The sequence below is a fragment of the Prosopis cineraria genome, unplaced genomic scaffold (assembly GCF_029017545.1).
Source record: "Prosopis cineraria cultivar Desert tree isolate PC_DT_omini unplaced genomic scaffold, ASM2901754v1 PC3, whole genome shotgun sequence".
Taxonomy (NCBI): Eukaryota; Viridiplantae; Streptophyta; class Magnoliopsida; order Fabales; family Fabaceae; genus Prosopis; species Prosopis cineraria.
The window spans coordinates 15,480,664-15,552,752 of NW_026555334.1; the positions used below are offsets into that span (position 1 = coordinate 15,480,664).

Below are 72,089 nucleotides of genomic sequence, written 5' to 3' on the forward strand. Positions count from 1 at the left end.
CAAGAAGTGGTTACCTCTTCTCTTTGATAGGAAAGTTCTCCAAACATAAAAGCGATCACCTAAGAAGTCCACAACACAATTATGTTAATCAATGATAAGACATATTAATTATAACTAATTACAATACCTAACACTACTCTCATACTAATCTTATGATTAAATTAATTAATCTTATTAGCCTAGGCAAATCTCATATAAATGACAAAGTGAATAAATCTCACATTAGGCAACAAATCAATGATTCAACAGTTGAAAATGATGAGTTGAATATTATGAACCTGCTGAACAAATTTTAGCTTGATCCAACAGTTAATTAATTCACAAACGTTGATTTACCGGCTGCCCTATGAAGATGTAAAAATAGGTATAAATGACAAAGTAAATAACTCGCATATCAAGAAATAAATCAACAATCCAACCATTAAAAGTGACTAGTTGGATTTCATCCTAATCCAATAGTTAACAAATTCATAAACTAATTTATCAAGACTATTCTGTGAAGGTGCAAAAGTAGCTTTCTCTTTTCTTCTCTCTTGAAAGGCTATAACTCAATCCTAAGTATAACCTCTCTCTCATGACCTAATCTAACCCCACTCTATTTTACTTAGTATGACTCATAATGGGCTTTGATATTTGGTCTTTCTCCATGTAGGAAGGGAGCCCAAATGCATTAACCTCAATTTTTCTCAAAACACAATTTAATTCTTAGTTAAACCTTATAATTTTCTTAATTAAATTCCTAAATAAAACTAGGATGTTACACTCTCCCTTGGAAGAAGACTTTTCTATCTTTCTATATCTCTTTTCCTTAGCTCTCAAGATTGCATCATCATCCTTTTGAATATGACTTTCCTTATATTGATGACCTTCATGCTTGATGGTAGATTGATTCTTGTCATGACTACTAGAATCCAAGATTTTCTTTACCCAAAAAGTTTTGGGGATGTGTATTGAATAGTTTCTATTTTTGTTGTTAGAAAAGGAAGACCTGTGAGACATCCTATTTCTTGAAGGTTTCCAACATTGAAATTTTTTTTCCAATAAGAAAAGAACAATGAGATTTAAGAGCCACTTGGAGTAGCTAATCCTTTTCAATAAGTTCATTATCCTAATTACTGGCATTAATCTCTTTTCTTTGTTTGACTCCTAAGATTCCAAGAAAAGTTTCAAAAAGATTATCAAATGAGATTGTAGATATAAATTTCCTTTTCTTTTCACAAGCTTGTGAATGTCAAGTGGATTCCTTAACATTTGTGATTTGTGTTTAGATAATTCCAATTTGATCCGATCCATGCAATTCCAAAAATCAACAAAAATGTTCTATGGATTCAATAGAAATCATCAAAGAGCCTTGGTTTCATGAAAGGAATGGTTTAATTGATATACAAGGCATCTCTGACCAACACAAATTTGCAATATTGCTGCAAGCAAAAATCTATTACTCCATTGAACACCAAGACCAACCATATGGTTACCAAGAAATGGTCTATGCAAAAAAGAGGTGATTCTTAACTAATGACGTGCTACCAAGACATGTTTGGTGATGGTGATGTGAATTTTCTTCTTGTTGATCTTAGCCAAGAAAAGATGATGATTACAACTCTTTTTATCATACTCATAAAAAGAGATATCCATGAGAGAACAATCCTAGTACAAGCTTATAAAAAATATAATCAAAGATACAACAAAACTATTGTTAAAGAAAATCAAATCTACAACCACAAGAACATACCGCAAGAATAACCAAAGCACAAGAGCAAGAGCCAATAACCAAAATTAGAAGTCTACAAACCCATATAACTAGAAACCTCTTGTTATGTTTTAGCCCTTAAGATCTCGAACGAAAAAAGAAGAGCAAGTGATTGATTATGAATTCCACAACTAAGTTAGAAGAGTAAGTTTAAAGATTCTATAAACCTAAAAAGTTAGATGGCTAAATTGCAACTTGCAAACAGAACCTTTACCAGGAGATGATCGAAATTAACAATGTTGAATTTGGATTTATTGTTTCATAATCTTTGCCTCAATCTTAAAAAAGAATAGAATAGCTATGTATTCAACATGGAAAATTCAGCTTTAAGAGATCTCATTTGTTCTAGTAGTTGCTAATTATCTGATAAGATGTTGAAATTGCTTCTCAAGTTGTCAAAGATTGCCTCTCAAGATGCCAAAAATCACCTTCATAAACACTAGCTATAACATCCCAAAAATTTAACTAAGGGTTAATTAATTAATTGGGAGGTTTAATTGTAACTAGTGGTTGATTAGAGTTTGGATGACTATCTAGGTCCTTTAGACCTTATATGAGGCATATGAGGGGACTAAAAGAGCTATTGGGCTATCTTGGCCCAAATCATTAGACTTAAGTAGGGTTTTTAAATACACCATCTGCCATGGTGGACAATGCCTTTGGCCCTAGTAGATAAGACAAAATTCAAACTCCACAAATGCATTCCAAAAACAAAATGAAAGAGTGAGTTTATGAGAGGAGACTAAGAGAAAAGCAAGGAGCTCTACTAAGGTTCAAATTTAAAGATGCTTGGATACTTCTTAGGGCTTGTAACACCTTAGGTAAATATTTTCCTCTCTTCTCCTTCCTCTCCATTAGTTCTTTTGCTAGTTCTTGGGCTTGAGGAGTTGTTGTCTAAACTCATGGTAGATTTCTACCCATTATAATGACTTCAATGGAGTCTTAGGGTATGTTTTACACTTATAATCCTTAGTTGATGACAATGACAATGGTTAGTGTCATTAATAATTAGTTGAAGCTTAACTCTAATGTTAATCAACCTAGATTAAGTTAATAAATTTGTTTGGTAATGTATATTAAGCTTAATGGAGGTTAAACAAGCTAATGGAATTAAGAAATATGATTGTTTACTATTAATATAACTAATTTAGGTCTTAGACCTTAATTGTGATTTAGAACTATTTAATGATAATTAGTCATTAATGATCTTTGATGATGGTAAATTGTAGATTGATTCTCTTTAGAACTTTGGATGCATTTGGAAGCTCCTTTAGAAGTTCAAGTTTAGACTCTTGGGTTGTAAAACCAAGAATTAAGGTAATTGAGAGTTAAATTTTTGTAGATAATTGTTGTTTGCATTTCTGAGTGGCTAATCATTGATTGCAATGAATTTGATTATATGAATATGCAAGCATTTGATATTGATGATTGAGAATTATGTGGCTAAGATAAGCATGAATATATTTTTATGGCATGAGATTTAATATTGGTTATGTACTTTTAACTTGATAGCATGCTCTTTATTATGAGATAAGTTAATCAAGTTTGCATTTATGACATGCCATTGAATAACATTATCATGTTGCATGAGTATGATTTTATCATTTAAAAGGTTGTTACTTGAGAAATCAGTCTCTTTGTGTTGACATTGCAATTGATGAGTTTATGTGTCACATGATTATGTGAGTATGAATTTGATAAGTTTAAAATGAGTATGCATTGTTTATGTGATCATGAAATTATGAGCTGAAGTAGGTATGATTATATATGTGATGAGAAATGCATGCTAAGTTTATGAATTATTGAATCATTGAGATATGATTGTGAGTATGCTTGTGCATATGTTTATTGAACTTTCATAAGCATAGCTAGATAGGAGTTTACTCGAGAGATAGTAAGGGAATATTATTGAAAATCCATGTGGTATAGCGTCCATGAAGTATGCGCATAATGGTTGGCATCATTATTATACATATACTCCATATTGTCATTAACTTAAGAGTATGACATGGGTTGAGCACAATGATTAGTATCATTGTTCCTACAGGGGACGGTGTGAGTCAGGCGACTATAACACCTCCAGTAATTCAAGAAGGAGGAATCCATGATCAAAAAGTAGGGAGAGGTTACCTTGGCTAGGTAACCCTTCACAATTGGAGGCTGACCCTAATCTAGTCACACAGGTTAGTCTTATATAATAGAGTAGCCCATGGATTCAATCAGAAAATATAAGGAGAAGAATGAGTATAAAATGTATATGATAATGCATAATTATCATCATTGAATTTTATATGATGTGAATAATGTTTGATAGTATTATGATATATGTTAAGTATCAGTAGAATGTGAAATGTGATTCTTTGTCTTATGTGCTTGTATTTGCCACACTTTTATGTACTTGAATTTATACTCCTTGATTATTGAGATTGTGTAATCTCACTCTTGTTTATTAATATTTTTCCAGGAAATGCTAAGAGTAAGACTAAAGGGAGAAGCAATAGAGACTAGAGATGCTTAACTTCATAAGTCTCTAATTATTTAGTTTGTGTAATTGAATACTTATTATTGCCAACATTAAGGGTTGTATTGTTAGAATATCTATTACATTTGCATGAGCCTAGATGTTAACTTGGGCTATTCTTGTTATGGCATTACTATAGTCTTATAATGGGAACTAACAATGCAAATGTGTGATTAATTTATGATTGTAAAATGAATTGGCATATTAAGGGGTTAAATACGCAAAGTTTAACTATGGATTGTATTGTCTTTAGTTGTGATGGCTAGTGGCTAGTTTTAGAGGGAAGACACTTGGTTGATGAGCTATAAGTGTGACAAATATGTTTATAGCACCAAGTTTTACAAGATCCTCATCTAGTATTAGTTTAAGGAGAAACTGGAGCCATTAATTAGAGTATTTAATTATCTACAAGTGGATGCTTGGATAACATCAATTAAAGGTCCAAGTTGAAAATTAGATACTCCAAAAGCTAGATTTTATTGCTATCAAATCTATATTGTCACCAGTGATGCACCATGGTGAAAGGTGCAACTAGTCATGACGGACGTGCTCGTTTGTCCTAGCAATGGCAAACTAGGTTTTTTTTGCCACCGTGAGCAGCCTTTGTGCCACAAGCCATGGCAGGTGAATACTTGGTCACGGTGAACATGTCTAATTCTAGTAAAATGATTCTTTTACTCCTATTTAATTTGTTTTTAATGCTCAAACCTTTTTTCACATTTTCATAATCTAGCATACTCTGCTCTTAACTATTTTTCAAGGGCCTTAACTCCTAGTTTTCAAGGTTGAATCATTTTGGGATTCTACTTATTCAAAAGTAGTTCTATAATATTTGGAGTTTGAAATACCCAAGATTAATCCTATCTTCCTTCAATATCTTTCATAAATGAATTACTTGGTTTGAACTTATTGTGGTTAAGTGAGGATAATGATAGGGGTCATTACACCTACCAGAAATTGCCTCTGTGAGTATCATCACACAATTAACGAAATGAGTAGATCTCAAAGGAAGTATTTCTTCAATAAATGTGAGATTAAGTATAAGTCATCAAAGTGGTTAAAAGAATATATTATTTTTCAAAATGAATAAAATAATAAAAAATATTTTAAATTATCATATTAAAAAGGGTTAAGGTCTAACATTACTCTTATACTGATTTTCAAGGAGCGTTGGATACCCTATACTGGTAAATGGAGCAATTTTTTGCTTTTAACTATTTTTTAGAAAAGCAAAATTCTCCCTCTGTTAGTCAGCCATTTATTCTTCTATTTTCTAATTATGTGTCATAAGGTAGGGCCTATTATCTCCTAACTTGGAATTCCATCTATAAGTTTTAACCTCTTAAACCTCTAACATGGCTTCTTTCTTTTTTATTGACAATGTGGCATGAATGGAAGTGAAGCACGCTCTTTTCCTCCCCAGTCAACTTTGGATCATTACACTATACTGATGGTGGCTAATCCTAATCGGCTGGCTGAGGCATTAGTGAAAGAGGCCTGGATGATAGTTGAAAGAGCCCAAAGCATAAAAGCACAGTTCAAAACTTCATGTCTGCCTAGAAGGAACTCAATCCCATGCTTCTAGCTATCAGAGATTAGGCGAAAGAAGATAGGCCTCCCACCAAATGAAATAAGGAGTCTATGGAATACTATTAAAAGAATGAAAGAGGCTCATCTTAAATACATCAAAACTAGAGGGAAGTTCTGGCTTGCTCCTCTAGATCTTTAACCTATGGGATTGAGACAATGTCGCCTACCCTTACTACCAAAGCGACTTCATTAAAGAGATCCACAACCACCGTTCCTCCTATCATCATCACTACCTCAGCCCTTTTTGTCCTTCTATCTTCCCCAATTCATCTCCTACTTCCTATGATTTTAGTAAACAAGGATTCTATTGAAGACGCCTACAATGCCAACAACAAACTTAAGTTGTACTATAATTTGAGTAAATCAAAATTAGGGGAAGAATATAGAAAGAGAAAAATCAAGAGCTCCTACATCTTCAATCCATCAATGAGAATAATAATCAAGCCAAAATATCTCAACAACAATCAAAATAAAGAAAAAAAAGAGGCAAATTCTAAGTGTTTGGAACAAAGAGTGCAAAAATACTTGCATTTGATCTTGAAAAGAAACAAACCCACCACTAGATCTCGATATTGACACTTTCAACCTTGCCGACATAATAAGGGTAAGAGCCATAGACCTTTTTCCTTCCAAGCTCTTTCTCTTCCTTGTGGTAGATGAAGATAAACCACATTTTTTTGCCTAAAACCTCCTCAGGTTGTGTCATACATGATGGAGAGGGCTGGTGGTGGTCCTGATTAATATTTCTTAATGTTCGGCCTAAATAGGCTCAAAAAAATTCAAGCCAAACCTGATCAAGTTCGAGATTGACTCGAATACCCGAATAAAAAATATAATATATAATAAATATTAGTTAATTCTTTAAATTTTATGTCATTTTATATTAAAATACCATATATTTGAGTGCATTACTATAGTTATTTTAAAAAAATAAAAATATTTATATTTCATATTTTTTATTATTTTAAATCAATAAAATATCTCAAAATATTATTTAAAATATATTTTAATATTGATTTTTATATTTTAAGACATATTATTTTAAAAATAATTGATTCCTATACATAATTTGAGTATCCAAAAAAATATATTTTATATTTTTTTATAAAATAAAATAATTAATTTTAAAGTAGAATGTAAATTAAAAATAATTTTAAAAATAAAATTTTGGCATGTACGAATTTTTGATTTTACTATTAGATAAGCATAGTAAATAAAACAATACTCTTAAATAATTATTTGATTATCGCCCATGCTAGTTGCTAACCTTGGTTAAAAATAAAGAGTTAAAAATAAAGAATAAACGAGAGTAAATACCCTTGTACGTAGGGGTTAAATAATATAAAAAGTTAAAAAAATATTTCTAAACAAAATAGTATTTTAATCATAATTAAATGATTTTGTTTTATACAATATAATGATGATTATTTTTCTTATATTCTTAAAAATGAAAAGTACAGTTTATCCAAAAGCTATTAAAAACTTTAAATTAATCGAGGCAATAATTTTAAGTTAATGATATAATCGCAATTGAATTGAGATCAACTTGATCATAATTAAAATAATATAATTTAACCAAAATATGTAAAGTATTTAAATATGACCATGATAAAAGTAATATTTAAAAAACTAAGACATTAATTTATAAGTAAAGGAAACATTTATGAATAAATTATATATAATATAATAAAAAATAATAGAGTTACTTAAATACAAAGTTGATAAGTTATTATTTTTTTTATTCTTTTAAAGTAAAAATAATATTTTATGCTTAAGAGAATTATTTAAAAATTAAAATTGGTTCAAAAAAAAAGAAAAAATATGTTTTAAAAGTTTTGAATATTTAGGCCAACCCGAATAAACCTAAAACATGAAGATATTAGGGTCAAACTTGATTATATAAGCTTTTTAAATAGGGTAGGATATTTTAGGCTCAGCCTAAATTAAGCCTAGTCCAACATGCCTAAATTACTAGCTGTAATCCTAACGGAGGTGATGGTTGGTGAAGCTTGTATTACAGCAAGCTTGGAAGAGGCAAGGATCTTAAATAGGTATAAGGAGAGCCATGTAATTGGGGAGAAACCGATAACGCTATGGAGGATTTGATTATTACTTGTCAAATTACTGGGCCCTTACTATTACACATCATCAGAAAACAAAAAACTTAACAGTTAATTAACGAAAGGAAATTTTGCTTCTCTAAAAAATAGTTTGGGGAAAAAATTGTCCCACTTATTAGTATAAGATGCCCAACACTCTTAAAAAATAAGTATGGAGGTAAAATTAAACCTTAACCCTATTAAAAATATTCCCACTCAAATTTTAAGTGATTAAGAAGAAAGTTTAAATAAAAACAATTAGATAAAATACATAAAATAAGTAATTTACTATTTTCCTTCGATATATCTTATTCAATTAATTTTTCATGTAGTGTGTGTGTATGTGTTTTTTTTTTTTAAGCATGTTTTATAAAAGGCTAAAAAATATACAACACTTGCCTAAACTTTGATATAGTTTTTGTTATTTCTTAGTTATCTTGCCATCAAAAATTATTATATCATCTTAAGAAAAAACATGTAGTAGTTTAAGTGGCACCCAATAAATGCAAATAATAATAATAATAATAATAATATGAATATGAATATGAATAAAATTTGTATAAAATTATTGTTAGCTTATATTAGATGTCACATAAGCTATTACATGTCTTTTTTAATATGACATGATAATTTTTGTTAATAAGAGATAATAGTATGGTAGTATGTGGTTAAAAAAAAAAAAGTTAATGAGGTTAATTTTAAAATTAGGAAAATGATAAAAAAATTTAATTATATAAATGACAATCTAGTCCCTTAAAATATTATAATTTTACTGAAATTACTAAAGACCCCTGTGTCAATAAATTTTAAATTAAAAATATCATTTTACCTTTATTGATGTTGTGATTTCTTATTTAATTATCGTGATTCTTTGAACAAAAGTTATTATTTATTAAACCAAAGTTGCAAATGAAATTTATTATTGGAAGGATTTTAAATAAGGACTAAGGATATGACATAATCACTAGTGGGTCCCATAAAATTTTGAAATTTTCGTTCAATCTAGGAGATAAAAGTAAAAATAATTTTAATTATGAAAAGACTGAAATACCCTTCACTTGTTATATAAAATCGCTAGTTGTTAATTTGTTTATTTTACTCGTTAATTTACTAATATGAGTTACAAATTATATGAGTTGACATATCAATAATTATATAAAACTTGACATCAGTTGTTCAACTATAAGCAGCAACATCAATTGTTAAATTGTTAACTTTACTTGTTACTTTACTAACATCAATTATAAATTACTAATAGATCTTATAATTTACTAATATTAATTATAAATTATTAATAAGTCTTGTAATATAACTGATGTTAGTAAATTAATAAGTAAAATTAAAAAATTAACAACTAATGTTATTGTTTGTCTGACAAACAGATATAATTTACAAATAATATTGATAAATTAATAAGTGAAATAAGAAATTAACAACGAGGAATTTTACATAATAAGTAAAGAGTATTTTGATTTTTTCAAAGTCAAAATTATTTTCACTTTTATCCTCCTAAATTGAAGTGAAATTTTAAAATTTTTTAAAATCCATTAGTAATTAAGTCACATCCCTAATTCTTATTTGAAAGTCCCCCTTTGTTATTTTGAGAACTTATTTTTCAATAATTAAAATTACACTTGATAAATTGTAATTTTTTGTTAAACTTTTGTGATGCTCATAAAAAAATTTATTATTTTTTAAGCAAAAGTTATAATTAAAACTTATTTTTCAATAATAAAAATTACACTTGATAAGTTATACTCATTCAACTCTTACGATTCACAAAATAAAAGTTATTATTTCTTAATTAAGTAAAAATTGTTATTGAGACTTATTAATTTTAATAAAGATAAAATGGTTTTTTTATTTTAAATTTATTGAAAAAAAAATCTCTAAGAACTTTAATAAAATTATGTTATTTTAAAAGATCAGATTGTTATTTATATAATTTAATTGAAAGAATTTTATTATCTTTTTTTTTTTACTTTTAAAGATGAGAGGATTTTGTATAACTATTTCAAAACGCAAAGAAGTTTTTGTATATTTTAGCCTTTATAAAATTAAGTTGGCTCCTATTGAAAAAATATTTAAAGAACCAATTTTAAACACAGATCAAACTACTGTTCTATCATACAGAAACATATAAAAAATTTATTTATATTATATATAATAACTGACACGATTCAATTTATTTAGGTTTTGCATCTACATTCTACACCCCCTTCATGCAAACCTGGCTCCGCAGTGAGGCATTCGAATTTAGAATGAGGAACACAACAGGTAAACAAAACACAATAATTCACCAAGATTTGAAAAATCCTAAAGCATTCTCCAACAAACTTGCAGAAATCTCATCCCAAACTAGATTATTATTGTTTGTTATTACTCATTTGTCATAATTCTTACCACTCTACTGCCACCCTTCATTACCTACAAAACAATGCTTGAATGTAAATATTCTGCCCAAACCATTTAAATTTTCATTGTTGCCACATACAAAAAGGATCATCTCTGATGGTCAATCGGAAAACAAGGGAAAACCCGAAGGAGGAGAGCCACACGGGAATAACAAACACCAAGATTAGGCAAACCTGTTGAGGTATAAAATGGCCGCAATACGCCGGAGTTATGGTCAGCCCGCCCTCTGCATCAAAACCCCATCCAAACGAAGAAACAATAAAGGCAAGGAATCAATAATCGGCAATGGCAAAGTCAAGCACGATCATCATCATCCTTGCCTCTGCCCTTTGCCTGCTGTCCCTGGTAAATCTGGGCGAGTGCCGCGATCGATTCTTCGTGGAGGGTTCCGTCTACTGCGACACTTGCCGGGCTCAATTCATGACCCGCCTCAGTCGCTTCATGGCGGGTGCGACGGTGAGGTTGGAATGCCGGGAAGTAGAGAGCGGGAAGGTGACGCTGAGCAAAGAGGCAGTGACGGACGGTTCGGGTGGGTACAGTGTGGAGATAGAAGGAGATCACGAAGACGAGTCATGCGAGGTGGTTCTCGCCAGAAGCAGCGATCCGGAGTGCGGCGAGATTCAGGGATCGTCCTTCCTAAACCAGGCAGCTAGGGTTAGCGTGACCCGCAACAACGGCATCGTTTCACCGGTTCGAACCGCCAACCCTCTCGGCTTCCTCCGCAAGCAACCGCTTCCTGAATGCGGCGCCGTTTTGCATGAGCTTGAACTCGACTCCTTGACTTAATTTAATTCATTTAATTATCATCCCCTTTTTCCCCCCACTAATTTCTACAGGAGGGGGGCTCTATTCCCTCATTCTCATATCTTATTAATTTCATATGTGATTCCCATGACCTCATTATCAACAGTAATCTTTGCAATCATCTTTGTGCCACGCAATAATCACGTCGGATCCTTAATTATGTGAAACTTTAGGTAGTATTTTTTGTGTTTCAGTTAGTATTTTTAACTATCAATATTAGAATGTCATCAATGAAAAATGTGACATTTTAATTACTTTAAAAAAAATTATTACAACAAATAGTTTAGAACAATAAATTTTCATTGAAAAATAGTTTAAAAATAAAAATATTCTATCCGTTCAAAAATATAAGTCAGTTTTAATTTTTTGAAATATAATCATTATTTTTTTAAAATATTTTTATTAATAAATGACTTTATATTTATTATAAAATATTTAATAAGGATAAATATGAAAAAATATAATTAATTTAAAAGTAAGTAACTATTTCATAGGGTGAAATTCAATTAAAAATGCTTTATATTTTTAAATGGAGGGAATATATCTTAACTCAATTTATTAATTAACATCATGCAAAGTCTTATGTTAAGTAAAAGTTTTAAAAAAAATTATTGTTCTTATTCCTAAATAAAAATTAAAAAAATAATTGTCATTTGGAAAATTAATTAATTAATTTCATATACTTGTACCAAAAGTTCAAAGATGGGATGCAATCAATTGTTGTAAATGAATCTTTATCTAAGGGATCCTAATCATGTTGCCGACTCGAAGGTTGGCTGGCAATTTATTAAAAGAATTGAGCCCCCGGAGTCGGGTCGCGTGCCGGAAATGTTGATACTGACAATGTTTTTCTTTTAATTATTTCAAGTTTGCCATGTTCAGTGTAGGACTCTGGAAAATTAGTTTGTGGGAGGCAGAATTTGTATATAAGATAAATATTAATATTATTAATAACTTAATTATAATTTTTTATTAAATTATATTAAATATAAAATTTATTACAATTAAATGCTATTAAAGAACTATATATGAAATATAAAATTATAATAACATAAAATTTTAATCAATAAAACTTACTAACTCTTTAAAATTTTGACCAATAAAAGTGGGTTCAATTGATAAGGACTTAATTCATAATTCTTTAATATTTGTTTCATCTAAATTTTTTTTTGCCAATAAAATTTAACTTTTTTGTATAGCATACATATTTTGTGACAAAATTTTCAATTTAGACAATCAAAGAAAATTATTTTCTAAACTATTGGTCCTTTCTTTTTAAGATTTTGGTCAAATAATTTTATTAGGAAATTGGTGATATTTTTTATGGGGCCAATGAATTTTCTTTTCTTTTTTGAGGATGTAAGGGCAACTGAAATTTTTGAATGGAGGTAAATAAAATATTTAGAGTTATTATATGTATTTTTTTCTAAGCTTGTGTGCTATATTATAAATAGGTCCGTCCTTAGTTATGTTTGTGTTTAGTTTCATTTTTTATTGTGGACTTTTACGGTGGTTAGTTTAATGACTTTGGTTTTTTGTTGGGAATAAAGAAGAAGAGGAGGAAGGATAGTCAATCACTCAATTGCACATTTACAACACAGAGCATAATTCCGCTGATTTTTTCTTAGTCGCGGACTTTATGGCGCACGCGTCTTCTCTTTTGTTTGTTTCTGTGCTCTGAACAGAATATCTATCTTTATTCCTTCCTTGCTCATTTTACTATACACGCACGTACGTGTAATGCGTGTATGGTGTGTCAGGGTGTGCGTTTGTGATCTGCTTCTTATAGGGGGTTATTAATCTAATTTCACCTTCGAGAAAAATATGAGAAATCAGTTTGTCAACTGGTGCAGAATTATAAAACACCTTTTTTTTTTTTTTGCCAAAATAAAGCAGTTTTGGGTTTTGACTATTTTACCATTCTAGTTAATAACATGTAAAATTATGCCCCTTCCGAACTATTAATCCAATTCCTCGTGTAAGATGAAATTAGCAAATTTCACATTTATTAAGCAATGTTAGTTATAATCTTAAAATTGTTAAAAAAATCCAATTTTTAACTTTTTTTCCTTCTTTATCATTAATTATTATAATAAATTGTTATTTAGGAATTCAAATGATAATAAATAAAGAAGGGATAAAGTTGAAAAAAAATAATAATTCTAAATTTGTCATATATTTAGAACTAAAAAAGTTTTGAAACTTTGGTTTATAATAAAGAACAGAGGGAGTACAATATAAAACATTGCTAATTATTTCACAATTTTAAAAAAAGTTATATAAAATTTTAATCTCTGAAAAAATTATATATTTTTTTAATTATGCTCTTATTACATACCCTATAGAAGCATAGTAACAATGATAATTGAAATTTTATTGCATCATTTTTTTAAAAAGAAAGAGTAATAGATGAAATAATGGTATAATTAAAAAATAATTATAAAAATTACTTAATGTATTAGATTTTGAATCAAAACAAAAATTTTAAAAGATGTTTTATATTATGTACGTAAAAGTACATTCTTTTTATTTTTAATTTTATTTAAGAGAATGTCTTATTAAAAATTTGAGCAAAATACAATAACTTTTTAAATTTGTTACAATTACAGAGAGTATTCTCTGTTTTCAAAACTTGTACCTCAGTCCTTTTCTTAACATCATCAAGAACATTATTCTATTTAAGATTCTAAAATGCTTTTATTATTTTAATTAAAATATGTAAAAAAATTAAAATGATTAATTTGACCTTATAATCTGACGTCTTATCTCTCCTCCTATTTTGAAGAATATTACAGTTATATTTACATAAACATTTTAAAAAATATTAAAAATTAATTAACATAAATTATATTAAATTTAATTTATAGTGATTGTTTGAAAACTTAATGATTCTTAAATAACAATTATTTTAAAAATGGGTATTTTAGTTCCAAATATATGATTTAACAGTTAATTAATAGTTGGATAGATGGAAATGGAATCTTTAAAATAGAAAGGAGGTATGTATCATATAAATTTTGATTTCAAGAGAGGTTTATATTAGTTTTTTTTTTTAAAAAAAAAAGAGGTATATATAATTAAGATAAAATAGAGAAGAGGTTGGTGTATTCTACTCTAGAAATTTTTATTAATCACATTTCTTAACTAAGAGCATTTCTAGAGGGGGAAAATCTTAGGGTACCTTGAAAGATTTAAAATAGTTTATATGTTTTAACATGATATATATATATATATATATATATATATAGAAGGGATCTTATAGTACTGAACCAATGAATACAACATCAGCTTCTCTTCCACTTGAATCTAGGATTGATCCAAGTATTTCGGAAATGTTTGTTGGAGGAGAAAACTTATGAACATCATAATTGCTTCTTCTTTAAAGTTTAATCATTAGGAAGGAATCATTCTGTTGACGTTAGTAAGCAATTAAATAAAACGTCGTAGTAGATCACAGTGATCTATAAAGAGTATATTGATTAATTTTAGGGGGGGAATAACTTAGCCCCAAAAAAAAGGGGGGCAATATTGTGTGATATGGGTATGATTCCCTTCGAATTAAAACATACAGTGTGGCAGATAATGGGGCAAAATAAATTGCTTGGCTATTTTCAATCTGTTATAACTTTTACGTATCAGCATAAATGACAAACGAAACGAAACAAAAGTGTGGACACGAAACAAAAGCTTGGAAGATCGTAAAGTAAAACTTTTTGCGTGTGTGGTGTATCCACTTCCACACCACAACGCCTTCAATCATGTCACATCATTCGAAAAGTGTCATCTTTATCCCATACTACTTTTTTTTATTTTTTATAGTTAAAATAGGCCCCCAACACTACTTTAGTAACATATTCTTTTTATGTGATTACGAGAAGTGAGTCCTACCAAAGAAATATAATATTGAAAAAATCACAATCGAGAACCCTGAAGAATAATTGATTATGTTGTAGGATTAAATAATTTTAATATTTCTCTCCGTGATCAAAGTACCTGCATTTGTTGTGAATAGACAAAATTATGCTTCATATGTATATTATATACTCCTTTAACGATAACTCCTCATTTAAAAAAAAAATAAGTTTTATTAATATTCTAACAACAATCAATTCCCTTATTAATAACTCTGAAAAAATAACTTGGTGGTTGAGAGAAGCAAGTATTGTGATTTGGTAAATAAATTTTCATTCAAGAACAAAAAAGTCTCATTTTCACTATAATAACAATCAATTCTCTCATTAACAATTTCAAAAAATTAATTTAGTATTTGAGAGAAACACCTGTTGTAATTTAATAAATAAGTCTCCATTTGATAAACAAAATAAATCTTATTTTCATTTTAATAATAATTCATTCATTCATTAACAACTACAACATATTAATTTGATATAGAAATTGTTATAATTTGGTGAACAAGTCTCAATTCAAAAAAAAAAAAACAAGTCTCATTCTCATTTTAACAATAATTAATTTCCCATCACAACAAAAATACATAAGGAGTAATTTTCTTTTCACAGCAAATTTTAATTACATCAGAATTATTAAGTTCTGCAAAAAAATATTAGAATTATTTAATTCTATAATGTAATTAATTATCTTCAGATATCCTAGATTGTGATTTTCCTAAAATATTTCTTTTGAAATATTGAAGGTAATATTCAGAAACCTTTTTCCTTTATTTAATTTTTTATAAGAATATGAATGAGATCAAAAAGGCCTACCAAGTATGTGTTTGGTTTTCATTTCGCCAAAAGTTAGTTTGGTGAAAGTTCATTTGATAAAAATTAATTTAATGAAAGTCAGTTGTTGTAATGAAATTTGTATTTGGTTATATTTTTTCAAAACTTAATTTGACAAATTAAAAGTTATTTGAATTATATATAGTAAAATATGCTTTTGAATGTACAATTATAAAAAAAACATTGATTTTATTATTTATAATTTTTGTTATACAAATGTTTCATATTAGATTAAAATGCTTATAAAAAAATAAGATTATAAATTATAAATGAGTAATATACATATATAACAAGTAATTATTAATAACTTATAGCAAAATAATTTGATACAAAAAAAATCACCCATTATTGGAATGGAAGCAAAGTAAAAGGAAACTGCTGCAAAATAAGTGTTGCTCGTGTAGTGCCGTGTAATTGAACAAAGCAAATTATTAAATCACATGCAAACAGGTCACTTTTCTGACATGTCTAGGAGCAATTTGAAGGAAGGAAATGTGAATGTGGTTTTGAAAAGCTTCACTCAAATACGTTGGCAAATTTACATTCTGGTTGTTTTTTAATGTGCTTTTAAAAAAATTATTTTGAATAATTTTAAAGTAACCAAAAAACATTTGACTTTTTAAATAAAGGAACGTACTTTCAAAAAGTTAAATATTGTGAATCCAAACAGATCCTAAATCACTGTATATATAAGAATTAGAATTAGAATACTCAATCACTCACTTAAATAATAAGAGCATTTACTGCTCATATTAAATAATAATTCTGATTGGGAAAAAAAGCAGGAAAAAACTAAAAAAGATTATTAATATCAGGTTAAAGTCTCCTCAACTTCATCTAGCCAGGATATTGAGTGTTTCACATGAATAAAAAAATTAAATTTAAAAACTTGTAAAGAATGTTATTTACAAATAAAGATTACCAACAAGTTATCACTCAAAAAAAATTTTAAATTTTTATTTTAACAATAATTCATATTTTATTAGTTTTTATTTGTAAATAACATTCTTTATATATCACTGGATACGATTTTTTTAAGAAAATAGGTCCGTAACAAAAAAAATCCCATGGACACGGACCCAAAATTATTGAACATCTTGGATGCCTTAAGAAGAGAAGACACAGACACAATAATTTCATCCCACGACTACAAATGATAATAAACTTGGAATTGGAATCTTTCTTAATTATCGTATTTTTTTAAAAGAAGTCCTTGTTTTTAAAAAGTGAAGTCGAGGTTCTTAGGTTGTATTGAATAGTATGAAAATAAGAATAATGAAGTGGCCGGCCTCTAGAATCAATCGGGATGACGATGTTCACAAGAGGCCTTGATATAATTGTCAGCACAGAGACAAAAGAAATATAATTAAATTCCACATTATAATTGCAATTTCAAAGCCTTTTGTTATTTGTAATTTCGCAATTTAATTTATTTATCATGTATTTGTCCATTTCCAGATTTCGTACGCACATTAGTTTATTCAACACCGTGGCTTTCGTGGATCGCACTCCTGTCACCGCCAACCACCCCATCTTCTTTATCCCTAATTAACCTCTCACATTTAAATATTTTAAATAATATTTTAAAAAACAAAAATACCTAGCTATCAACGTTAGCTTCATTTGTTAATTTAAAATTACAGAATCAAGTTTACTTTGATTTAACTTATAATAATTTAATTTAGATGGATATTACAGAAATTACAGAAATTGATTGTCTTTAAGAATAATTATTATATCATATGAATTCTATTAATCAAGGACTAAAAATATAAGAGATAAACATCATTCGTTGACTTCTTCCCCTCCTTTCACGGCAGCCTCAATTAAATATTATACTGTTATTCAAGCAACAAGTTTTTGACGCGGCTCCTACTTGCTAAGCATCATTGAGCCTTGAACGGCAACATCAGATATTATTTGATCCATTTTCACAATATTTAAAAAAATGCCAAGGCAACTCAATAATTGAACATCAAATACTTTGACTTCAAAAATAAAACAATGATTGTTCCGATCGAAATGCATACGGCGTATTTTGTTATATTAGCCCTTCAATGACGCCTAACCCTAATCATGTAGAATTAATGCTAAACTATTGAGGCATATTATTATGATTGTGCAAAAAAAAAAAAAAAGGAAAAGCGAGATTTTGGTGTATTTATAAAAGTTTGTCGTTTTTTCAATGAAAATATAATAATTTTAACAATATTAATGGCTTCTAATGCTAAACTAATGAAGCATATAATAATTTTCTTAACAATATTAATTTTTTTAAAAAAATAATATATACATACATACATACATATATATAAATGAATGAATTATAATTTTCCTCGTTTGATAATATCTATTGTTTTTATACTAAGTTATTCAAATCGCATTCTCTCTTTTTCTCATGCATCCAAAGATTGTCTGCCTGAGAATTTCAGTTAAAAAATTTTTCCAACATGAAAATGTCTCGTAACTCGTAAGATAATATGCCCCATGAAAGTTGGATGGAGCTTTTTTTTTTTTTTAATTTTTAATATTCTCATATACAAGAAAAAGAAAGAAACGTAAGAGAAAAAGAGAGAAGAGAGGGAGAGAGAGGTTAAAAAGGTTGACCGGCTATGTCGTTCCTCTGCCGTTTTGCCGGCAAAAGGTGCCGGAAACCACTCTGAGCCATCGCAACGTGCCACTCCTCCACAATTTTCAACCCCTCATCCAAACCAAACCGTCGGTGATCGCCGTCGACGGATGCCTCGTAGCTATACCCCTCCGAGAAGCCAGCAGCCTCACGGTAAGGAAGCTTTGCCTTCCTCCTGCCGGCTCCGACGGGCACGTTCCGGAGGGCGCCGCCGGCAGTCCAGTACCTCTGACAGCCCTTACAGAAATGCCTGGGCTGATTAACGTTGTAATTGTTGAAGTAACAAAACTTGGTGTCCATGCTGTTACATCTCGGACAAGGTATGATCTTGTCCGGCCTCTTCTCCGGCGTCGTTCGATCCTCCTCCTCCTCCTTCACCTTCTGATCCACCTGTCTCCCCCGATGCAACGTGATCGTAGCCCCAAACAGCTTTATCCCCTGATGATTATCCTGGCCGTTCTTCACATCGGCCATTCTCTATTCTACATACACAGAAAAAGCTGTCCTTTATCACTACTCTTAAAGAATAATTAAGGCTCTGGTTTAGGGTTGAGGCTGATAATGAAGGAAGAGACGATGGAAGGTCTCTTTTATATATGCGTAAGAAGGAGGAGAGAAAAAGGGGGTGAAAAGCGCATAACATACAGTTGGTACAATCACAAACCCTTTCAGCGAAAAAGAAAAGAGAGAGAGAGAGAGAGAGAGAGAGAGAGAGAGAGAGAGAGGAAGAAAGTGAGTATGAAAGAGGCGAAAGAAAGAAAGAAAGAAGAAAAAAAGTAAAGAACGTAGGTGTAGGTGGAGTATAAAGTGATGGATTGGAAAAGGGGCAAAAAAGTGAAAAGGCTCCAAAGTGGGGAGCTTTTTGTCCACATCAGAAGTCTACGTCAGAATCATGCAGGGTGGGGTGCGTGGTGGGTCCCGATCCAGGTAGGTCTCTTGCGAAGTGAATCAAAAGCCCAAAACTAGTGGCTTTTTCGGCAGAATGCAGTGAGGAGCCACGGGGGGGAAAAAATGGTAACGAGGCCTGACTAAAGGTATCCATGCATAATTAAAGGTTTATTGATTGTTTCATTCATTTATGAATTTTCAGTTATTCAGACTTCTCACTATTTCTTTCTTCCCCTCTAGACCCCTCACTATCATTCTCTATCTGTTTTGTTTTTTTGTTTTTTTAAGTGAGCACCTAAACCTAGTATTATAAACTTACCTCACTTGAGTTATGAGAACTTAATAAGATCCAAACTAATCCGAATCAAGACTTGACCAGCACTGACAAGTACCACAAAAGTTAGCACGCCTGACCACTTTATGTTGCTGCATGTTTAGGACTCAAATTCAAATTTTTAGCTAAGAGAGAACAATTTTGGTTTGGTGATCCAAGCACTCTTAGTGAAATTCCATCATCAAAAGTTAGTCATAGATAGATAGATATCTATTTATATATATTTATATTTTTCTCTTATCTTTTTCTTTACAGATTTAGGAAAAAAGCTAGGCTTGTGCAGAGCCGTTCGTCTGTTGAACAACAATCTTTACAGTGCACGTCCAAATTAAATTCATATGCGTGCAGTGCATTCACTTTTTGACTCATGATCATACCTGTCATGTTGAATTAAATTTTATTTCAAAAAAAATTGCTTAGATTTATCACATTTTGAAATTTAAAATTTAAGAGGTTACTTTTTTTCCCACAACAACCCTACAATCAGTAACCATAAGACTAATTCATCTAGAAATTTAACCACTATCTAAGGAATTATCAGCTCCCAAATGATTTTTTCCCCATACAGACTTCTTAAAATCGAATGCTGGAATGATGCTTAAAGAATTTAAGAGGTTACTTTTGTTAAGTAAAGTAAATAAAACTTCTATTAACTTATTTGTTATTGCAACTAAATTATCAAGTAGATCACAAAACTCCCTCCATTCAAAATTAATGTAAGGCCTTTTTAATATAATATCACCTCAATAAAATAGTTAATTATCTTCAAATTAACCTCATTTTTTTATATTTATCCTTATTTAATAAGGTATTTCACTTATAAATAAATAAAAAGTGATTTATTTATTAAAAATATTTTTAAAAAACACATTAATTACACTTGAAAACATTAAAAATAATTAACATTTTTAAACATCTAAGCTCTTAACAAATATCTTACATTTTTAAATAGAGGGATTATTTTATTTTTATTTTCAAAGTTATGCAACTTAAGATGCTATTGAATTTTGTAGAAGTTTTATATATATATATATATATATATATTTCTAGGCTCTTAAAACCTGCATATATTTAACTTAAAAAATAAAGAAAAAATTACAAGAACATTAGCAACTGGTGAGGTGGCACAATATTTGAACAACTGTATAAGTCAAAACAAGTGAGGTATAAATTTGATACAAATGCGGAAATACCCCACAGAGAGTCTTTTTGTTGGTCAGTTTCTTGCTTTTACACTTTAAGCCAATGATTTTTGAAATGCCAACCTAATTACACAGTTCCTTCCTTTTCTTTTCTTTTTTTTGTTTTTTTTTTCAGAATCACAAGTTATTGATCAGAACAAGAACTTTTGGTAGGCACTGAGCACTTTTTTGGCAAACAACGAGGAAATGAACCCACCGGCAATTTATAGGGATTCAATGAACAGCATCCATTTTTTCTTCACTCATGTATCCCATGTTTAAATTTTATCTTTGATTTTGTATCAACATAAAATATAAAATTCAAAATATATCATATTATTTATAAATTATATGAGCAGTGAAAGAGGAGTTGGTCCTAGTTGAAAGATCTATATAATTGTTTAAGCATGAGATTTTGAGCTTGAATGTGTGTAAATGCAAAAAAAAAAAAAAAAAACAACAACAACAAAAAAGAAAAAACTATCTAACATTTGGGACTTGACCCAGTCCAAATTTAAATTAGTTGGACTCCAATGCGATTTCAGACGCCAGATGGTTTGCTACTTAAATAAAAAAAAAAAACATTTCTAACCAAAACATGAACTCATAAAAACCACTCGGTGATTAGTTTAATTGGTAAAAAAGTCATACCAACTTTAAAAAAAAAATCTTAAGTTTGAACTATGAGAATGTAACAGTATTAATAAATAGAACTTCTATCCATATGAATTCTGACACGACTGGATATAAATTAGTTTAGATTTTGTTCAAGTCCTTGTAAAAGAATTAGATAGTAGGGTCACGCGGGAATCATTTAGAAAGATGGTGGTTCATATTTAAGTGGATATATATAGATTTTCAAAGTACTTTTTTAAATTTCTTTTTGGGATGAATTTTAAAGTAAGTTGCTTGTTGGGATAATGGTATTTGGTATTTACTTTTGACACGAAAGCCAACTTTTGCAGGTTCAGATGGATTTGTTGCTAAACTTTTTGCTTCCCGCAGCAACAAATATTAATAAATTTAATATGTGAGGTCGTGTGGGTTTGGTTCCCTTTTCCTACGCAATGCTTTTGATTTAACAATTTTCTGATTGATTTGCCATTTCTTTGCCAAATTAAAACGAATCTTTTTATATATCTATGTGATCTTTATCATTAGATTAATATATTAATAATTGTTTAATTGAAAAGTGAGATCATCTCCAACTCGCTCCTCAACTTCTTAATGTGGACAATGCAACCTCAATTCAATTTGCTTTCTTTTATCTCTAAACTTTGCACTTTGTCTTCCTTGTGCTCCCAAAGTCTATGCCTTTCATTTTTAAAAGCAAAGACTTTTTTGGCTAATTAAATACCTTTAGACACTGCCTTCTATTTATAATTAATAAGTACACTTTCAGCCTTTCTATTGTGTTGAATTCTTAATTCTTATATGCTAATCAAAGATCTACAAGTTTCCAAGTTGTGTGAAGACCAAGAAATTTTGCCGGCAGATTTCTTTTTTTCTTTTTTTTTAACCTCATTTTCATCAAATTGAATTTGATTCTCATCAGTCTAGCTTTAAGGCAGACTTTTAGAGATGAAAACATTTTATTATATAAGAGAATAATTTTTTTATAATAATTTTCTCACCAAAAATTGTCAGGGATTTTAATTAAAGCCCAGTTGATAAAGGGGAGCGGCATGTTGCTTGCTGAGATGTGTTTAGCGCGTCAACTTGTTATAATTATAAATGAATAAATAAATGAAGGAGGAAAAGTCTTTTTTAACCTTTTCTATCTTCTTACTTTCTGTTTTCTTTTTAATAATTTAAAAAATTACTCCGCAAGTTCTTGTAATTTTCTTTAATTTTAAATCAGATATTTGTAATTTATTTATTTTTAGTTGAGTTCTTAATCTATTAAATAGGTTAGTCCCTAAATTTTAAATTATTAATGAATAATTGGATTTTTTAAATAAAAACGCTGTTAAGAATTACGGAAAAATTGATTTAATGCTTTTAGCTAAAAATTTTTATTCAATTCAATATTTATATTTTTATTAATTTTTATGAAAATTTTATGTGTATAAAATTATTTAAAAAATATTACCGAATAATAAAAAATTTAATTTTAAATATATTATGTAATTAATTCTAAAATTATATAATTTTTAGTAAACATATAAAAGTCCATAATTTTATTTTTTAAAGAAGGTAAAATTAAAATATTTTAATAACCAAAGATGACATATTTAATCAATTAAATTATAAACGCTTGATTAAAATAAAATAAATTATAAAAATTTAATTAAAAATTCAGAAAAATTATAAGGATTCGTAGATTAATTCTCCTAATATTTATTTATATATTTATTATTTTAGTTTCAATTGATGTGCAGTTGTTCCCAGCTGGTCTACGCAAGTGGGAAGCTTAGCTATCTTAGGTTCCATCCTGGAAAAAGATTATGACATGAATAATTAATTTAAAAAACTCATAGTGATAAGTATGGTTGAACTATCATGATATTAATTTTTCTTTAGAAAAATAAGTTGCTATCAGCCCACATTTTCATAGACCTCTTCCTATCTTTGGAAGCTGTCAAAGTAAGCTCGTGATGTCTCTTTTTTCTTTTATTTTTTCTCCTTTTGGTAATTATTCTTAGGATCAAAGTTATCCACATGATTTAAGGAATATGTCATTAAATTTTATAGAAATTATAATTTCATGATCTTGATAGTGGTTTTTTTTTAACTTTTTCATAAAATACGAGAATAAGTCCTCGAGCTAGAAAACTGTAATAAATTTAATATTATAAATTTTAATTTGATTTAAATGAAATTTCCTTGGTGCTTTTACATGTGATGCACACAGATACTAGGATAGGAATATGAGAACGTGCATACATGCATCTATTCATCAAATCAAACATAAATAAATTATAAAAATATTTGAGTGACAAAAATTTTAAAGGTAATATAAAATACCAGTGAGAATTTGGGCGTTTACACATCTTAGCTCTCTCATGGATGAAGTTTTTATAATAGTTTTGAATTTGAATTAGGTTGATAAAATAGATGGCGACACCATCTGTAGATTGAGTCTGAGATGCATAATTTTTTGAGAGAATTATAAGCAGCCCCTTCTTAAAAAAATTAATTACCAACAAGGACTAATAATAATTCTCATTTAAAAAAAAAACAAGTCATATTTTATATTTTAAACAACAATCCATCCTAAATTGGTGCTTGTTTATAATCAATTCCCTTGGCAGGTGGCTAGTTGTAATTCTTCCTAGTTTTTTTTTCTTTTTTTTTCAGAGACACCTTCTTATTGAAAGAATCATATTCAAAACATTATCAGATATTAAATATAATCACATCTCCTAATGAAAATTGAAACCTTCATTTGTGATGTTGTGAGGAATTAATTCTTTCCATCATATCCAACCCCAACTAGTGGCAAAGCCAAGACCTGAAGTCAAGAGGTGCTAGATAATTTAATAAAAAATTAATATTTTTAAAAATAATAACTATACTATAGGACTAAAATTATAGTAACATAAATAAATTAATTATCATTTTTTCCTAAAAATTATAATAACCAAGTTGATATGATCTTTTATGAAAATATACTCTTCATATTTTATATAAATCATTAAACTATTTTATATTTAATAAGTTTTTGAGCTCAAATATTTTTTTATTTAGTCTAAAAGGGACAAAGAATCAAGATTAAAGGGCGCAAAGTTATAAAATTTCTATAGCATAGTTGTAATATTTTTCAAAATAAGGGGTTGCAATTACCTCACATTGACCTCTGATTGCATAGTTTTTAAAGGCCTGTTTGATTTTTGTTTTTTAAACTATTTTATATATTTTTAAAATATAAAAATTAAAACACTCAATTGGACAATATTTTGGATTTAATTGTTTTTAAGACCGTTCTCATTTTTTATCTTAAAAAACGTATTAAATTCATTTTTATTTTATTTTTCTTACTTTAAAAATATAGTATATTTGATAATTAAAAAATATAGTTAGTTTGACTAATTTCTATCACAAACCACCATTATTAATTGCTTACAACCATAACTAGGAACCTATTTTTTTAGTTTTAAAATTATTTTTAAATTAACATGATCAGGTGAATTTTTCTTTGTTTTGTTTTAAAAAATAATTCTAAAAACCTTACTACAAAACATTTTTTTATAAAATTAAAAAAACAGGTCCTAAATAACAAAAATTATATTTCAAAAAAAATTTATAATCAAATGATGCCGATGTTATAATAAAAATTTTGCGGCCCATGGATTTCAACGCGTGGTACACTTTCTACTCTTTCTCTGAAGCCTTCCAAGTTCCACATCATCAATCTTGCTACTTGGATTAGCCCAAAAAACAAGGCAGAAAACAGCGCCGATTAACAAATAAACGTACAAAACGGTTCATATTAATTATTGTTTTATTGAAATAGATAATATTTCCCCGATTAAAATAAAAAATTAGAACGATTGACGAGAAGCCTATGCTAAAAATCATTAATTACAAATTAAATAGTTTAAGAATAATTCAAATTCAATTAATTAATGACCTTTTTATCTTTTTTAAATGTGTACATATCATCCCTTTTTATTAACTATTTCTCTCTTTGACAATAATTTTTTGGGCCGAAGATTAATTTTTTTACATCAAAAAGAATAAAAATATCAACACACTCGTGGAACATATGATATGTTCCATTGAGTCTCCTTGGCGACTGGCAGCTAAGAATCTTCCTAACTAATCATACATAGGAGCTAAATAAAATAATTTTACTTGATTTATATTTGAATTTTATATTTAAAATTTATAAATTTAAAATCCTTTGTTTAAATAATTTTAAAAATTTTAAATGAAGAGAAGAAATGAATTGAAATTCAAAACAAACATTAAAAATTAAAAACAATGAATTTATTTTCATTTTAGTCAACAAAAAATGAGGAAAAAATATATGAAAATTATAGAGGTATTAACAGTAAAAACATGAAAAAAAATGTTTAAAGTAATTAAAATTTTAAATGATTAGAATGAAAAAAAATTAGGAATTACACAGGAATTACACACACAATTATAATTTGAAATAGATTTAGATTTTTAGATTTTGTTCAGATTCAAATCTAGATCCAAATCCAAATTAATCCAAACATAAGATTAAATTGAGAAGCAATATGAAAAAAAAAAAAAAGACAATTCTACAAGAAATATGCAAAGGATAATACTTTCTTTGATACATGACTAATTAGATTTGAGCATTGTTAATTCTAATTGAGAGTATCCCTACCAAAGACATTACCCTAGATCTTGTATTTAAGCAGTCATAATAACCTCTAGTGATACTCAAACCCTTGATACTTTAGTACCATGTTAGATTAATTATTTATTACCTAAAAAATGGTGCTAAAAATTATTTGTCAAGAAAGGATTTGGTCAATTCCAGTTTGAATTGCATATAGCACCATCGTGAACAATGTCTGAAAATAAGAACCCAAAATATATCTATCTATATATATATATATATATATCCAAGACTGTTGAGGGAGAAAACCAAAGCTAATAATAAAAAACCAAACTGTCTCCTATTTAGTAAGAAAGTCAAATGGGATTTATGACTCAATTATCATATTTTCTTGCATTCTGTATAAATAGTCGCCTTGAACAGTAATCTAAGAATACATTAGCTTAACATGATTACCCAGCTCAAAACCTTCAAAGTAAAATCAACTAATGAAGGAATCAATACAAATGGGCGTAAAACTACATAAAATAAAATAGCAGCTTCACTACAACTAATTACAGATAAACCAGATTTATTCACATACTTACATGCAGTACAGCAAGGCCTCATGCAACTTCAGGTTAGAAGGCAAAGATGACTGTTTTCTTGCAGACAAACTGATATGACTATCAAACACATCAAATGTCACTCCAGTTATTATCATCTTCACCATCATCACTTGTAATAACCTGAAGAGTTTCCCAGTTATAATTATCAGTCACATGTTAAAGCAAATAATTTACTGTCACTAGGAACGGAGAAAAAGGAGAGTGACAGAAGAAACGAGAAGATGGCTCATGAAAACCTGACGCATGGCATTTGCTTTCTCCAAAATTGCAGCAACTTTGTCTGCTATAGTTGGACTTGTATCATTTGGCTTTCCGGTAACTGTATGCTCTTGATTGAAGGACTGCGACAATAACAAGCAAAAATTAAGAAAATGACTGCTTTTCTTCTTTGTTGATGAAGAAAATCTTCCTTTCTGATTTCCTATCTTATGTTCATTCATGCTACAGACAGACTGAATTGATGAATAATGCAAAATTCCTTATCCACCATGGTTACTTAAACATAAAGCTTTATATAGAAGAATATACAAGATGAATACCTTTTCCCTCAATTTACTTGGAATATCGTCATTAAACTCATGATCCTCATGATCGGTTGGATCATTAATTTGTTTAGCGTCTTTTGACATGCAATTTTGTTTTTCATTCATCATATCTGACCGCTGATTTGAGAGCCGCCGCTGACTTAAGGGAAGAGGCGGTGCTGGTGGTATAGACTCAGTGTAACCTTGCAATTTGAGATTATCGTAATGAGAATGCTCGTTACGTTCTTTTCCAAGAACAGGGTTCATAGTATCAAAGCTAGGAAAATCAAGTAAATTCCCAGATAATGAAGGTTCCGCACTATCCTGAGTAAGCATAGTATGTTCACTGTCCAAATTGATATCAACATTGGTCACTCCTCTGACTTCTTGCGAACTTGACTTCGAATCGATTAACGATATTCTGTGGGATAAATCATATACCCCATCGCCACTGATATCAGGAGAATCATAGGACTCCCACTGATCGGAATTATAGTCAGAGTGAGGACTAAGGCAATCATCTGACACAAAAGGAGATGATCTGCAAAAAGTATCGTCATCATCTGAATTGGAGCCTGAATCATGCAGAAGAATGGAATGCTCTGGAACCAATCGGAATGAGGGAAACATATCCCTTGTACTCTCACTATGGTTAGTCGCATCAGGAAATCTCAGTTTTAGTTTGAAGGTCTCAAACCCATCAACAGGACAGAAAGATATTTTCATATGTTCAAGTGGGGGAGAAGGAGGTGGTGAGCAGATAGGATAATCATAACTAACTTGCTCTTTGAAGGATGTCCCTGGAAGTGACTGCTGTACAGTGCTATTTTGCCCACTCTGCTCCAATAAGCCAGTTTTCAAAGAATTATCAGGTCCAGATTTTTCATTAAATGAAACTCTCCGACAAAAGCTATTTGCAAGTAATTTATGACCAAGCCCAAACAGAAGAGGTGAATTGAGCCCACTTCCCTTAATAGGTTCAGTACAACCTGTGTGCACAACTGGGACAACAGTTCCAGGTACCGGTACCCCATTTTTATCAAAATCTTCATCATTTTGAACACGTCTACTGCTCTGCCAATGACAGCTGGATGTCTTTCCAGAGATGCAAGCTTGATCATCACACTGTGATACTAAGCATCTAGAACTTGGTTCCTTTTGATTTAGTTCAGCAATCTTTGATAAATCTTGTTCCTCTCTATATCCATTGCTCTTTAGTATTGAATTATTATTTGAAACACCATCTGCACCATTTGCCAAGGTCATAAGCCCTTGATTTAAAGAACTTGACATAATAAAATCAGGGGGTTTCGATGGCTCAAGTCCCAATAATCCACCGTTAGTCCATAACCCAAATGAAGGATCCCTAGTCGGCTCTGAAGGAGTCTTCTTACTTTCGGAGACATTACTGTCAATACCATGTGCTTCCTTGCCTGGTAAATCAGAACTTTTAGAACCAGATGATGGATCAGTTTCAATGGATGTTGACACTGTATCATGAAGAGTACAAGCATCTCCCAAGGGATTGGTGCCTCCCATGCAGTTCAAAACAGAATTTCCACTAATGTAAGGCAACTGTTTATGGATGTTACTCACAGAACTGTGAGAGTCAGCTAAATTCTTGCTCCTTTCGAAGTTAAGGGGATCATCTGATGGATCAATTTCAATTGATGCTGATACTGAATCATTAAGTGTGGGATAATCACCCAAGGGATTGGTGCCTACAGAGCATTCTAAAAGAGAGTTTCCACATACGTGAGACACCTGTTCATGGATGGGACTCTGAAGGGCACAAGAATCAGCTATATCCTTGGTCGTTTCTGAATTAACAAAAACATCTGGTGAAACATTCTCACTGGATGCTGACTGTGAGTCATTATGAGCATTGTCAAAAATAGAATTTCCACTGTTGTGAGCCACCTGTTCACTGATAGGATACTCAGAGGTATCACCTAAACTCTCTGTCCTTTCTCTGCTAACAATAACATTTGATTGAACAGGCTCAACGCACACTGACACTGCATTGTCCAGAATATGAGCATCATCTAAGGGATTGGTGCCTATGGAGCAGTCCAAAGCATAATTTCCAGGTTGGTGAGGCTCCTGTTCATTATGAGCATTATCAAAAATAGAATTTCCACTGACGTGAGCCACCTGTTCACTGATAGGATACTCAAAGGTATCAACTAAACTCTCAATCTTTTCTCTGCTAACAATAACGTTTGATTGAACAGGCTCAATGGACACTGACACTGCATTGTCTAGAATATGAGCATCATCCAATGGATTGGTACCTATGGAGCAGTCCAAAGCATAACTTCCAGGTTGGTGAGGCTCCTGTTCATGAGTGGGGCTCTTAGAGCAGTGAGAATCAACTAAATTCCTTTTACTTTCTATATCTACAGGTGCATTTGATGGAACAGTTTTGATGGATGCTGACACTGTATCATCAAGAGAACAAGTATCATCCAAAGTATTCGGGCCTACAGAGCAGTCCAAAACAGAATTTCCACATATGTCAGGAACCAGTTCACGGATGGGACTCTCAGAGTCATAAGAAGCAACTAAAATCTTGGTCCTTTCTATGTTATCAGGAACATCTGATTGAACTGAATTTCTTAAACCAGTTACATGTCTCTCTGATATGTGAGGAGAAATTTCTTGCAGGGTTTCAGGGAAATCCCAACCTGTTTCTTTGTATAAAGATGCATTAGATATAGTATGAGAAAAAATATTGTAAAAATCATGGTCTAGTACAGTAGATGTAGCTCCCACTGCATTTACCATGACTTCAGAAGTGACATGAGATTTGAACTGTTCTGCCTCTCGTTTTTCTTTGCAATCAAGATCATTTTCAGATTCCAATTCAATAGTGTTAAGAGCATCCAAGTAATTATCAGGTTCGCTATCAGTTTCATCTGTTTGGACCCTGTTCGAAACTGGTTTTAGGTTTCTTTCCTCTCCATATATGAAATCACTTTTATCACTATTTTCTGGGGTGGCAGGTTCATCTTCAAGCATATGTAGGCCCTGCGTTTCATCAAGGACCTCTGGAATTTCATCCCTATCGCACTGTTGACTTTCAGAATCCACTATCTCTTCCTTTTTATCCCAAGTAGGACCAGTAGAAGTTGAGGCAATTTGCTTGTCAAATGATCCTTGGGAAAACTTACAATCTATAGTAGGAGATGCCAACTGAAGAGCATCAGTTTTCTTTGTCAACCCAGATGAGGGTAATTCCTTACATTCCTGCTCGCCAAGTTGCACCGAATTACTTGGCTGAAAAACACACTCAATGTAGCCAGAGTCAGCTCTTGAATCAACAGAATAAAAAAGTTCCTCCAGATCTGATCCCAGCACCACATGAGCTGTTTGGGAGGAAGAAGTTTGCCCATTGACATGCGAAGCAAACTGCATTCTGTGAATCATACATTATGATGTGATTGATTATTAAGAATTAGTAACATGACATAGATATACATCTCTGAAATCCATGACAGCCGAGAGGATGTTTTACCTGCCATCATTGCTATACGTCTGTTCACCTAGCAGAGTCTCTCCATTTCTTTCTGACATACTTCTCCCCCGTCCAACATCAGCTCTTGAATCAACAGAATAAGAATGATCCTCCAGATCTGATTCCAGCACCACATCAGCTGTTTGTGAAAAAGAAGTTTGCCTGTACGTGCAAAGCAAATTGCATCATGTGATTGATTTTAAGAATTAGTAACATGACATGAATATGTATGTATGTATGTATGTATGTCTTTGCAATCCATGAAAGGATGTTGTACCTGCCGCTATTGCTATGCATTTGTTCACCCTGCAGAGTTTCTCCATTTCTTCGTGACAACCTCTTCTGTCCAACATATTTCTCATAATTACCAAGATATTGATTGGAGAGCATCTATGTATTTAATAATGCTATAGGAAACCATGGCTCATGAATAGAATTTTGATTGCATATATTTGGCTTGCGTTAGCTCCAACAATTTTACATGGGCCTGCATCTAGTTTGAATGAAGTAAAACAGAAATGCTTCAAACAGTGAAGTACCTTGATTCTACTAGTTTTCCTAGATCTTTCAGTTTTCTCAACGTGTACTTCATCAGAAGATTCTGATACTCTCTTGAAGAAAGTGGGATCTGAATATCTTCTTAGACAAGATCCTGGGCCACCAGGATCAAATCTGAATGATACAGAGGAATTAGTTCATCAGCTATAAATTGAACTGAATTTTAGCTGGATTACTTGACTTCATTGACAGTAGTCACCACCATCAAATAAAAAAAGAAAAAGAAAAGAAAAAGAAAAGAAAAGGGAGAAAAACAGGACAGAACAAGTTTCAGGAAAATGAATAAAAGAACTGAAAAAATTAGCATAGTTGCTCACCATTTAGCAAACGGAAACTAACTGAAGATGTAGTATCAAACCATACTAACTATGTTCAAAACAAAAATGAGAGGTGAGAGAAATCAAAAGAAAATGTGACATACTTATCAAGCAAGTGCAGGCATGGAGGATCCCGGCATTCTTCATATGAATGCATAATAAATGGTGGCAAGTCATTGTAAATGAAATGATTTTGTTCAGTTTTTGTGCGACTGTGCCATTCACAACCTGAAAGGGTAAGTGCTCTCATTAAGTTCTCCCATATCACCTAGATATTAAAATGTTGATCCAAAGGCACACTGAATTTCCAAATAATATACTTGGCCAAAAACAAATAAAATGAAGAATACAAAAGCCCATATGCTAGAATGGAAAAACTATACTTGGTTTGTCAACAGAAACAATGTAAAGTTATCCTACTGCAACTTGAATGCACAAACATGTGCTGCACTAGCCAAATAGTAATTTGAAGAGGCTCAAATGGTACTCTTACTGATGCAGTATGATTCAGAGGCCAGACTTTCACAGTTTAAGTTTGGGCTTCTTGCACATTTGTTATATACCTTTTGGCTTCCATAACAACAAACCAAAAATTACTAACAAGTATTGACTAAAATGTAACACATGGTACCTAAAAAGCAACAGCTAAGTAGCGAACTAACTAGTAACCACAAACAACTAACCACTCAATTCTTATTATTCCTAACACATAAAAATATCACCTGGAGAGGAAAAACAATTTTCTGCAATATATATAAAATTCCCGACAATAAAGTAGTTCGAGACCATTTTCTAAAAGAGAAGTTATGACAAATCAAAATCAGGCAAATGCAGTTATAACTCATATGATGTATACCAGCTGTGTAAGCAAAGTGTATGTGGCTTGTTTGTGCCAAGATGGCCTTTTCCAGTGGAGGAAGAGAAGCTTCAATGTTTTGAGCACGAAGCATCAATTTATGGCTCCGAGAAGCTGTGGTAAGTACTTGCTCCTGCAGACCATGAAAAACCTCCGCCGCGAAGCTAAATGTAAATGAAGCTTCCTAGTTAGATTTCAACACAAATTCCCAAAAGGAACGCTAGAACTACATGAGATTTGATTGTCAACATAAAGTTAATTGCATGCACAGATTCCAGGAGCAAGTATAAATCTGCCATAATGAAAGAAATACTGGAAACTGAGGCACATTCTGAACAAAAGATAGAGGATGCCGGAGGAAAAGACTCAACATGAGGAGAGAGAAACTAGAGTGCAAATATCTAAGACATAATAAAGTCAATTATTCTCTTCAATATTCTTAACTAAATTATAAACTTTCAATAATTAATTATTTATCAGACAAATATTTATATAATGAAAATTGCCTTCAAGTTGCTTTATAGATAGTACAGAGTAGACTGGATTCCACATATGTTCAGTTCCATTATAATCAGGATCAAGCATTTTTAACTTCCTTTGCAGTCCAATCTGATGGGCTACACCAGCCAGAAATTCTGTGCGTCACAAAGGATATATACACAAATGGAAACCAAAATTGATTGGCAGTTCCTCTTATAACAGGGATAACCAGAACTTCTGTTTTTCATCCAACAGGTGGTTTGCATGTCTCTGGATGCTGTTTCTGTGCAAGTTCGTCGTGCTATCTAAATCCTCTCATTGGCAATAGACAGCACAGTGCTACTCTCCCTAAATCAAAGTATAATTGCACCTTTTTCCCCTTTATTCTTCCGACTGACCATTGCCACCACTTAAAGCCCGAAATTGTTTAGAGGCGAGAAACAGATAGAACTAATCCAAAACCAGCCAGAGTATTGATGTACTGTGGGTATTTGAACTTGTAAGTCGTCGAACAAGCTTAAGTCCCTCAAATGAACCAGCTAAAAAAACTGACAATTTTTCACTATATTAACGGAAATTTAACGCAAGTATCAACTTCAACGACTAAGTGACTTCTTAGTGCTAAATATAAAATACGCCATATTTTGCAGGTAGCTAATCTACCTTTCTCGTAAACCCGTAGCCTACAACACAATAAAGTCTCGAAATGGAGAAACTTATGACCCCATTTACCAATGAAATACCAAAAGGGTTCAAATTTCAGACACTGTGCACCTGTATGAGCAAAAAGAGAATTTCATAGAGAAGATTAAAGAAAACATACTCAGCAAGATCACCCAGTTGCCTCAGGATCCCCACAAGGCCAGCCACAACCACACCATCCAGCACAGCCTTGGGATCTTCTCTGTTGGTCCCTTTGCACAACTCAGGCCGCCCCAGGCCGTACTCATTCCGAACCTGCACCCTCACTAGCGGCATATTTTCACACACACACACACAAGCTGAAGCACGGAACTTCACTAAAATGAGTAAATGAATGTGAGTTAGCAATAAATGAATAACGATGATGGAGAAAGATGGAAAATTTTCACACTTGAGAGAGAAAAAGAGAGGATGGGTGAGGAAGGAGATTGGAGCAACATAAGTGCCCAAGAGAAGGACGGAGAGTAAGAAACGGGCTCAGAGAAATGGTTCGGCAGACGGAGAAGGGAGATTGCCAACTCCGCAAGCCATTCTCGGACGGAAATCGCAGTTAGTACAGTGAGAGGCTGAGAGCAACACCTTCCAAAAGCACCAAAATACCCTCATACTTTGAAAGAATGACTCTGGTGTCCCGAAGTGGTGGGGCCCCGTTGATATTGAAATGACGGTTTAGGCCCCAAGGGCTGGAGCGGTTTGGGCTTCTCGAGGGAGCGGCAGAAAAGTTTATGCCCAAACTCAAGGGTTTGGTCAAAATGGTAAATTGAATCACCACAATAAATAGGAAGAATTATATTGTCTTATATAAAAAATTTAATTACAGCAAAACGTCATTGATAATTAAATTAAATTACAAAGTCAATGTAATTAATTCAATTATCAATAAATTTTATAATAATTAATTTTTTTATAAAAAATTTGATTATAATTCTCCCTAATAAATACAATATATGAAGTGGAAATTACTACATACGTACATATCTATATGCATATATGCTGGTCAAAAAAATATCTGTATACATATATAAACTACTTGGAAAATGGAAATGGTCCAGATAATTGGAAGAAAGTGATGTTTCTGAAAGAACATTAAAAAAAAAAAAGCAGGTTCAAGCATCACATTTATCGAATTCAATGGCCGTAATTAGTAGAGCCATTGATAATTACACAGACAAATACCATATGATCGACCATGAACTATGACAAATCTACCTACCTATCGGGCTGCAGTTAGAAGGCTAATTAAGACATTGTAAAACCATATGGCCGACCATGATTAATTTTTTGGTCAGTCAATGAGATTTGAATTTGACCAACAAATATTCAGGAATTGAATGGTGCTTGGACCAAATTGTCTCTGATAAAAGATATTTACAAACAATTAAAAAAAATAAAGATTGACTTGGATGCTAGTTTTCTATCCTCTTTTGAATACCATATTATATGTTGTTCTAATTATTCTGTTACCAAAATTATTTTAATATTTATATTTATAGAATCACATCCCCACTTCTTATAACCTAATCACACACGTACTATTATATTAAATTACATTCTGTTGACCCATGAACTAATAATCATGTTCATGAATTGAGTATGATAATCATGTGAAATTATTCATTAATAACTAGAGTGTCTATGTATTGACAATAAATTTAATTAAAAATATGCTTGAATCTGTCCTGATGTTATACTCTATCCAGGACTTTTGCGTCTTGAGTTGGATGAGTTAATAATATGTCAAATAAATAAATAACATTTAAATTAATGAATTATTAATTTTGTATAAATTATAAGACGAGGAAATCAAATTTAAAAGTTAGAAATAATTTTTTTGTAGTGGTAAGATTATTAAACTAATATTCTGTAAATCAGATTAAATAAATGGTTGAATACAAAGACATTCTCTGCGATGAGGGCGCGCACGATGCTGCGATTTCCAAGAAGCGGCACAATGGGACTGGGAAGTTCAGGTTGTTGCATATCACAACAGTCAAATGGTCAATCATAAATAATCTGTTTTTTTAATCAGAATAAATAATCTTTCAGTACAGAAATCAGGATCTTTGTTTTCTAATTATTTATTATTATTATTATTATTATTATGATTTCTGAACTCATTCAGGTGATGTGATTAAGAAATCAATTGACTGGTTGTCTGAAATAAATATTGAAAAAAATTTATATACTTAATTTTATATATTTAAATTAATTGTTTTTAATTAATTAAATTAATACATGTGTATTCTATAGATTATTATTCCATACTAATTTATTTATTAATGTTATTTACACATTAAAATTAACTTGTTTTGATTTAATTGAATTAAAATAGGAGTATTAAATATATAAAATTAATTACTAAGTCTACATGTGAGGTTCATGTGGGGTAGGAAGGCTAACATTGTAACACATACTCTCCAGTCTAGTGTATTAGATCATGCGGAGGAAAATTATAATCCTTAATATAAGTCATTTTTCATATTTTAATGTAACTTTTAATGAGTTATTTCATAAATATTCTCTTAGCCACATTTCAATGTAATATTTTATAGGGTTGGAATGGTGGATGTGAATTTAAATTTTAAAAATTTACATTTTAAATATATGTATTTAGTTCTTCTTTTGTCTGGTAATATAAAAATTTTCAAATTTAGAGATGATGAAAGGAAAGAGATGAGAAATGAAAGCAGGAAGAAAATGATTGATAAATTTTAAATAAATAAGATGTATAATGCATTTGAAATAATGAAATACGAATTTTAAAATTCATAAATTTTTAGAGATAAAATAGTGGATTTAGCCTCTAAATTCAAACCCCCTTGTCTAAACGCAATATTCAGTATTTAAAGATATATAGTGTCTGCTATGAGTAACAGGAAAAGTGATGCGTATTTAAGATAATTTTATTGTTTTAACTAATTTATCCTAATCTTAGTAAGTTTGTTTGTTTTTTTTTTAGACAAAATCTTTGTCAGTAAGTTAAAACTTAAAAGCCCCTCATGCACGTACAAGTACAAATGTACAATATTCAATATACAAATAGATAGTGTTATTCTATTTGGAATAAATAAAGAAAAAGGTAAAGATATTAGTCTTAATATTATATTGAAATGGAAGGACAGGTTGTTTCTGTATTTAAGGAAGATTCGCCATGATTAAAGGTAATTTGCTGACCACAAAAGAAGACTAATCGTACGTGTTCACTCATATTATCATGTGATCTATACATATTCATTCCATAACAATTTAAATAGTTATAAAAAATTTTGTCATGCATTTTTTCAATTCAATATATAAGTCATTTTTTAAAAATATAATCTAATTTATTTTATAAATTATTTATTGATAAGATTATTTTGTGTTAAATAGAAATTCTCAAATTACTCTTAAAAAATAAGAGAAAAAGACAGAAAAAATAATATTATATGATAGATTTATCTTTTTTTTTTTACTTAAGAGTTGTGTTTGAAATTTCATTTACTTTTATTTCTTATACTTTTATTGTATTTGTATTGATATTGATGAGATTGATAGAAATAACTTATAAATAGGATCGGAAGTAATAATACTTAAAAAATATTAAATTTTAAAATTTTCAAAGAAATAATACAGGTAAAGATTGTTTTAGGTATAATAATTGTTTTAAATTTTTAAAGAAAAATATATTATGATAATTTTAAATTTTGATAAAATCTAACAATTATAATTAAAATACTTATTTAAAAAGTGTCCTTATATCCTAATCCAAACTCCAACATTCGTCATTCACAATTCTTCTCGGCACTTTTCTTGCACGTCCTTCAGATTTCAAATACTTTCAAAACTTGAATGTGTCACACCGCTTTTCTTTTCTATTCTTTTCTTCTTTTTTTCCCTGTGGTTTTGATTAATGTTCCATTCCTTTTTTAGGCGACAAGAATTTTTATGAAATATATAATTTTTAATGTTAATAATCCTCAGTCATATACTTTAATAAGTAAGACAACAATTTTAACCTAAGCTTTAATATTTAGTCATTCTTTAAAATTAAATAACATCACTCTTCTAACATTATAAAACAAAGGGTTAATGTGAAATTTAAATCTTGAACTATAAGTTCATAAACAATTTGAACTTTAAACTCTTATGTGGTATATTTTAAATCTTAAACAATTAAAGTTGATGTAATTTCACCCCACCGTTAAATTAAAACAAACGTCTGTTATATTTTTAAAAAATAAGGTATAATGTGTTATTTTTATTAAATTTCACTCTCCCTTTCTCTCTTACACTCTTTTGAGAAAAAATGTACATTTAACTCTATTTTTTTATAAAGATAATGGATATTTGCTTTGATTTAGTGGTGAGGGTAAAATTGCACCAATTTTAATTGTTTAATGTTTAGAATGTACCAAATAAAAATTTAAAGTTTAAATTGCTCATGAACTTATAATTTAAGTTTCAAATTGCATATTAACTCTTAAATAAATTACATACATTATAAAGCACGTGTGTGCGTGCGTACGTGCGTGCGTGTGTGTGAACGAAGCTTGAATCGTATGGGTTTGAATTTGTCTTATTGAAAGCATTTGAATTGGCTAAAAAATGAAAGCATTTTTAGCTTAGGGAAAAGTAGGATTAAGGGCCATATTTATTCATAAACTTTATCTTTAAGATTTAAGAGTATCCTAAACTCCATCTTGAGTTATCTTTATCTTCAAATGTTTGAAATATATTGCCTTGTCACCCATCATTAATGTGTTTCATATTATCTGTTTCTAGTAAAATGAGTTAAGAGTTACTTTTGTCCTCAAATTTTTTTTCTTAGAATCCATAATTATCTTAAATTTTTGCCTTAAAGTCCGCGAGTATTCTGAATTCAAGAGCAAAAGTAACTCTAATCCAATGTTTTATTATAAAAAAATATGAAAAAGGATAAGACTCACTCCACCAAGAACAAATGTTGTGACATGTTAACGAGGTGGTGATGATGCAACGCATTTCTAATGTTTAATGATAAAAATGAGTTAATATTGAGTTAAAGACACTCACACATCCTAAAAGTTTAAAAGCAAAAGTGACAATTAAGCTGGGCAAGGTACAATGGATGGTTATCCAAGAGCTTTTATTTTTAATTAATTCGAATAATCGAGAGGGGAAGTCTGGTATTTGTAAGGCGACCTCGTATCCTACGATATGGTTGGGTCAGAACATGTTGTGATGAAACAGGATACAGAAGGTTGTCTCTTGCCACGGGGCATGGAAGTGACTTCAATCTGATCCAATACCCATTCTTTTAACGGGCATGTATAGCTAGATTGTCCATGCCCAGCGAGATTAATTATGGCGATAATTTGAACAATGTTGTTATATATCCAGTGATTTTGTTGTTGCCAAAGAAGTAACAATAAGGAACAACCAACAATTAGATTCGACCAGTCTTTTTTTTCTGTCTCTCGGCGTTTGTATAGATTGAAGGCTGGGATTGAGGGACAATGATGGTGAAATGTCATCCCTTATTTACCTATGCTAGTATTTACTTATGCTATTTACATTTTTACCGAAATTAAAAAATATTTAAATTTTATTAATTTTATCTTAAAATTCAATAAATTTTTAACTTTACCTTTATTAAATATACATACTTTAACATAAAATACTTTAACATTTAATAACATTCTCAACATTTAATAGGAGTAAAATGATAAAAATAAATATAATAATAATTGAGGTATCTTATAAATAATATCTAAACAAATACTTTCTTTGTCTTATACATAAGGTTAAAAGAATAGTTAATTAGCCTCTCTCTCGAGTAGCGTGCGAAGATTGTTAGACAATCTTTCTTCTACATTTTTGTGCAAGTTAAAATAGAAAACAATTAAAATATAACATAATATATATGCTTGAATGATTGTTGAGGTGTTTTCCGCCAGTTCGGCTAATTGAGAACGAGCTCCTTTAATGACTTGAAGTCATAAACAATGGGCCCTGAGAATTGAACATGGTAAGCCCAATTAGGCCCGAACCAAGTCAACTTGTGTCTGGTAGCTTCTTAAGAATCCGTTGGCAAGCTCTATGTCCGTATGTTAATGATACGTACTATGATAGTAGCTAGGTAACAATGTATAGAAGGATACTATAGCTAATTTTAGAATGATAACTTAAAGAGTGATTTTACAGGCTCTAGAGATTTTTCTTCAAATATATACATTGGACACTGGTTGATCATTGATTGCTATGTATGGATTAAATTTAATTTCTATTTTTGAGGAAGAATATATTAATATTAATTGTGTTTTTAAGAGATGGAGAGTAGTGATGAGACAGACATATATATTATTAATATTTCCTATGATGCATCGGAACATGCACATGTTTCTGAAAGACTAGGCACTGCGAGATTTAGATTACGATTTGAGATTTTAATCTTTCCTTTTTCAAGGTAGGAACGAATGGGGGAATATTGTAAGAGTACTTATGTTTGTAATATAGCCAATGGCAGCTTTAGCCTTCTTTTCTCCTTGCCAATTTGAGCTTCCCTTATTCTTCTTCTTTCCAATTAAAGGAAAATAAGTCTATCTCCACCAATAAAAACAGAGAGAGATATTCAAATTAACTATTACATGGTTACCTCATGTTCTGTAAAAGGACAATTCCCTCCTGAAATTAAGGGGGGAAAAACACACACTCACTCACTCTCTCACACACAAACACATTCTGTAAATCACAATATAAATTATTATTAATTAATTATATTTTTTTAAAAAATTAGTTAAAGTCCTTATTTTTAAAAAAAAAAAATCACATCTTTTCAATCACGTTTTTAAATGTAATAAATATATATAACATTTGACTTATGTAAAACATTTTAATTAATTATTCAATAAAGTAAGATGTAATTAAAAAAGATTATATAACATCTACCCAATATTTTATATTTTGAATTAAGTAAAATTTTTAAAAAATGACTTATATTGTGATTTGGAGTTATACCAAACTATCAAGACAATAAAAGATGAGTTACAATTATAGCCACTTCAATAAATAATTTTTTTAATGCATTGTACATAGTTTGAAGAATAAATTGTACTGATTATGGTTTATGAATAATATACCTTCTTCTAAATTTTATACATATGCTAATTATTGATTATATTTATAGCCTTATATTTGTATTTATAATATATACTAAAATATTACATGAAAAAATCACTCCCAAGTCCCACATATATAAGGAATATAATTATTAAAAAATTTATGAAATCACAAAAATCACTCTGAAATCTTATATGTTTTTATTGAAATGGACAGTTGTTAATGTACTGCTCAATTAACACTAACTAAACAACAATAATTAAAAATGGGAGAGAAATTAAAGGAGGGTAGTGAAGGAGGAGGAATAAATAAAGGGTTGAATATAAAGAGGAGGGTGGGTGTGGAATTGTGGAGAGTGTAGATTGAAAATGAATATATGGAATGAATACTGAGGAGACAATATCTTAAAGAGTGGGGGCCATTTCACGTGGATTTGCTTATTCTGTGGTTCGATTAAGAGCTTTAATTTATTATAAAGCATCTAATCTCAGTAGTTAATTAATCAAACGCTAGTTACTGTGTATTTTGAGTAGCCTCCATCGCCACTAGCTTCTTTTTTAATTTATTTCTCTTCTTTTGAATTTTTTTTTTTAAAAAGAATTTTGGTTTGACGAAGCAATTCATGTTGAGGGGGCATTAGCCATATGCGCGTGTCTTTGCTTTTCCAAGAGAGAGAGAGACGATGGCCCCTCTTCATCTTTGACGATGTGATGCCAAATAAAAGGGTTGCAGAATATGACAATATATAAATAAATAAATAAATATCTTTGATATTTTGTATTGCTAGTCAACTAAACTTAATCTTGTACGATTCATTGCATTTACACGTTATGGCTACTGATTGTGTGTAAAATCAATGGATAATTGATGCAACATTACTCATTAAAAATGCATCCCTGCCTAACTGGCACCGCAGAGCATTCCATTTACATATTGCATTTGTCCTTGCAGAATTTTTTTCTTGTCTCTAATGCTTTGCATCGATTTAAATTGCTGTTTTAAATTTTGATAGTAAAATAGAACTTTCTAAATTGTAATATAGGACCGTTTTCATAAATCGTTCAAATTGTTGATATTGTTATTAAGATTAATGTTATTTTTATCTTTAAACTTTTTCTAGATATTATTGGGTATCTTGTATTAAAAAGTGGAGCAATTTTTTTTTCTTAAATTATTTTTTTAAGCAGTAAAAAACCTTATTTGCTAGTCACCTATTAATTTTGTTATTTTTTTGCTGAGGTGTCATGTGTATGGAGACCACTTACACCAATAGATATGAATTTGATCATGTTTTTTATGTTAATTTGTCCTTTAGTTCTTTTTCCAAACAACGCAAACGAAATGTTGTTAAAATAAAATTTAATAAATATTATTATAATATTAAATATTTTAATATTTAATAATTTAAATATTATTATTGAAAATATTCATCCAAAGTTTATAAATTATTTTTAAATATTAGCTAATCAAATTAGTTTTTTAAAAATTTATAGATGATTTGGTAATTGTGCGTAAAAATTTGTAAATAATAAAAATAATATTTACAAAAAATTATAGAAAATGACCTTATAAGAAAATTAGTGTCGATTAAGTTTCTTAAATTTTTTATATCATTCTCTCTAATTTTTGTTGCTAACTAATAGTTTTCTTTCCTAATATTGCATAATTCAAATTTAATATTTAGATATTTAGATATTTTGTGACTTTATATTAAAAAGGGAGGAATGAACCACTAAAGTTAGCAATTTATTCTTCCTAATGAACATGAATTACTCTAGATGTATTATAATTAATATATTTTTATCGTAGTTAGAAACTTGAGTAAGTGACACTTCAAATTATAAATATATCGTTAGTTGAACAAAAAAAAAAGAAAAAAGGACTTGGAAGATTTAAGGGACTTCATCAAAATTAATTTTCTTATAAGGACATTTTTTTAATTTATTTATAAATATTATTCTTATTTTTAAATATTCATACACAATTTACAAGTCATCTATAAATTTATAAAAAAACTAACTTAAAATGTTAATATTTAAAAAATAATCTATAATTTTTTTATGAATATTATAAATAAGAATATTTAAATTATAAAATATTAAAATATTTAATATTTTAGCAAGACTACAGTGTATATAGAGCTCCTGAAAAAAGTGTAAGGACAAATTAGTGCTAAAAGATATAATTAGAGTCATACATATTAATGTGTGTGGAGCCCATGCTTATACGAAAAATAAAAAAGTTAATAGATGATTAAAAAAGGATTTTTTTCTCATAAAAAACTAGTTTAGAGAAAAAATTACCTCACTTATTAGTACATGATGCCCAAAATTTTTAAAAAAAAATTAAAAATAAAAATATATTTTAACCTTTATTGTTAACCTGAATGATGGAATATTTATGAAGACTTAAATGAATTTATTAATTCAATCATTAAAAAATAGAACCACCAAAATAAATTGATTAAACTAATTAAATTTTAATAGTTAATTAATAGCTAGTTTTAAAGTTTCAAATTAATTTACACTATTAAAATTTAATCTAAATAGTTTAGTACTATAATTGAGGCATGGTGGGGACAAGTAACACCAAAATGCATCAACCTATCAAATCAAAAAAACAAGCCCATCTAACTGGCATAACTATATATTCTCTTTGTTTAAAAATATAAAATATTTTTTAAGGAGTTGAATATTAAAAAATATAAGATTTTTAGTTTTTTAAGGTGTAATCATTGATCTTTTTTCAAAAATGCCTCTATTGATAATAACTTTATATTTATTATAGGATGTTTAATATGAGTAAATATGAAAAGTTATGGTTGGTTTGAAAATAGGTAACTATTTTATTGAGAGATAAAATTTAATTAAAAATACTTTATATTTTTGAGAAAGTATATATTTTTGTTTGTTTTTCACATACATAAAAGATTTTATTTTGAATCCATTTTATTAATGGAATCATCTGCAGTGCTTATCTCATTTTGATAAGATGTGAACTGTTCAGATGATTTGGCTGGTATGAACTATTCATATTTAAAGTTTTTTATTTTTATTTTATAAAATTATAATTTTTTTTAAAAATTTCTTTATTACCAACTAGATAGTTTAGATTTAATTTAGATTACCAAAATTTAGTATTAATATTTTTTATAATTTTACACATTTACTATCCAAATTTATTCTAAATAGTCTAAATTTACAATTTTAACTTACAATTTTTTTTAAAAAGTATATTTTTTGAATTACTTTATATTATCTTTATTTTTAATATATACTTATTAAAATAAAAATTTATAGAATTATAAAAAAATTAATATTAAATCTAGATTTTTTAGCATATATCTGAATGGTTAATTTATAAAAACTGTAAAAATTTTAATATTAAATTAAATTATTCAAATTAAATATACACTGTCATGATTCATTATAAACTATTTATTAATAAAATTTTATAAAATTTTATTTTTAATAAATAAAAAATAAAAAATAAAAAAAGTAGATCTAGATAATCTAGATTGTCCAAATCTCTTGGTGCTCGTTTCCCTAATAATCAGAGAAGATTGACCCCTGATTAATTATTCGGATCAAAATGGGTTGAGCTATTTGACTTGGGACTCGTAGTGAAATGATTTAAACTAGATCAACCTGGATCTTCTTGCTTTGGTTAAAAATAATGGTTAAAATGTATAAAATTCTTATAAATTTTAAAATAGCTGTATATGACCCTCTTATTTTTAAATATTTAAAATTAACCACCTAATTTTTAATTTTATTTTTTAAAATTTTTTACTGTTAATTAACTATTATTTTTTTTAGTATACTTATTAACATTCACATTAATATGTAATACACATGGCATATAACATAAAAAATATATTTTTTTATTTTTTAACGTTATTTAAACAGAGTCAAAATTATAATTTTTGCTTTTAACACACATAATAATACTTTCATTTTTTTAATTGAGAGGCATTGTTCTCATTATTCATGGGTAACACAATTTAAGAGAAAAATTACAATGTTATTATTCTATATCAATTAAAATAGTATTTTATATTAAATAAATAAAATGAAAGATATCTAAAAGTTGTCATTAATAAGAATCATATAAATAAAAAATTATAATTTTTCTCTTAAATTATATTATCGCTTATCGACGGACAATGAGAACAATATCTTTCAACTAAAAAAATAGAGCATAATCATGCATGTTAAAAATCAAAATTATAATTTTATCCCCTTAAATTATATTAAAAACTAATAATTTTTTTTTCATATCATGTACCATGTATATTGCATTAATATAATATGATAATAACTATATTAATAAAATAATAGTCAATTAATGGTAGGAGATTTTAAAAAATAAAATTAAATATTAAGAAGTTAATTTTAAATGTTAAAAGGTCAAAAAAGTTATATACAATTATTTTAAAGTTTAAGGAATGTTATATGTTTTGGCGAAAGTATGAAAAGAATTATGATGGTGTTAATTTCCCCATAGTGCGATCGCAAATAGACGAATCAATGGTGCAAACGCAATATCTCAAATAATGGAAAGCTTAAATTAGACGCGATGAGGGGCCAGCTTTATATTTATTTCAAATAGTCAACTGCTATATAATTTAATTCAAATAGTTGAGTACCTTTTTGAATGTTATCCATTTAGCTCTAGCTAGGGCTAGCTCTAGGCTAATATTATGCAAAGACTTTTGCTCGGTACAATCAAGACATCCATAAATTTATAGCAAAAGTTCACGGACTTGAAGCAAATTAGAGGCCCTTATGTCCTCATCATATGCACCTAGTCATATGTAGACAAGCCAATTCGGTGAGGCTTTAACATAAAGTATTTTTAATTAATTTTATATTTTAATAAATTAATAAATTAATTTTAAATTATTATTATTTTTATTTAATAGAGTATTTTATTTAAAAATAAATATAAAATAATTTATTTATTAAAAATATTTTTTAAAAAATATATTAATTATACATTGAAACATTAAAAACATTTTATATTTTTTAATATTTAACTCCTTAAAAAATTGTATTGCGTTTTTTTTTTTTTTACTGAAGAGTATATTAGACCAACTCACAAACCCAAAAATATTGCAACCTAAGGTTATTAATTATTACACCCGAAAGTAGTGAACCTTATTTACCAAATAATTGATTTAATAAAAAAGGAAGAGGAAATGCAAGCTGAATATTTATGCACAAACGGTTCCATTGAAGTTTTGTGCGTTCGAACAAGCTGATTTTCTTGCTTAATAATGGTAATGCTGTAAATTATGTAATTTACTAAAGAGAAAGTTAATTAATTTATTAATGTAAACAAACGTAAAAATAATGGGCAATAGCATTGTAATTATATGGACACGCAAAAACCAAGACCCTTGTGCGACTAATAATATATTAACATCGCGCTGCGCGGATTCAGGATTCGAATAAAACGTAAGATTTTGGTGTGAAAAGAGTAATTGTGAGCATCAAGGGTTAATCAGTTATTCACCAGCGCAGGGGAACGGTTGCCACATATAATTGGACATTATATCCTTCAATTAAATAAAATCAATGTTGTCGTTCATGGAACGCCACTTGATTCAACTAATCGACATAATTGAATGAGTTTATTCCAAAATTTTGAGTTTGAGTTTTGGAATGTGTAATCATGTTAAATGAAGGATAAATGAGTAAAGTAGTCCCTAAACTATAGCTATCCTCTACCATTAAGAAAATTTAATTTTGACTGTTAGTTGATTAAAATATAATAAAAAATAATCTTAAAATAAAAATAAAAAAGCCAATAAAATTTTCTTAACCTTTTTTTGTAATTTTTTGGGATCTTGTTTATAATTTTTTTTATTGTGTAATTTTTAAGGTGTTTTTATATTCTTTTTGATTAACTAATAATTAAAGTTAAATTTTGTTAATGATAAGGGTCAAATTGTACTATTTTAAAAAATGGAAGGGGAACATTGTACAATAAATGAGTTTAGTGTCCCTCACATTTTTGGACCTATAGTTTTGAAGTCAATTTTCCCTTTCACCTATAGTGCCAAAGGTATTCTTGTGACACTCGTAAAGGCATTGTTGATAATAACAATCTTTGAAAGTTCATATTAGTTCAAATAATAGGTAATAATAATACCCCAAACTTTTTAGGATACTGGGTGATAAAAAAATAATAATGGGAGATCCTGCTTGACTATGGGAAATTAAACATACAGAGGGGAAAATTTGACGGTTAAAATGTGATAAGTAATTATATATAATTAGGCTTGTTTAGAAACGGTGATGAATGTAATGAAGTGGTGTGGCTTTTGAGATGTAGCGTTAGCTTTTGCAGGGAACAGTGTAGAAGGCATGCGCATGAGACGGGATGTGCCAAATTACCCAAATACATCACATGTCGTGCAGATAAACGATGAAGTGATGAGAGGAATAGAGGATCTTTTAATCCATGAATTGGCTTTGTTCGTGGGGAAGTACAATATTTATTCTAGAGAGTAAGCCAATATATGATATATCTATGAACAAACGGAGCTAGACAGTACAACGTGAAAGCTTGTGTCGTCCTTGCTTCTATTGATAGCAGCGAATATTTTTATGTCTGAATCATGCTAAAGGATATTATCTTTAAAAGTTATTCTGTCATACTAATTTGTTCACATGATAACTCTTTAAAATTAAACATACTCATCTTGCAAAATAGCCAGGGGCACAAAATAGCAAAAACCAACAGAAATAAACTCAAGCATGTAACAGCAAAGTAGTGTTAGAAAGGAGGAGAGATAACTTGAAAACTCGAAGGCCAGTGCGAATTGTTCTCTCTACATGCAAGCCTTTATATATAGGACATGGTCTAGACATGAACGTTATTTTCGCAAAAAATAAATCCAGTAAGAAGTGCCCAAGACTGCATTAAATAGAGTGTAGGGGTGAATTAGCTATTTTCAATTACAACTATCTTGCATTAGCTTGTTTCATACATGCGAACCCATTTTTCATTTAAGCTCATTTACTAACTCATGTTTACTCCTTATAAGTGTCTATACCCTTGAAGCTTCTCTTATGCAAGCAATGTAAGACTTCTCATTTTGACATACCACACGATTATTACAACAACTTCGACAACCACCCACCATGATGCTTATGGGGGAATCCTCATGGACCCATATTCACTTTGACTCTCATATCATGTATCTCTTTATTCCTAATTAATTGGTTTGATTGTGTATACATACTGACTATTTCCTCAATTTTAGTTTGCTAATTGGAATTTGTGAACATTTCACTAGAAAGGCATGTGTATATGCACTTCGTCCATCCTCAAATATACAAGGTTTTGTAGAACATTTTTTCCCCTAAATGTATCCTTATTATATTAAAAAGATAAAAAGATAAGTACTCATAAATTTACTTTAAAAAAGAGATTTATTTTTTATTCATAATAATTAATGGTCAAATTGAAATATTATTGTGCTTTTAAGTAAATAACTAACTTTTATTAGTTTACATCATTCGGTTAAAAACATTTTATATGTGTGTATAATTCAAAGGAGTATATGTATGTGTGAATTGAGGACAAGTATCAACTTTTGACTACATACTCTCCCTGGTTCTATTTATGAAGTAAAGAGAAAAAAATTTTAGTTTTGTTTATAAATCACATCAATAAATTTTCATTACAAATTTTTATTTTTACCTTCCTTTGAATGTTGGAGAGAGAAAATGTGTTATTAAATTATGTATATTTAATAATGATAAAGTTAAAAACTTATTAAATTTTTAAACAGAGTTAATAAATTTTAAAATTTTCCTTAGTTTTAATAAAATATATTAAAAATAACTTATAAAATAATTAGAGTACAAATGTGTCTCCGGGTAATTATGTGGTTTGTTAAGAGTTATTCTTCTGATTCTATTTATAGGATAGAGGGAGAATATTTATTTTAATATTATTTATAAGACACTTCAATTATTATTATGTTTATCTTTACCATTTTACCTCTATTAAATATAAGAAAATTTATTACATGATAGAATATTTTATTTTAAAGTAGATATATTTTGATAGAGTTAATGAAATTAATTAAGATTTTTTTTGATTTTAATAAAAGTGTTAGAAGTGATTTATAAATAAAATTAGAGGGAGTGCTGATTATTCAACAAACTTAAAGACTCCACGTTTCATGTGAACCTTGGCCAAAGTATATGCGCTTCACGAGACGGCGACTTCGGAATTTATTGATTGAGTTTAAATAATTCACTTGTATATAGTATCAGTTACTGTTGAATTTGTTTTATTTGAAACAGTATATAGGAACTTTTCCTCGAAAACTTATTAATTGCCTGAATCTACGTGGGGAAAGTTTCTGTGGGGGCAATATTATTGTATTTAACCACTTGATCCTTGCTTCCAATTAATGAATTATAATGTTGTCCTTAATTTATAGAAAGTTCACAATGGCCAGTTATTGCAATTATAACTCTCTTAATGCCTATTTTGCCTTTCTTTTATCTTCTTCACCAACTCCTCAACTCACTCTCATCAGATAATCTCCGTGAACCCAAGCTTACGGTGGACTAAACATCTATTATCTATCATTTGCATTTTAAATAATAAAATGAATTTCATTACAAAGCATATCTTTTGTTCCTGCCAATTAATGCACCTATGCATATGTCGCATGCACTTTACGAAAAAAACAAGCAAAATTATAACATTTATTTCTTGAATTTTTTCAATTATATAATTTTTTTTGCTAGAAACAATTATATATATTATCAATTCAGTTTATCAATTTTGACTTGAAACAACTGAATAATTATAATTTCTTGATTCATAACAATTTAATCCTTATAATTTTTTTTTTACCCAATACAACTTATGCCCTATAATTATTTAATGGGGAAACATAATTATTGGTTCTTTTAGTTTCTTAGATTTTGCTTTTAGTCTCTGTAGTTTAACTTTTTTAGTATTTTTAGACTAAAAACACTAAAACTATATGAATCTTAATAATAAATCTTATCCAACTTTATTGAAACTATAAGAATTAAAAAGATTGAAAAAATTTCAGGGATTAAAAGCAAAACTCAGTGTAACTATAGAGATTGATAATTCTATTTTTTATTATTTAATTTAATAAACTATAAGGACACAATAGTATTGAAGTTAAATTTCAAAGATTAAAGGGATAATTGAAAGAAAATTTTAAAATTAAAATTTATATTATCCTAAAAAAATGATAGTCATCATTGTCATTCATGAGTTGACATTGATATGGTAAAAGTTCACTTAAAATATAAGGCCAAGGTATAATTTTGCCCCTAAATAACTATTCTTAGAGAAGCAATGTTGCTTCTAAACTATTTATCGTAGCAATGCTACTCCTAAACTAATTAAATCAGAGCAATTAAACATCCTTTACTATAGTTAGTGGGACCCACTTTTTATGAGTTAAGGTATAATTTTGCCTTTAAATTATTCTCAAAGCAATAATGTTGCTCTCGCTGTTTAAAAATCATAAACGTTCATTAATTGTAGCTAGTGAGACCCATTTTTCATTATCTCTATTTAGTTAACATTGAATCATGTCAGGATTTTAACTAAATTGTGGCATTCTAGTTGCTGAATTAGTTTTTGGGCAACCACTTCATGATAGTCTATGTATAAACTTTTTTGTTTATAATACATATAAGAGAGTATATTTATTTATGATAGTAATATTCTACATTGATCCATTCAAGGCAATAAGAAGTGACTTTTTTACCCTTGAAATATTGTTTATATGCTTTTTGTTGGATCAAGAGCTCCTCTTATAATGTTGTTAGTGTGAATTTATACTTCAACTATTGTAATATTTGCTGAAGAAAATTATTATAAAAATTGAGCTTCTTTTCAATATATAGGCCATGATTCATTGGAATGTTGGTGGAGGATATCATGACATAAATAAATACTTTTACATGAATATTGAATGTTAGAAAAGATGTGAATATAATTGCACTAGTATAAAAAGCAACATTGTTTGAATTTAATTAGTTTAAGGAGGACACTGCTCCTTTGATAATGTTTTAGGAGCAACATTATTATGATGAGTAATTTAAATATAACATTGTTCCTCTAAAAATAGTTTAATAAAATTACACCTTAACTCTAAAATAAATTATTTTCTTGCCGAGAGGATCCGAACCCCCAAATTTACTATCTCTCTACCATTGGAATATTGAATTTGAAGTTGCAAGCGACTCCAAATTACAGTGCCTGACGAAGATAAAAGAGAGTAATGTTAGCATTTCTTGGATTGTCAATTACCAATATGCGTTAAAAACGAAACTTTACCCAAACCATATTCTACCGGTTTCCTCAATTGCTATTCTTACACAGGGCAATGCTTAACTACTAATTAACGTGTTTAAGTAACAATATCGTCTAATTTATTTGTACGACGGTTCATTCATTCATGGAGATTTTTTTTTTTTGAAAAGGGATCGGTATACAGCAAGGAGCAGTGAAAAGAAAATTTTAGGAATTGATGTGACTATTAATGTTAGATGTTTAACACTAGCATAGCCTAAAAAGGGTGATTATTGTTACATGAAGACTAATGAGCCTGTGGGGCCAGATGCAGCATCCAATAGATTAGGAATATATGACGTCCTATAGCTATTAGTGACAAAAATTAAGGCAAGCCATCATGGGGAAAACTTTTTGTTCATAGACTAAAATTTTCAAATATTCATGATACCTTTTCCATCACCCTGAGCTAGCTAGCTAGGCGGGAGATGTTCAGTTAATCTAGTATGTTTTACAGTGTTAATGGTGTATGGTTGGATTGAGGGACGATAATAAACGACAAGTCGTTTTCATGCATGGACAATGGTACTCTCTCAAACCGGACATTTAGAGCTTAAAACTCACAAACAGCATTCAAGCTTCATCTCTCCCGACCCCATACGGTTTTTACTCTTCACAGCAAATTTTGAAAACCGCCTTAAATACTAGCAAACCTGAAATCAACTAACAACCAACCTCCAAATAATTAATCTCTTTTCATCACTAATTAATCTATGTAATGTACAGATACCTGATGTTTGGTTCAATTATTGGTAATGGAGTTATATTAATTTAACAAGAATGTCACAAGTTTGAATTTTGAAAATGTGATAACGTTGTTGGTAGAGCTTATATCCGAAAGAGTCATATCCTGACTTAATTTATATTAGTTTGAAATGTTAGGTGCTCTACATACAGAAAATCTACTCCTCTAACCTTATTTGTAGAACAGAGAGAATATTAATTTTAATTTTTTATCTTTTTGTTCTTGTTAAATATTACAAAAAATTATTAAAAATAATTTTTTATTCTTAGGAGTAGAATAGAGATAAAAATTCATTAAATTTTAAAATAGAGTTAATAATTTTTTTTATTTTGATAAAATACGGTAAAAGTAAATTATAAATTGCAGTATGAATAGGAGTTCCCTGCTTTCTATATATGCACATCCAGACTGGATAACTTTGTTATTATTACATCATACATATCTTCTATTAAATCATATTTGTTAAAAATATATTAATTCGGTTTTGGTGGGCCATGATATCTTTTTCTCTGGTGATAAAACTGGTTGGCCACGATTTAACTTGCTAAAAGAAAAGATAAACCAATTTTAGGTTAAGAGAGAGGGTTGATTTGATGGTTATATATATATATATATATATATTATTTACATAATTATGAGGTCACACTCGGTGAAAACGATGTATATCTAATTAAGAAAATCAGTATTATTAAATAGACGCTAATCAATGGTTAGATCTCAAATAATGAAATTCCCCAATCGAATTAGCCTTGGACTTAAAGCAGTAAGCACCGACTAGGAGTCATCTAATTAATTGGTTCACCTCCACTCAGAGACAAAATAAACCAACTATGCATGACTCTTAATCGCACCAAGTGTGCGAGACCATGATGCCTGTTGTGAAAGTAACAATCATTGTATTATTGATGATGCCAAACATCTTTATAATATAATACAATTGAATTACCTTTATGTCCCATTTTTTTTTCCTTTGAAGAATCAACCAAATGTTATTACGTTGCGTATTAGTAAAAAGAATTCTTTTAACAAACAAGAGTTGATTATAGTGAAAAGGATTATAATTGTTTAAGCATGCAGGGATTCGAGCTCAAAATCATGGTTTTTTAAAATTTTATTCAAACACTCTACATTTTTTCGAACTATCAAAATCAATTTCAAAAAATATTTTTGTTAATCAATTTTTTTATAATTAATTTTTATCAATTGAAATGCAAACACACCCATAAAATGTCTTTGGTAAATATACTCTTAATTAAATGCGGCGATTCTTAAATCTGACCCAGTTTTAAAAAGGAATGCTTTTTTTAAAAAATATATAGAAAATCTTGGTGCATATATATAGGTGAAAAAAGATGGAAATGCAAAAACGAGAGAGAAGAAAAAGGGTGCAAAAGCAGCTTCAAAGGGGCCCATGACATGTCCTCTCAAAGAAGTCGTGATTTTCATCTTTCTTCACTGCACTAAACCCCATTCTTTCACCTTCCTTTCCTCCCCAAATTGTCATTTCCATTGTCCCCAAACCACTAACTTAATATCTGGAACCTTCCACACCAATTACCTTCTCTGCAATATAGCCATGGCTACCGTGTCCGGCGAATTTCAAATCAATTCCGGTCAGGCAACCTCGTCGGCAAGGAGAGCCGGGGTCGTTGGTGATCAGCAGGAGAAACAGCAGACAACGCCGCTGAGCAGGTACGAGTCACAGAAGCGGCGAGACTGGAACACCTTCGGCCAGTACCTGAAGAACCAGACACCTTCTGTTTCTCTCTCTCAATGTAACTACAACCATGTCCTAGAATTTCTGCGATACCTCGATCAGTTCGGGAAGACTAAGGTCCACTTACATGGCTGCGTGTTTTTCGGCCAACCCGACCCGCCTGCCCCTTGCACCTGTCCCCTCAGGCAGGCCTGGGGAAGCCTGGACGCCCTCATCGGACGTCTACGGGCCGCCTTCGAAGAGCATGGAGGCTCACCGGAGAATAATCCTTTCGGAAGTGGAGCTATTAGGGTGTATCTGCGTGAAGTGAAGGAGTGTCAGGCAAAGGCAAGAGGAATTCTGTACAAGAAGAAGAAGAAGAAGAGACCCCAAATTAAGGGACCTGATCACACAGCCAAGACTCTCAAGCAAACGGCTTCTTGATAAAACGTAACTATGTGCGCCTCCCTCAGCTTTCGTTTCAGGTATATATATAGATATATATATTCTGTTTCATATAGATGAATGAATAATGGAAGATATTTCGCTCAGAAAGACACAAGATAAGAGGATGCAATAGAGATCAGACACTAGGAAATTGATTTGAAGTACATATACACAGGATTACATTGATTTGTACCGTACGTAGTGTGCGTACGAAACCCTAGAAGTAGGGGTAAAAACCCTAATTTTGCAGATAGTAAAATAATGGGGGATTGGACAGTTTTGCCTAGACAATTAACATTTCACAAGAGCGGAGACTATTGTTAGGCTGAAAAGAATTGAGAATAATCCCTCTCCCATTGTTACTTTCTCTCTCCTATCATTCAAATCACTGTTTTTGCAGCTTCCTAATTAAATACTCCTCTCAGGGTGTTTACTTTATACTTAATTTGGGCCTTTTCTCTGATTCTGCTGGATTTTTTGTGCTCCCCATATTTCTTGTGTGGCCCTTCATGTGTCATTACGTTGCATGTAATTACATACACAGATTGACGTAGAAACATAAACATACTCGAATTCCCAGATATAAAATCCAAGCAAATGAATGTATATACAAATATCACTCCTTCTAGTTTCAAATGCTGGTTTGGAGCATATAAATTGAACTTTGTTGTTATATATCACCCTCCTATTTTCTTTTAGGAACCTACGAAATTGGGTTTAACTAGTTGTTCAATATGTTGACCATACCTTTTAAGATGTTTCATTTTATAACCAAGTTAATTAGTAGTGGATGTGTGAAGGCTAGTGGCCTAGCGAGCACTACAATATGTCTTTTCTTTTTTGGGTTTGTCTGGTTAATTACTGTCATTTGATTGTCTTTTGTTGTCCACAGTAGATATGAGTCCTCTTTACAATCTTAGTAGATATCAATGCTGTGTGAATTCCGTATTGGAATTACCAAAAGTTCCAAAATACTTTGTACTTATTATAAAATGTGAAAATTTGTTTAATTGAACATATTATAAGACAACTAGAAATGTGTACTTGTGCATAATTTGGCTTCCTATACGCACAATTTAAAGATTAGTAGCTAGAATTATATACAGTAGGGGTGTGTGTGTGTGTGTGTGTGTTTATTTCCATAGATTTAGACGAGAGTGTATGTGAATATAGTTTATGCTTGGATAGATTTATAATGATAATAGTTGGTTCGATCAATGAAGACTTGGATGAATGACAAGAAAATATCAAATACGCACTTTACGTTATTAAAGGGTTGAATACACACACACACACAAAATGAAAAATAGACTTTTGCTTTATTTTTCTTTTCTTTTGAATTTGTCATGTTGGTGCATGTAGCATAAGATAATATAATACATTTGAACTTTCTGTTTACATTTTTTGTGTACAAGAAAGGATGTTGATTGGGGCTACAAAGGGGATCTTCATGGGCTTTGGAGAGGTTCTTATAAATATATGTTCAACACCGCATTTCGAATAAAAATCTCAAAAAACATTAATAATTAATAAGCCCCTGGATTTTTTAAACGCATATACCTCTAGTGTTTTAATCTAACTCTATTTAATATAAGACTTTTCTTTACATAATCTTGCGCTTAACTTTTAACATATTAATGATTGATTTGAATTAAAATCTTATAAGCGCAAAAGCACGTTCCTTAATTTGTAAACGATGTACTCACACTGACAGTCTACTTACAGTTCAAGATTTTAATTTAGCTCCTTACACTCAAGAATTAAATCCTTATATTAAATTTGTATAAATTTGCCTCCAATGTTCTATATAAAATCCTTGGCAAATAAAAAGTACCCTTCTTGTGTGTTTGTAAAAGTTTGAAGCTAAGTCACCTAAAATTTTGCCATAATTATTTAGTTTGAATCAATATAATTCATAAACCTAGTTGTTAGGAATGGAGAGTGATTGCTCAGGAATCAGGGGTAAAGGAGAAACGGGCAAGAGTAATGAAAAAACATCATATATCTTAATTTAAAATCTCAAGACTCAACTTTATTCAATATGAAACTTCCCACATCTATTTAAATTTACTTACACTTAAACAACCTAACACCGGTTTTGTCCGGTTTTGTCCTTTGCATATAGCATGTAAAAGGTTTTGGTAAGTATTGGAATTTTAATGTTCCAAATGTTGTAACTAAGGATGAAGGTGCTTGGAAGAGGATCTCCTGAAATACCTCATGAGGATGAATTTAGAGATAGGGAAAGTGCTTAGCTCTCTCTTGATATTTTTTTCTCTAATTTTATCGTTCTTTATAAGGTACGTAAAAGCTATTAAGACAATTAATACTGCATAGAGGTAACAATCTTCTTAGATGACCTGGCCTCATAGTCTTAGTTAATTAAGACATTACAATATAGCTTGGAGTCCAAATACGAGCAACTTTAATTTAGCTCAAATAACTAACAATCCTTGGGACGTCAGCTAATTAAACCGTGTGAAATTGGCGGGAGTCACATTTTCTAATCAGATTGTGTAAACATATAAATAAAGTGAGACTGTAATACAAATTATAAATACAGGAATTTTCATCACTCAGGAAATTAGCTAGTCAGGCCAAATTAAGAACCAGTTGCAAATTAAATTAGCAATTGTATACTGAAATTTTTATCTGCTTGGAGTTTAGAAATGCATTCATGATTGTAAATATGCTTATCAGAGAGTTGATTAAAAGGCAATTGATTATATATATATATATATATATATGGACTTATACATGCTTAAGGGAAGTCTTGCCAGGTGTGATTTAATTAGTAGACAACGTTTATTAATGCTGTAATCAAAGCGGAAAATCAATCTCCATCTCTTCGTGGAGAACTCTGTTGCATTAGGCATTGTTGCTTAGTGGATGCGAGTACGTGGGTCTATAACTAGATATATTATACGTGTCTTCATTATAATTCAATCGTACTCATTCTAATCAAGGTCAACATGGATTGTAATGTCAAGTGTGAGTTCGCTTGAAGTGACATGGGAAAAAAGTCACATATCAAATAGAGTTGAATTAGAGAAGAGGTATTTAAGTGAAAAAGACCCATAAATTCAATGCTTTAAAATTTTGGATTAAGATATAGTATCATACTCATTTATATGTATTTTCTTGAAAGAATTAGGTGGCTCAATTATATTTTTCCCTCCTCTGAGATGTGACCCAGTATGACGTACGTGTCTTCTTGAAAATCGGATAGAGTTGATTAAAGAAGATGCATGTAAGTAAAAACAATCTGGGTTAAGATGTGGTGTCAAACTAAAAAATAGATTCTAGAAGCTAAAAAAGGGTATTTTGAGCAATTTCAATAATCGGGTTCATTGATATTCTTGGTATAGTAGATGCTATCACACATACTATCATACTCAATTCGATGGAATTGTTTGATCTTAAAGGGGATCCTCTATAATTTCGCACAATTGAGGAGTTATTTTTTGGTTTCGTCTAGTCATTAATAACTTGATTATTTTTAGATAATAGTAGATAGAAACAACGCTCGTCATCTTTACTCATATGCCCTCCTAAAATCATTGGGCCTTGTGCTTTAGGGGAGTGGAAAGAAAATTTTATAGTGTATGTATGATCTCAGTTCGAGGAGTAATGGTTACATGCAGGGCTATACGAAAGACGAAGAAGCTGGATTTAGCAGAACTGTTATATGGAGAAGGGAAAGAAGAGCATTGGCTGATGTGCTGCGTCATCCACGTATTTCGGCAAAGAGAAGGGAAAGAAAAATCAATGTGTGGTTAAGTAATAATGCAGAGAATTTATAGTCTCGGTAAAACCACCTTAATTAATTACTCTGATTACTACTCCTGCTGTCTTCCCATGCATATTTATATGTATATGTTACATTGTTACCTATGGATATTAGATATTAATGTTAGCTTAAAATATCCCATCAATTAAGGCAAATTAATATCTTTCTCCATGCTATCCACCGCTCCAAATGTCTCGCTTGGGTTAGACATTATAATAATTAATAAGCTCAGTCATTACAAGCTATTAATATACACGTCAGATTCAGATATATAAATTAAAAACCTACGTAATGTAGTGATAGTACTAATATTGTAACTGCGCTTTACAATTTGACAGCTTTCTCTAATGCATGGTTTCATTTTTTTTTCCCCTGGCACCATAATTTGAAGCAAAACTTCAACGCTTCATTTGTGATGCTCGATATATATATATATATATATATATATATGCGTTGTTGCAGAAATCTCCAATATAATGACGATCTTTGTGTGTGTGTAAGGTCTATCTTCTCGAAGCGCCCACGGATTAGAAGTGATATAAATTAAGCAGACTGCGAAACTTAAGCAATATCTTGCCTTGTGAACTGGGAGATCACAGGTGGAGCGGGGAAGACTTTTGCCCACATTGCTGGGATGTTTCACACTTCACTTGATACGGGAAAAGTCCCACATCTGACTGAGTTACGTTGGAGAGAAAATACATAAATGGAAAAAAAATTTTAAGTAAATTCAAATATCTTAAAGCTTTGACTTAAGATATAGTGTTACTTATTCATTTATATGTATCCTCTTTAAACCGTTGAATAGCCTAGCTGTATTCCCTACCCTTGCAAGGTGCTACCCATATTTATGATCAACTTAAAATTTGTATAGCCTTAGAAAATCAGAAAAAAGAGAATTCAACCCACCGAAGCCATTTGTACCTAGAATTAAGAATTATATTTTTTTAAAAAAATATATAATGTGTGACATATATATTTTTAACGAGAATATATATTACCCATCACTATTCATTGCAGATGATTGAACTAAATTAATTATTTATTTTTAAGGATGAAATTAAAATTTGATGATATCAAAGAGAGGGAAGTAAGGACGACACAAAATATATTCGTTGTCCAGGAAAAAATATCTCCATATTTTTAAGTAACAAAATTATTCATCACCCTAAAATTATTTCCCTAGTTCATCGTCTCATGAGGCGTGAATATTTAACATATTAATTAATAATACTGATAATATTATTATAACCCATTGTCTCTACCTTATTTAAGAAGACGGAAAAATTGCTAAAAGGAACCCATTCATGAAATTAATGGCTAAAAGATCGGGAAAAAAAAAAAAAAAAAGACAGGCACTAAAGGGGTGAGAGTGAAATGACCAAATTGTCATTATGTCCTTTCCCTTTCTTCTTCCTTCCTTCACTCTAAACTCTAAAGCCTATCTAGCATCTACCCAAATTTGAGGGATATTAGCAAAATTGCACGACATTTTTTTAGGAAAAAGTGAGAACACCCGAAAAAAATGTCCAATTGCATTATATATTTTCGGATATCAATGTAAATTTTCCGGATCATTTCACCCTTAAACTTTATTGCCCTTATCACATGAATTTTTTATTATTATTTATAAATAATCTCTTGAAAGTAATTTTATTTGAGGTAGAGTCAAAAATTAATTGAAAGTATATCTAATAAAAATTTAAAACTTAATCCATCCTGTTGTAAAAACCTACCTTATTTTGCTAGATCTAATTGTTTATTCTTATAATTATAACAAGTCCTTCTCCACAATCAATTTCATGAATAGGTTTTTTTTTGGAGCAATTTTCTCTAAAAAGTTACTCAAAATACTATCAATTTTATATGTCTCTTTGTTTTTATTTATAAACAAAACTACAAATTTCAAAAGAACATCTATCACTTTTCTTAAAATTATTCCTCATACAACTAATATTTATTTTTACTAGACAAATTTGTTTTATTAATTACAGGAATAATTTAATCTAAATTTTTTAATTTCATACATAACTATACTCAATCACTTTTTTTTTATTATCTTTTATATTAGAGGGAGTAGATGACAATAGAATACAATGTTTTATAATTTTATAATTTTAATATTATAATATCATTATCAGTTTTCTAAAAAGTAATTGGGAGTCATCCATATCAAAACATCGTGAGAATAGAATAGAACATACAACATAAAAAGCCAAACTATTTACAAGTTGCACACCACATGATTCAATCCTCAAACTTACTTTTAGCAACACGCAATCCTCTCTCGGCAACATTTTACCATGATAAACCGTAAACGTATTTCAAATTTATTAACTAGTTAAATTAGAAGATAACACTACACGTTAGTAGGAAAAAAGACGAAGACGAAAAGAAAAGGTAACACTGATCACTACACATACTTCCCCTTCAACTTTTGGAAGAAATATCATTCCCCTATTAATTATCTCAAGCTTACTGGAAGAGTGGAAACTGGAAAGCTTGTTAGAAACAGTGGTGACCTACATTAGACATTGTATATCAGAGCTCTACTTGGAACGAGTTACAGTTAAGGGACGCGTACGTACAGACAAAAATGCAGCTAAAAGAATCTGAAGTTATGACAAAGTTTAGCTGGTATTCCCTGATGATGGCATCCCTATCAGCAGCTTAAGAGATACATTACCAGAGCCAGAGGATTATACTTTAAGAAGCAGAATCCCAAAAAGCCTTCCAAATCAGAAACCACCGTCAAACCTTGGGGCACTTGGCTAGCAATACATATCTGCAGCAACGAACATATTTAATCAATTATTATTAGTTCACAAGGAAAATTTAATTACAGGAATTCAAGAATTCATCAAAAATCTTAAATCACTGCATGCCCCAATTTTAATTTAAACCTTTTATTTCTGAAGTAGTAACTGCTTAAACCGTTTATTGCCGCAATGTTCACATTATGCTATCATGTTCGAGTCAAGAGAAACATTTAGACAGCAGTCAAGCTTCCAACTTTCAAAACATTTTTTTGATATAATGTTCCAAAACTTTCACAAAGAATAGAATTTTGCCCCACCGTTAACTTAGCCTAACCTTTGACTGTCAAATGACACCACGGGTCATTTTCTCCCAATCCCTCAACTGTTCCTCTTCTCCCTCTGCAAGTCACGCTCTATGCTGGTGGAAGGTCTTGCTAGTGATGCCGATCATCTTCCTGCATGCGTTGCTGGTCTGAAGGAAGGAGATGCCATCAAAGCTTATGTTTCATCTTCCACAACTCCCATGGCCACCATCGAGTTCAAACCAGCACCGATATTGGCAACCTTTGTGGAAGATAAGTGATTGTTATCAAACCACTTGTCCAAGCAACCTCTGTGGAAGAAATGAGTGCAGGGCAATTCACTCAACTCTTGATTCGCTTTGAACCCACACAGACATACACGCAACACTCCACCTTACCCAATCCACTGACACGAATCAGTTTCACTTTTTGATGTTCCTCTGCAAACCTCCTTGTACTGTGTTATCAACACCCTCCTTCTCCAACTCTCTCTCTCTCTCTCTCTCTCTCTCTCTCTCTCTCTCGTTCTTCATCAATTCTTCATTAGTTCATCCATGTTTTGAGAATATGATGACGAGAACCGTGACGAGGACGTCATGCACACCAACAGCTTCTAGAGCAAATCTCATCATGTTCTTCAAAAGAACCACTGAGAGCTTCGTGTTCACCACAAGAACAACAAGAACCCCTTCGGATATATTAGGAATGTTTGAGAGACCCATGCTTGTTCTTCGTGTGTCTCTATTTCCAAGTGGCGTGTGACTCTGTAATTGAGCATAGGTAAAAAAACCACCATCGAGTTCAAAGTGGCCGCTTTGGAGGAGAAGATGTTTATGCGATAAAACTTTGACCTCTTGCAGCATTGTGCAGGTCCATTGATGATGTTCAAGGTCAAAAGCTTCATATCGAGAGAAGGGAATCTAATGAATCTAGTTTTCCTTCTCTTATTTCTGCCATTTGTTCCTCTAGGGCTGACAAGATGCAAATAGGTGGAGCTTCTGCTTTGCTATCTTTAATTGCAACTAGGCAGTAAGCGGTGAGTGTGAGGCAGCTTATAGTGCGACTTGCATAAAGAGAAGGAAGAAGATGGAGAAGAGGAACAGTTAAGGCAGAGGGAGAAAATGACATGTGTGGTCAAAGTAGAATTAAACGGTCAAAAGTTAGTCTAAATTACCATTTTTAAAAGTTTCAAGGTGACATTGCTTAAAGAAAAAAAAAATTAGAATATCAGGCATCCCACATGAAAAAGTTGAGGCATTTTTACCTTTTAACTCATTTTAAAATCAACTAGGACAGAAGACAAGTAGCAGCATTTAAAGTGATAAATCTAGAAAGAAGACCGCTCTGAGTATCAGGATAATAAGATAAAAAAGCATTTGCCACCAAAAATGTATAATGCCTAATGCAAGCATACTTGTCCAGAGCAATTATTCTAAAACAACGAGGAGCAGGTTAATCAAATAAAGATACTTCCCGTGTCCCAAAGATATTTAAATTCGCGAATGGAATTAAAGTGCCAATTGGGAGAATCTTTGCCTGGTTCTACTAAATAAATGGTATTTCATTTTACAAAATGAAAACTCTTCTTTGATGCGTGTTAATATTCTATAGCAAGTCATATGAAAATAATAAACTTTGACCGATGTAAATTGAGGTCACCGTTTTGTTCCGCTAATGATATGCAGCAAGGCATTCATTCCTATACAGGTGTGTCACACACTACTTTTTCTGTTGGAGACCTACTTTTGGAGAAAAAATTAACATATTTTATCTATATTTTGAATATGTAAAATATTATCATCACACTGGAGAGATTCTGTGCATGTCAAAACCTTTGCTTGTCTTAATAGTACCGTACTATTCTTGTTTAGGGTTCAAACCCTCTTAATACAACTAAACTATTGCACTTTCCTAAATTTAGCCTGTAAATAAGACTTGAAAAGGCTACACCATATACATCTTCGGGGGACAGTTATAATACTGTCCATCAGATTTGCAGAATCCGTGCAAGAATTGTATTCAACAGAACCACGAATTTCCAATTTCTAGGGACGTCTTCCATAATAAAAATTTATCAAGAAGGCATGATAAAAATACACTCTTTTGGTGACATTATCCATTATCCAATACAGTTGAATAAACTGAATTCAACCTGAGTCAGGATCTAAATGAGAGAAAGCCCTTCCCACGTGATATTTTTCACCCACAAAACTTGAACCTGAGACTTTGTTTAAGAAGAATACAACTTAATTTTAATGCCATTACCAACTGCTTGACATCAAATAGAGGCAAGAACAAACAAGGACATGAGCACCAAAAAAATTTGATACAATAGGAAATATACCATCATTCAGGCCTAAGTAGAATAATTCAAACATATTAACATCACAAAGCAAATGCAAATTTACTGTACTAGACTCCTAGTAAATACCTGAAAAAATTAACGGCATCTACTGAACATACTGCCAGCACACACCAAGGAGCCACTGTTCAAATTCAGATGGAATTCCTTTCCTCCTAGCTCGTAAATATGCTTTCTTGCAGGATATCTCCAAAAAGACAGAGAACAACCACAATTTCTTAACAAATATTATACAAAGTTTCAAGCTTCATACATCAGAAATGCCTAATCTGTCCTGACTGCCCAATTGCCAGACTTGTTAGTTCAATTACATGTTTTAAAGATTCTGGCCAAAAAACAAATTACATGTTTTAAAAAGAAACAAAAAAAGAAAAATCATTTTGCATCTTGAAATAATTTATACATTTTAGCAACATCATTTTATTCATCCAAACGTCAACCCAACTTAGTGTCAGTGACTCATGGTTTAAAAAAAAAAAAATAGAGTTAGTGTGTCATGTAATTGTAATTGTGACTTAGCAAGTTATTAGGAACTAGCCGTTAGGTTAGTTATAAGAGGGATAGCCATATTAGAAGCCTATAAATACTTGTGATCTCAATATAAATCCTATGCTAAGTCATCAATACAATTTGCATATTATTCAATGAATCCTCTTGTGTCTCTATTTCTCTCTCTCTCAATCTCCCTGAATCTTTTTATTCTTCTCTCTTCTCTGTTCTTCTCTCCAATCTCTCACATTCTTCTCTATTTTCTCTTTCATACAGAATTACAATTCTGTATCATAGTGATAACTTGAAAACCAACCACTTTCTGAATCAACAAGCCTTTGATGCAATACTACATCTTTGTCTTCACTTTAATCACTCAGGGACCAAGGGGTATCCAAAACAAAGGCAACTGGAGTCAAATATGGGAGTTTGAAGCACATAGTAGTAAGAAAACAGCCTTCAATCCTATTCCTTGGTGCCGCTAGCAAAGCTATACACTGTTTTAGACGTATGAAGCTGCTATATATATATATATATATTGCAAGCTGCAAGAAATATGTAATAACTCTCAGGACAGAAAGAAAGTACGTATTACTCTACGAAGCACAGTCAAGTCTAAGATGAAGCATTGTTCACATCCATGTCCACATTAGTGAAAATGGCAATGCTTCTTAGGTCTTAGTCTTTTATGTCTTATTTTGTATTTGGTTGTGTGCATAGTTAGGCTTTTATTCTTATCATATGACTGCATGTTACTTTATAATGTTGATATTTCTCATGACTTAATTTGCATTGAAGTTTGGCTTTCCTTTTATAAATTTTAGTTACATATATTAGTTTTCTAACTTATTTGCATTGGTTGCCTCACTTCTTCTATGATATGGCCATTGGTTACCCAGCCCTTTTGCACTAGAGTTATGAGGTTCTGGCACCTGCGGTCTCAGCCTGGATAATGGCAACATTCACTAGCAATTACTCCCAAAACAGGAAGATGAAGGGGTGCATCAGAAAACAAACTGCTAAGCTTTTCCCCCTGAGAAAAAAAAAATGCAATAACTTGCTTGAAAACTTCACTGTCAATGACTTTATAACACAAGTAATGCCATTCTTGCTGTCGCCAAATGCAAACAAACGCCACACCACTATAGATATGAAAATACAAGCAAAAGCTTGAACAAGGAAACTCTTTTTTTAATATATATATATATATATATATACATATATTCAATTCATGGACAGATTAAATAAATTATGAAGAACTTTCTATAACAATGTAAGAAAGCCCACGAGTACGACTAGCTTATTTAATTGTAAAAAGAAATAACAATCACATAAAACGACTGTTTTTTCTGTACACTAAATCTACTCCAAAAACCTACTCCCACCAAACAACAATCAACCGCCCCTTGCAAACCGAAAGCCAGTAACCACGATTTAAGCTTACTAAATGGTAACATCCAAAATAGATCACTAAAGTTTATGCTACGCCATCAACCCAATACTTGAGAAGAAAATGAGAAAGTTCTAACTCACCATTAGACCCAGATCGCTTCCCGCGTTTGACCCTCCCCAGCTGAACCTGCGTTTCCATAAACATCTGCATCCTTTGTACTTCCAGATCTTTAGTAAACTGCATCCTCTGTTTCTCCAAATCCACCATCTGCCTCAATTTTTCTCTCTCCATTCTCTCATAAACTTCCCCAAACCTCTCTATTGCTTTTGCCAACATCCTCACCCCTCCCTTCTCCCTCTCTCCTTCCTCAACCTCGCTTACCCTCTCTTCATCTTCATCATCCCCCTCCTCCTCCTCTTCCTCCTCATCATCATCAGCCTCTGCTGCAGCTGCCGCAGCTGCCATAGCTGAATAATTCCTCCTGAAGTATCCATCCTCTAATAGTGCTGCCGCCGACCGCTTCTGCGGTAGTGCTAAGGCCGTCGCGGGCACCGCAGATGCGGGGGACGGGGTTTTACGAGACGGCAAAGGAAGAGCCACCGAAGGCAACGAGGACGCCCTTTTCGCACTCAAAGCGGGCCCAATCAAAATGTCTAAGCGATCGAAGAAGGGCCAGGCGGAAGGAGACCCGTTTGGGGAGGAAACCCTATTCTTCTCAGACTTATACTTCTTCTTAATAGTATCAATGCGGTTCTTGCACTGAACATCTGTCCGATGCGTCTTCTTGGTATGACCATGGAGAACGTTGACAGCGTCAGCGACATCCTGCCAGTCCTTCTGACGGAGGTTGCCGCGGTTGAGCTGTAAATAACGGCGACCCCAAGCGTCAACGAGGGTGGAGGTAGCTTCCTCGGTCCAGCAATCTTCGCGGACGGCCATCGGGCGCGAATGGTTCGCAGGAGGCGAGAGAGAGTCGCGCAAATCCCCCATCGGAGAAGGAACGGCGAGTAGCCGGAGAAGAGGAAGAGGAAGAACAGGTGAAAAGGGTCAAAGCGGGAACGAAGAGAGAGAAAGAGGAAGACGAAGAGTGGCGGCCGCATGATAGAAGGGGGAAGGAAGAGTAGGGTAATGCGGTACGGTAGAGGCGTTGAGTCGCCGGGTTCCCGGGGAAGGGCGCGTGACGTTGAGAGGAAAACGAATTCGCTTGCTTTGAAGAACAAAGGCAGTTTCAAAAATAGTTTTTCATATACTATAAATTTAAAAATCAGTTTAATGTGGATCATGTTTCAAATTTTTTAATTTTATATTTTATTAAAAAAATTGATGTGATAAGCCCACCATTTTTATTTTGTGTGAATAATTATTCTTTTCTCCTTTCTTTTATTTTACTGCTCGATATCTTTTAAAATTTGAAAACATTATCACTTCTTATTCAAATTAATGCGAATTCCTGTTGTACGTGATTGTTATTTATACAAATTGTTATATAAATTTTATATTTAAAATATCACATTTTAAATTTGACATTTAAAATTTATATGTTTAAATTTTTTATTAAGGTAATTTAAAAAGTTTCAAATGAAATAGAAAGATAAGTTGACATTTAAAACAAAAATAAAAAATTACAAATGATGTGTTAACTTCTATTTTTCAATTGATGAAAAATAAGGAATAGGGATAAGAAAATATGGAGACATCAATAATACAAATATGAGAAATTTTGATTAATGAGTTTGTTCGAGTGTGTTTGGGACAATGATGATTTATATTGGATCAAATCTATTTTTTTGATACACAAAAATTTAATTTTCAAATCCAAATTTATCTATTTTTTATTATATTTTTTTTGTAATTTTAAATTTCTTTCATATCATAGTCCATTGAAATTTTAATCATTTCAAACATTAAACAAAGTAAGAAGTGATAATACCTTTAAATTTTTTAAGATACCGAGCAATAAAATAAAAAATAAGAAAAAATGAATAATTATTCACAAAAAAGGAAAAAAAAAGTTGTCAGCTTGTCACATCAACTTTTTTTTTAAATAAAGTATAGAACTTGCTAAATTCCATACTCTTAGGTAAAAAAAGTTTAAAACTCGATTTGTATCAAATCAATTTTTAAATTTATAGTATATGGAAAAATATTTTTGAAAGTATAATATATGGAAAAATAATTTTTTCTATAGTATTGCAGTCAAATTGTTAAGAACAAAGTATACTATCACTATAAATATGAGCATGGTGATATTATATCCTGACAAAAATATAAATATTTAAAAAAAATCAAAGTATATGTTACTTTCTCTATCTCAAATTATAAGATAATGTTGAAAGAATTTATATCCTAAAATGTAAAACAATTTAAAAATAAAATAAGGTTTTATTAATGTTGCTTTTTCAATATTACTTGAGAGGATTGAAATAATATTGTAGCGTAATAATTAAGTACGTAAGAATATTTTTGAAAGTTTCTAGTTTTGTTTTGGAAAAATAAATTTGTAAAGTATTATTATTATATTTTATTAGCATGCCTATCTTATTTCAAATTGTTTTATAATTTGATACATAAAAAGTATGTAATAAGTTGCATTTATTTTTGGGAGAATTTTAGTTAAGGGCCACAGAAGAAACTTAATTATTGGTGGATTCTAAAAAATTTTAAAGCTTTAGTTTAGTTTGGGGAAAAAAAGTCAAAATAATTTCAAAACATGCTTAAATTGGATAGTTCAACAAAAGTGCATTCCAAAAAGTTTGACATTTAAGTTCAATAGACTTGTGAGCCTAAGATAAATTCTAATATAATACATTTTTATCATTTTCAAAATATTTGACAACTCTCGTTAGTTTTTATAATTAAATATAAGAGAATGACAAAATAAATAAATCTATAAAACTAAGTCTTCTCTTAATATTTATATGCTTTGATATTTTGTCACTTTGTCAATGCATATGATCTGCACAAGTAACAAACATTTTTTTTTAATTTTGTTATCATCAAAACACATGATTCAACTTTAATTTTCAGGGAAAACAAAATAACTTATAAGTAGAAAGTTAAATAGAGTTTTTTTTCACTTACAAGTATCTTTCTATTAGAGGTTCAAGATATTATTGAGCACTAAATGTAAACAATTCTCTTAACAAGGATTAGAATATTGTTCATCATGTCGTGATGGACTAACCCTTTTAACTAGTCCCTAACTAACCCTAGCTTTCACATTTATAGAAAATGTAAGAGGAACTGAGGGAAAGAGTTTAGGAATCTTGCCTTTGGTATTCGATGGCTAAAAAATGCTCCCAAACCTTCCAATTTGCAAGCTCCAGCAGAGAAAATCCTAGCTCTTCATTGTACTCTTTATTTCTTTCTCCTTTTTGAATTCCAACGTAGTCTTGTGACTATAAAATTTTGACCATGTATTGCAACGCTTGCAACACACATCACAACGCATGGCACAAAGAGGCCTATCCTTTGTAAGTTGCCACACATGTTGTGGCAGAGGAGGTACACATTGTGACATGTGGCATAGATTCATGCTCCTATGATTTTCTCCCCTTTTAAGGTCTGGATAAGTCGATTTTGCTTTGAACCCAAACCTATAGCTAAAATCATAACCCAAAACATTTGTTACACCTTCTCGCCACACACCACATTAATTTACTAAATTTTCCTTATTTAGCTTAGTTCATCAAGGGTTAATTCTGTCTCAAATATTACAAAGAAGGTGCTTAGTCTATTATACCAAGCTCTAAGAGCTTGCTTAGGACCATATTAAAAATTGTGCTTTAGGGTCAATCATTGTACAATAAATATTGTTATTTAATGAATTTCTCTTTTGTTATCAGATTTATTGCATGTTCACTATAATAACTGTATTTTTAGACAAACTATAATGATTATCCTAAATGTCCCTGGTCGATCATATCTGAGGGATCGTAGATGAAACAAGACTGGTATAACTTTGATTAATTATAGAGATATAAATTAAAGTCATAGGTATTTGAAAGAGTATAAGGTGTTAGATCGACCCATTATGAGAAAGCTGTATGGTACAAGTCATAAATTTATCTCATATGCAACCATATTACTAAGCCCTTTGACTTGAGATTATTATGAATTCCTACATGATGACCATTGAATTTTGACCTAGTTAAAAGTCACCTTTGATCGAGTGATCATAAAGGCTATGATTGAGTTTAGTGATATTCATGTAGAAGAATATGATTGGTCAAGATGAAATTTATCTTTCACATTAAGTAAGATATATTATTGAGTCTCTCGATAAGTAAAACTGAGAAAATATATGGCCATACAATGGAAAGGATTTTTCATTGTTATAATCAGTCCACTCAGAGATTAAGAAAGTAATGGTTAGGTAAAGGAGAATGACAATTTCATGTTTCAATCTTGACTGAAATATCATGTGATAAGAGAGATGTAATAGGGTTATATGATAGATTGCATTGGATCATCAATCCCTATATAAATTGAATAGTTGCAATGTCTTGCTAAATGCCACTTGTGACTTGTAGGCTAATTGGGTAATTAGCTTACTACCAACTTCATGTGGGCTTACAAGATCATATACAAGAACTGCCTAACTCGAGTTATAATGTCCAAGTTTATTGAATCTAAAATATGTCTAGATTCAATGAATGTAATATAGGGTGAATGAATTATATATATATATATATATTTGAATATTTATTTGATAAATATATATATATTTTTTATAAAATATAAAATTCAAAATATAATTTTACACACACACACACACACATATTCGTGTATATATATAATATGTATATTATATTATATTATATTGAGTTAGTTTTAAATTTAATTTTATATGATAGATTAAATTTAATAACTAACATAATATAAGAGAATATCATATCAGATTTATAGTTTGAATTTATAAGATAAATTCAAATTAAATATGATATTATAAATTTTATTTATGAGATAAATTTAATCTAAATTATAGTTGGCTCTTCAAGAGCAAGGCAAAAACCTTAATATATATATATATATATATATAATAAATATAAGGGGACATGCATAAAGGAATAGAAAAATAGAGAAAGTCCTTTGACGGCAAAAACCTCTGAGAGCCATAAAAAATTCCTAGTAAACAAAAGGATGTCTAAATTAACGAACGGATGCACATTAGATACAAAGAGCGCTAGCATGTTATTCGTGTTGGGAAGCTGTTCGTGTAGATACTAGCAGAGGGGCAAATCTATGTTATCATTTCTTGAAATCCAATTACTTGTAGACAACACGTGAGGAACTCAAAATTAAAAGGTAATTATTCCATCCACCTTGATTTAAACGACTTCGTTTGATCTACATAAGGATGGGGATTTAAATTTTTTTATCATTCGCTGCACTTCCTTATCCAACATACCATACAAAGCTTTCTTTAGTTTGAATACATGACATAGATAGATCCTTAAGGCCTGGAGGTTATTCCACATATACCTCCTTAGTGATTAGTCTATATGAAAAAGCACTTTTAACATCTATCTAAAATAACTTAAAGTCTTTAACATATGCAAAACCAAGAAAGGCCTAATAGCCTTAAGCCTTGCAATTGGAGCAAATGTTTCATCATTATTAGTGTGAACACTGTATTTTGTTTGAGTATATTTTACAAAAATAATAATAAATTCAACCAAAAAAATATATAAAAAATACAAAAATGAAATTTAATTTTTTAGGATTATATTTTCAAAATAAAAAAAAATCCTTAATTAATAGGTTTAATTTTATTTTAACTTACATAATCTTTTATTGGTTAGGATCTTATTTATTTTAATTCATTAAAAAATAACCAAAAAATATAAAAATACAAAAAAAAATTTAATCCTTTTTAGGATTATATTTTCAAAATAATAATAATAATTTAAAAAAATTAAAAAAATTTACTTAAATATTTGAAAAATCTCTTCGAAATTATCCTACCCATTCAAGATATTAGAAACTGACTTTTGAGAGTCAACTCTTTTTGAATTTCTTCCTTTAAATTTTGTTATTTTCCAAAAAAAAAGATATGCTTGCTTAATTCAAAATCAATTTTTTTTCTAATTTTTGAAATTAATAAACATGATTAAAAAGAAAAAAAGAATTATAGTTTTTTTAAAAAATAAAATAACAATATAAATGGAAGGGTTAAACGCTGGGTTTAACCCATTCGTTTCAAAACTCATTCGCTCGGTCAGACGCGAATGAAGAAACTAGAGCCACAGACACAGAAAGAAAGCAGAGGGAGTAGATGAAAAAGACAGAAGAGAGAAAGAAAACTAGAGCACGCGCATGAGGAGAAGGCATAGGGAAAGACTCAGCCACACAAAAAAGAAAAGAGGAAGATAGCAAAAGCTTCAATTGATTCAAAGGAACCTAGAAACGAAGAGCACACACACGGTAGAACAGAGACGATGACACAACAAAAGAAAAGGAAAAAGCAAGAGGCAGAGATGGTGACCTGAGACTGAAGTGTGTATCGGTGAGTAATCGCTCTTCCCTTTTACTCTCTATAAAAGCCTGGAACTGAGACAAAAAAGGGAGAACAAGCGAAATCTAAAAAGTTTTGAGAAAAAGGATTGAAAGAGAGGAAATATTTCTAGAAGAGAGGAGAGGATTTCTAGAGGGGAATGAAGAAGGAGAGAGATCAAAAAATTTTTGAGAAGACGAGATCGAGAAAGGGGGATTTTTTCTGGAGGAGGACGAGAGAAATTTCTAAAAAAAAAGAAAGCTTAGATCAAAGGATTGGGTAGATTTTCTGGAGGGAGAACCGAGAATCGATCTGAGATTTTGCTTCTATTTGGGGAGAGAATGCGAGAAGGATTGAGGGAGAAGAGGATTTTTGGAGGGACCGAAGACTGAT

At 30.5% G+C, this 72,089-nt stretch overlaps 5 protein-coding genes across 14 annotated transcripts; 2 read left to right on the forward strand and 3 right to left on the reverse strand.

Annotated features, from left to right (window-relative positions):
* The first annotated feature begins 10,183 nt into the window (after positions 1-10,183).
* Positions 10,184-11,300, forward strand: LOC129306922 (olee1-like protein). Its single transcript, XM_054947736.1, has one exon. The coding sequence runs from the start codon at positions 10,661-10,663 to the stop codon at positions 11,159-11,161; it is 501 nt and encodes a 166-aa protein (XP_054803711.1). The 5' UTR covers positions 10,184-10,660; the 3' UTR covers positions 11,162-11,300.
* Positions 11,301-18,389: 7,089 nt separating this feature from the next.
* On the reverse strand, positions 18,390-19,286 carry LOC129307010 (dof zinc finger protein DOF1.5-like). Its single transcript, XM_054947853.1, has one exon. The coding sequence runs from the start codon at positions 19,019-19,021 to the stop codon at positions 18,512-18,514; it is 510 nt and encodes a 169-aa protein (XP_054803828.1). The 5' UTR covers positions 19,022-19,286; the 3' UTR covers positions 18,390-18,511.
* Positions 19,287-26,522: 7,236 nt separating this feature from the next.
* On the reverse strand, positions 26,523-34,298 carry LOC129306194 (protein SCAR3-like). Of its 2 annotated transcripts, none has more exons than XM_054946647.1 (9): positions 33,891-34,298; positions 32,588-32,751; positions 31,836-31,959; positions 31,396-31,528; positions 31,134-31,195; positions 30,857-31,018; positions 27,355-30,757; positions 27,052-27,156; positions 26,523-26,935 (listed from the first exon to the last, which is right to left on the reverse strand). In XM_054946647.1, exons 1-9 carry the CDS (start codon positions 34,043-34,045, stop codon positions 26,885-26,887), a joined length of 4,359 nt encoding a protein of 1,452 aa, XP_054802622.1. In that variant the 5' UTR covers positions 34,046-34,298; the 3' UTR covers positions 26,523-26,884. The 2 variants fall into 2 exon arrangements, with proteins under 2 accessions (XP_054802622.1, XP_054802621.1); XM_054946646.1 differs by having other exon boundaries at positions 31,134-31,198; positions 33,891-34,297.
* A 19,053-nt stretch (positions 34,299-53,351) lies between these two features.
* On the forward strand, positions 53,352-58,054 carry LOC129307462 (protein LIGHT-DEPENDENT SHORT HYPOCOTYLS 10-like). Its single transcript, XM_054948435.1, has 2 exons — positions 53,352-54,143; positions 57,750-58,054. Exon 1 carries the CDS (start codon positions 53,374-53,376, stop codon positions 54,100-54,102), a length of 729 nt encoding a protein of 242 aa, XP_054804410.1. The 5' UTR covers positions 53,352-53,373; the 3' UTR covers positions 54,103-54,143; positions 57,750-58,054.
* Positions 58,055-60,202: 2,148 nt separating this feature from the next.
* Positions 60,203-66,417, reverse strand: LOC129305681 (trihelix transcription factor ENAP2-like). 9 transcript variants are annotated; one of them, XM_054945651.1, is made up of 4 exons: positions 65,341-66,416; positions 64,676-64,840; positions 63,388-63,505; positions 62,003-62,019 (listed from the first exon to the last, which is right to left on the reverse strand). In XM_054945651.1, the coding sequence occupies exons 1-2, from the start codon at positions 66,188-66,190 to the stop codon at positions 64,827-64,829; spliced, it is 864 nt and encodes a 287-aa protein (XP_054801626.1). In that variant the 5' UTR covers positions 66,191-66,416; the 3' UTR covers positions 62,003-62,019; positions 63,388-63,505; positions 64,676-64,826. The 9 variants fall into 9 exon arrangements, 8 of the variants coding, with proteins under 8 accessions (XP_054801622.1, XP_054801625.1, XP_054801620.1 ...); XM_054945647.1 differs by lacking the exons at positions 62,003-62,019; positions 64,676-64,840 and adding an exon at positions 60,203-60,680 and having other exon boundaries at positions 65,341-66,415; XM_054945646.1 differs by lacking the exon at positions 64,676-64,840 and having other exon boundaries at positions 61,825-62,019; positions 65,341-66,415.
* Positions 66,418-72,089: the final 5,672 nt, after the last annotated feature.

Coding starts and splice junctions, on each gene's coding strand:
- LOC129306922 (XM_054947736.1), top strand. CDS start 10,661: ATGGCAAAGTCAAGCACGATCATCATCATCCTTGCCTCTGCCCTTTGC.
- LOC129307010 (XM_054947853.1), bottom strand. CDS start 19,021: ATGGCCGATGTGAAGAACGGCCAGGATAATCATCAGGGGATAAAGCTG.
- LOC129307462 (XM_054948435.1), top strand. CDS start 53,374: ATGACATGTCCTCTCAAAGAAGTCGTGATTTTCATCTTTCTTCACTGC.
- LOC129306194 (XM_054946646.1), bottom strand. CDS start 34,045: ATGCCGCTAGTGAGGGTGCAGGTTCGGAATGAGTACGGCCTGGGGCGG. Junction 31,960..32,587: donor ACACTTTGCTTACACAGCTG/GTATACATCATA, acceptor TTACCCTTTCAG/GTTGTGAATGGCACAGTCGC. Junction 26,936..27,051: donor AAGCAAATGCCATGCGTCAG/GTTTTCATGAGC, acceptor GAAACTCTTCAG/GTTATTACAAGTGATGATGG.
- LOC129305681 (XM_054945645.1), bottom strand. CDS start 66,190: ATGGGGGATTTGCGCGACTCTCTCTCGCCTCCTGCGAACCATTCGCGC. Junction 61,967..65,340: donor GAAGCGATCTGGGTCTAATG/GTGAGTTAGAAC, acceptor TTGCAATTAAAG/ATAGCAAAGCAGAAGCTCCA.